Source organism: Tamandua tetradactyla, chromosome 20 (assembly GCF_023851605.1).
Source record: "Tamandua tetradactyla isolate mTamTet1 chromosome 20, mTamTet1.pri, whole genome shotgun sequence".
Lineage (NCBI taxonomy): Eukaryota > Metazoa > Chordata > Mammalia > Pilosa > Myrmecophagidae > Tamandua > Tamandua tetradactyla.
The window spans coordinates 31,594,821-31,659,390 of record NC_135346.1 but is presented as its reverse complement, the minus strand read 5'-3'; the positions used below and the strand labels follow the sequence as shown (position 1 = coordinate 31,659,390).

The 64,570-nt window shown below is 39.1% G+C and overlaps 1 protein-coding gene across 1 annotated transcript; it reads right to left on the bottom strand.

Annotated features, from left to right (window-relative positions):
- Positions 1-30,438: 30,438 nt before the first annotated feature.
- On the bottom strand, positions 30,439-56,318 carry SMIM3 (small integral membrane protein 3). Its single transcript, XM_077137430.1, has 2 exons — positions 56,019-56,318; positions 30,439-31,803 (listed from the first exon to the last, which is right to left on the bottom strand). The coding sequence occupies exon 2, from the start codon at positions 31,790-31,792 to the stop codon at positions 31,610-31,612; it is 183 nt and encodes a 60-aa protein (XP_076993545.1). The 5' UTR covers positions 31,793-31,803; positions 56,019-56,318; the 3' UTR covers positions 30,439-31,609.
- Positions 56,319-64,570: the final 8,252 nt, after the last annotated feature.

Below are 64,570 nucleotides of genomic sequence, written 5' to 3'. Positions count from 1 at the left end.
GTTAATTTCCTAGTTCTGATCATCGTAATATGCTTATGTAAGATGTTAACCTGAGGAAAAGCCGAGTGAGGGATATTGGGAAATTCTATTTTTTTTTAAGTATATCCATTTTTTACCTATTAAATGAGCAATTAATTAAATCCAAATTTCTAGCAAAGAGCACAGGTTTTGCAGTCAGACACAGTTTGAAATCCTGGCTCTAATGTATATTACCTTGTATGACCTGTACAAATTACTAAAGTCCTCAGAACCTCTATTTTTTCATCTGTAAAACTGTGATGAGTTACTCAGATGTGGCCTCTCTCTCTAAGCCAATTCAGTATGTGAGCTCACTGCCCTCCCCACTATGTGGGACATGACTTCCCGGGGTGTAAATCTACCTGGCAATGTGGGACAGGACTGTCAGGATGAGCTGGGACCCGGCATCATGGGATTGAGAAACGCTTTTTGACCAAAAGGGAGAAGAGAGAAGTGAGACAAAATAAAGTCTCAGTGGCTGAGAGATTTCAAATAGAGTTGAGAAGTTATCCTGGAGGTTATTCTCATGCATTATATAGATATCCCTTTTTAGTTTATGGTGTATTGGAGTGGCTAGAGGGAAGTACCTGAAACTGCTGAACTGTGCTCCAGTAGCCTAGATTCTTGAAGACAATTGTGTACTATATATACAATGTGACTGTGTAATTGTGAAAACCTTGTGTCTAATGCTCCTTTTATCCAGGGTGTGGACAGATGAGTAAAAAAAATAAGAAGAATAAGGATAAAAAATAAATAAATATTGGGGGAGGATAAAGGGTAAAAAATTGGGTAGTTTGAAATCCTGGTAATCAGTGAGAGGGAGGGTTAAGGGGTATGGGATGTTTTAATTTTTTTCTTTTTCTGAAATGATGGAACTGTTCTGAAAATGATCATGGTTATGAATACGCAGCTATATGATGATATTGTGAGCCATTGATTGTATAATATGGTTGAATTGTTTGTGTGTGAAGATTGCTCAATAAAATATTTTTAAAACATGAGTGTATTGGACATTTATTTAGTTTTTTTAAAACGGAACTGATGGAATAGAGGAATTGGAAAGAGGTTAAGAGGGAAAAAAACTGCCAATTAAATGATCACCTCTCGAGTCCTCACAATAAAGACTATCAACTCTCTTACCAAAGACAAAACAAAACAAAAACTGAGATGAGGAAGTCTTAATCATGAATTATTGTGGACATTAGATATGCTTGCAAAGTGCCAAGTCTAGTATCTGACACAGAGGAAGTAAGCCGCAAGATGTAAGTTTCCTTTCCATAGGAGTCATTCAGTTCACTGCACAATTGAGTCAGCTGACAGGTCATGGCTATCTTTTTGGAGTGGGTAGTCCAGAGAAAAAACAAGCTGGATCATTTCAATTTTACACAATTCCTTTATTACAGTGCATATTAGTCTGTCCTTCCTTACCTTTAATTTTACATTCATGGTTCTCAGAAGCAGACCAAAAAAGGATAGAGTTTGTGACACACTGTACTGGACTGCAAGCTCCTTGAGGAGCAGATAAGTGGTCCACTTATCTTGATTCACCATAGACTCAAGTACAGGACCTTTCACAGAAGGGAAAGGAAATCTGGTCACCCACCTAGATTCCTTTACAGTAGGGCTAAGGCAGCTGCTTAGGTTGGGAGACAAGCTGTGCCTTTTGAATGCTGAGTGGGCTGAGGAAAGGACCAGCAAAAGAATGATGTTAGGTTTGATTTTTCATCCCCTGTCCTCCCCTGTCCTATGGTAGCTAGAATGCCTTCAATCAGGAGTTCTGTCCTTTCCCTTTCTTTGCCTCACATCTTCAGCATTGACTTGGGAGATTCTCTGGCTTCCATCTCATTCACTCATGTTGCCTTCCCTCTGCAAATTTGAGACAAGGGGACTGCCACTGGACCTTTAAAATGGCAACAGGCCTGCTGGTAGTTTCTGCTTCTGCAATCACTACACTCATGTTGCCCTCTGGAGAGAGACCATAAGCTCCTGCTGATGTGCTAGAAGCACCCTCTGAGGACAAGGACACGCTTGCTGCACTTGCTATAAGCGTGTTAAAACCCTCTTGAATGCATTTCAGAAGCACCCACCACTGAGGCTGACTCTACTTCTTTTTGGATCCATGAAGACTGTTCCTGCCACTGCTAAGTTTATCTGTCCTAAGTGTGTAGTCTCAATTGCTGACATGTCTATAGTATCTCCCATGGTGCCTAATTACCACTGCTGCTGCTTGCCCTACTCCTGCCTCTTTGATCAGGCACAGAAGGTTTTATGATTGCAAGAAAGAGTGTACTTTTGTTAGTGATGGATTTACTCAGCAGACCTGGGCTGTCCATATCCTGCACATTGCAAAGAAAGGTTTGGCTCTTGCCCCACTCTGGAAGATAACCTCTAAATCCTTGGGATAGCTGCCTGACATGAGAGTCTTTTTCATCTGGGACCCTGGGCTATGCAGCAGTGGTTTGAATGCTGGAAAGGCCAACTGAGTAATTGAAGTCAGCCACACAGGTGCTCTCTGCAATAGAAACCCCGGACAGGCATGACTATCTTATATTGGCAATCCTTCGTGTGTACTGTCACACATTATCATGGGGGAATTAAGCACTGTCCTCATGCCTCCACTGGGAAAGGACAAATGGAAGCTTGTGCCTGGTTTCTCCAGGATTCTGCCCTGCGTGCCTTTTTTCCTTTGCTGATTTTAATGTGCATCCTTTCTCTGTAATAAATACCACCACAAGAATAATAGCTTTAACATGTTTTGTTTTCTGCGGGTGAATCATAAAACTTAAGGGTTGTCTTGGAGACCCTGAAAACAGCTTCCGTGAATAGAGTTTGTAGGGGAGGCACATTGGGTGTCCATCCTCCTAAGCACAGGCAGAAGAGGTGGCCCTAAGCTACTCGGGGATGATCAGCATCATCAGATCCTGATGCTGGACCTGATGAGCCCCCTTCTTCATGAGCTCCATGACTGAGCCAAGGGAGAGCAGATACTAGTGAAGTAGAGAAGAGAGTGAGACCTGAAAGGTCTGCTCGCCTCTCTTCTTGTAGCTGAACACTCAGGGGCTTAAAATTAAAGAACCTTTGAGATCATCAAGTTGATCTCCCATTTGATGCAGAAATCCTCTCTATAGTATCTCCACAGTGGTGATTCCAATTTTGCTTAAACAGTGCCAGTACCAGGGAGAGAACTATTGCAAAACACCAGTGAACACCCTCATAAACTTTTATTTTGTATACTTGTGGTAGTATTTCTGCAGAATATATTCCTAGAAATGGGACTGCTGGTCAAGAGTTATGCACATTGTACATTTTGATAGTTTTTAGTCAATTGTGCATGTATACACAAGTTTGTTGCATTGCCACTGATATACACAAAACTCAGGGCGTGACAGACATGAGGAGACAGGCATGGCTCAAAAAGAAAGGACTGTACTTTGAAATTTATTGCTTTGTTTTGTATATATGTTATACTTCACAATAAAAAAAAAGTTTTAAAAAAATGACTTTTTCACGGTTAAGAATATGCCACAACAGATCATACTGCCTGGGTTGGGGTAATAATTGTTACAGAACAGATTAGGCAGTCAGGACGCTTTGAAGGGCATTACAACCTTGGGGATGGACATCAGAGGAACTAACTTCTAAAGAACCTCTGAATTCAGCCTTGGGAAACATTTAGGAAAAGTCCTAGAATCTTTTCAATGTGGAAAGGCCTCCACATAGTGCCACATTTGGCTCTAATCCCTTCCAAATGCAATGAATTTCCTAGGTGAGCCTCAGAGAGCACAAAGGGCTTTGTAGACAGGCCTTTACTGTAGACAGGGTAGAAAGCATCCTGACCCATATTCTAGAGTTTCTGCAAAGACTTACCTCTGGGCTTGTCTTGTCCTCTACCGTAAAGACAGGTATGGCTATTGTATCCCTATGTGGAAGAGTCCAAGTACTGATACAGTGGTGGTCTCAGGAGGTAAAAACGAAAAAATGTTTTCTGGCATCTGAAAGTGGTTTCAGCTAAAGCTTTAAAAAAAAAGTGGCTAATAGCAAGCCTCAAATAGAGCTGCTGCTTTTGAGGATTATGAATGAACATCTTTAAAAACTTCAAGAGAAGTGGCCTATAGGGAGCAAAGCAGTGGGAGATTACATAGGGAAAATGCAAAAACCTTTAACGACTCCCTACTACATACCAAAAATGAATGTATAAATCCCTCTTACCTCCTTTTCTGTTCTTACCTCCCAGAAAATCCTGTAACATACTCAACTAATGGCTATTTCCTCCACAAAGCCTTTGCAAACCCTGAAGACTGTGTCTGATCTCTCCTTCCTTCTGTATCTATACCATATTTGGTGATTCTGCTGTGGATTCTATCTTTCATGTATTATTTGTATCATTGCCTTGTTACTTTGTATATTTCTTAAAGAGGAGAGAGACTGAAACTCCCCAGACTGGCCTGGTTAGTTTCTAAGGACCACTTCCCTGGGAGGCCTGTCCATGTGTGGTACTCTCTTCACAGCCTGCAGCTGCTTGTGCCAGGAGCTTGACATGAGGCACTGTGAGGCTGGGGCTGGTGGATCCAATGCCCACAGTCACCTTTTACTCAAAGTTGTACATATTGATCACGTCTCCTCTTTTGCCTATCTGTTGTGGGAAGAAAGAGTAATGCAGAATTCTCTTACCTACTTGTATATCAGTTCTCCTCCAGTCCTTAACTGGGGTTCAGCCCAAACTCAAAAGTATTAGTTTCTCCTTACATCTAGTTTAAACACTGGACACTGCAATAATTCCGACACATCTCCCACTTCAGATTCCGCTTGCTCAGCAAACCTGTGATCACACATATCCTTCTCTAAAGCGCCGTTAATCATTATAAAAATTAAAAAGACATTTATTCTCTTTGACCCAGAAACTCCACCTTTTTAGGTTTCACAAAAATAATACTCTTTGCATTGTATCAATGTGTATGTGTACATCATGATTTTCAATACTGCCTAAACATTAAAATAAATTAGGGAGCTTTGAAATATTCTGCTGCCTAGACTGCCCTTGAGATATTACATTAGGATCTTTAGATGTGAGTCCCAGGCATCTGTATTTTTCCAAACTTTCCAGATATAAGGAGTAGCTAAGGTTGTGATTCACTGATAAATTTTAAGTCACAGAGCAACCTGGCTAATTCTCATTTGTCCACACTCCCTTTGTGCTCTCTTTGCTACTCTCCTCTCTCTCCCACTTGAAAGCCCTCTGGTTGCTCACACCCAAAGCCTGTTCACACTACTGTGACACAACCCACAACACCAGTTTCCTAGAACTGCCATAACAAATTACCACAAGCTGAATGGCTTAAAGCAACAAAATTTATCCTCTCACAGACCCGGGAAACTAGAAATCTGAAATCCAGGTGTCAGGAAATCTAGGTTTCCGAGAACCTTTCTCCCTCTGAAGGTTCTAGGAAAGAATCCTTTGTCCTAGTTCTGGTGGCTCCAGCAGCGGTCAGCTTTCCTTGGCTTATCCTGCATCACTCTAATTTCTGCTTCCTTCATGACATGGCCTCCTTCCCTGTGTGTCTCTCTGGGTGTTCTCTCTTCTTGTAGTAATTGGATTTAGGACCAACTCTAATCCAGTATGAGCTCATCATAACTAATTACATCTGTAAAGACTCCATTTCCAAATAAGATCACATTCTGAGGTTCTGGGTAGATACAAATTTGGGGGTGAGGGGGATACTGTTCAAGCCAATACACTCCCTGAGCTGGAAGTCAGAAGACCTGGACCTCATTCACTTTGTGGTCTTGAGACAGTCACTTCACTCTCTGGAACTCAGTTTTCCTCCTGAGTACAATGGAAATAACATTTATTCTGCCTACGTTACAGGGTTGTTTCCACTCAGGAGAAATGGACACTAAAGTGCTTTGGGCACTGAAGAGCACCCAGAAATATAATGGAGATCTACAGCCACACATGCCAACTTGGACAAATCTCCAAACATCTATCTTAGTGGGGGAAAAGCAAGCTGCAAAGGGCACGCTCAATATAACACAATGTATACAATTTCAAACATGGTACATACCATCTCCAAAAGTTATGAAATATTTATAAATACATACACATAAAATAAAATGGCAATGGGAATTGTAATCCCTAAACTGAAGGTGGGGAGAGGAGAATGTAACCAGCGAAGGGTTCTTGCAGAGATTTAACAGCATCCAAGCTTTATTCTCTAAAATAGATGAAATGTGATAAACCTGTGCATGTAAACCAATAACAAGAAATTAAAATTTATCTACTTGATTGAGATCCACTGAGGACATCTTTATGCACTCAATACATAGAAGGCACTCAATGAATGTCTTTGTTTGTTACTGTTTTTGAAAAAAAAAAAGATTTTTGTTTGTTTTTTTTTGGAAAAAAAGGAATGAGAGAAGAAAGAATAAAGGGAAGGAGTAAGGGTGAGGAATGAGGAGTGAAGAAGGAGAGGGATGGGTTCACATACTGAATAAAGAAACATCGTGTGCTCTGCAATATGATATGCTCTCCCTTCTGTATTGTCACTGCAAGGAGGTGACATGGGGCTATTACACCTGCCCATGGGGCTATTACACCTGCCCACTACAAGGTTGCTTTGGGCGGTGTGACACAGTGACATCGATTTGCTGCTCCTGGTGTCCTTTATCAAGACAGCTGAAAAGAGAAAGCACATTATCTCTTTCCCTAGTCTTCTTCCTAACTTCATAACTAGTCTGCTTCCCTAGCAACTACAAGGCCCCGCTTGGCACACAAGTAAACCCATACATAGTGCCATGGAGTGATTTAGACAAAGGGACGTCTGGGCAGACAGCTCCGCTGGCCCTCAGTTTTCTAGCAAGTGTAGCCTTGTGGGAATTAGTGAGAGGGGCCCTTTTCACGAGGCAGATGCAGGCCGGCACCAGGGTGACGGAAGAGCCTGGTGTACAGAGCACGGGCTGGATTGTAGGTTCTTACCCTCACCCATCAGCTAAGCGCCCTTGTGCAGTGAACAACTTGCACAATTTTATAGAACAGTCCTGTGCTGGTCCAACTGTCTCACATATGTGAATTTTGACCTTTTCAGAAGCATTTCAGGCTTGCTTGCTTCTCAGAAACGTGGGGAGCAGACTTCCAATGTACGATGTTCTTCTGTTTGGGAACCTTTTGTGGATTATTGGGTGTGTTGGTTTGAAACTGCCATGTACCCCAGAAAAGCCATGTTCTTTAATCCTCATTCAATATTGCTGGGGGGGGGGGTCTTTTTTATTGTTTCCATGGAGATGTGACCCACCCAATTGTGGGTGGCACTTTTTGATTGGATGATTTCCATGGAGATGTGTCTCTATTCATTCAAGGGGGGTGGGTCCACTTACTGGAGTCCTTTAAGAGGGAACCATTTTGGCAAAAGCTTCAGAGCCTTCAAAACCCACAGAGCCCACAGAGCCCACACAGCCAGAGACCTTTGAGATGCAAAACGAAAATGCCCCTGGGAAAGTCTTCTGAAATGAGGAGAGAAAATTAGCAGATGTCACCAGGTGCCTTCCCAGCTGACAGAGGTGTTCAAGATGGTATCAGCCTTTCTTGAGTAAAGGTAACCTCTTATTGGTGCCTTAATTTGGACATTTTCATGACCTTAGAACTGTAAACTTGCAATTTAATAAATACCCTCTTTAAAAGCCATTTCATAACTGTTATATTGCATTCCAGCAGGTTTAACAGACTAAAACAGCGGGAATGACATCTCTTCTTTCTTTAATGTCAGTTTGTTGTAATTTTTTTAAAAAATGAATGTTCCATAAGAGGGAGAATATAAAAGAAAACTATTCATATGAAAACTAGATTATGATCTCTTAAGAATCAACAGTTACCTTAGATGGGACATGCTTTACAAGAAAATTGTTAATATAAGTACAGGATAGAATACTACCAAAAAGTTTTTAAATTAATAAAATTAATTCTGGGAAATTTCTCCGGTTTACACTTACAATTTCCTATAACATAGAATACTTAAAGAAAAGTGAAAATTCTTATACTAACATCTGAAATGTGTACTTTCAGCAAGGTTTTCTCCCACTACATCATTCCGTATTCCCAAGCAAGTCATTCATGTTTGCCTCACTGGAGCTACATGGATATCTTCATCAGTCTACAAAAAATCTCTCTCCATTTACTCTTCATATTACTTTTTCTCTTGCCATATGCTCCAAATGGAATGTTGTTCCTCTTCTGGGATTTTTATAATTCTCCCAACCAAAACTCAGGTCAAGTGCCATGTTCTTTTGATGTCTAGCTGATATTTTCATAAAAATTAATCTATGTTCTAATGTGTCTTCATTTTAATAATTTTTTTTTTATCTCATTTACTATTGTCTGTGGGTTCTGGAAGGGTATCTGTGCTGGTTTGAAAGGATGTATGGACCCTAGAATAGCCACGTTTTAATCAAAATCCCATTTTGTAAAGGCAGAATAATCCCTATTCAGTACTGTATGTTTGAATCTGTGATTAGATCATCTCCCTGGAGATAGATCCCAATCAAGAGTGATTGTTAAACTGGATTGGGGAGATGTGTCTCCACCCATTTGGGTGCGTCTTGATTTGTTTCTGAAGTCCTATAAAAGAGGAAACATTTTGGAGAATGAGAGATTCGGAGAGAGCAGAGAATGCTGCAGCACCACAAAGCAGAGTCCACCAGCCAGTGACCTTTGGCGATAAAGAAGGAAAACGCCTCCCAGGGAGCGTCATTGAAACAGGAAGCCAGGAGAGAAAGCTAGCAGATGATGCCGTGCTCGCCACGTGCCCTTCCAGCTGAGAAAGAAACTGTGACTATGTTCACCATGTGCCTTCTCACTTGAGAGAGAAGCCCTGAACTTCATCGGCCTTCTTGAACCAAGGTATCTTTCCCTGGATGCCTTAGATTGGACATTTCTATAGACTTGTTGTAATTGGGACATTTTCTCGGCCTTAGAACTGTAAACTAGCAACTTACTAAATTCCTCTTTTAAAAGCCATTTCGTTCCTGGTATATTGCATCCCGGCAGCTAGCAAACTAGAACAGTATCCTTGTACAAGAAGCACTGCCATATATAGACTTTGATAACTGGCTGCTTAAGCTGAAATCCTGGCTGGGCTGTATCACCTCAGCTAGACTAACCAGCTGTGTGATTTTATGCAAGCTACTTGACCTCTTTCTGCCTTGATTTCTTCATCTGTAAATAAGGATTAATACAGCACTTACCTCAGAGAGATGATTTTATTATTAATCTGTATAAAGTACATATAAAGTTTCTGACACATAATAAGACCTCAACAGAAGTTAGCCTTTATTTTTAGAGGTTAGGATCTTCTACCTACATGATGATGTCTTACTGACAGAGATTCTAAAAACAAATAGACCTAATAAGTGAATTTAGCAAAGTTGTTGGACACAAGGTCAAGTTACAAAAGTCTACTGTATTTCGATATAGTAGCAATAAACAATTGAAAAACGAAATGGGAAAAATGCCCTTGTATAAGAGCATTAAAAGGCTAAAATACCTAGGAATAAATTTAAGAAAAGATGTGCAAATCCTATACCCTGGAAACTACAAAACATTGCTGAGCAAAATTAAGAAAGACAAATAAAGATATATACAATGTTCTTCGAACAGAAAAATCAGTATTATTAAAATTTTAATTCTGCCCCAAATGGTCTATAGTTTGAGTGTAATCCAAGTCAAAATTTCAGGGAATTTTAATGTGTTAATTCTCAATTTTCTATAAAAAATACAAAGATTATAGAAAATCCAAAACAATTTGGAAAACTTACACTGCCTAATTTCAAGGTGTACTATAAGCTTATAATAATCAAAACATAAGGATAAATAAAATGCAAGATCTAAGGACAGACTAATAGATCAGTAGAACTGTAGAAAAACAGATACACATACATGGTCAATTGTGATTCTGCTAATGTGGCAAGTTCAATTAATAGGTGAAAGAAAGACTTTTTGACAGCTGTTGCTGAACCAACTGAATATTTGTATGGAAAATAAGTGAATCTCAACATCTATTTCACTCCATCAGAAATTTAATCTGAGATGGATCATAGACCTAAATGGAAAAATCCACAACTATAAACCTTCTAGTAGAAAACAGAAGAATATTTTTATAACCTTGACACAAAGATTTCTTGGACAGAATGCAAAAAGCATGAACCACAAATGAAAAAATTGTCCAAGTAGATTTTCTGAAAAGTAGAAACATCTGCTAATCAAAACACCATTGAAAATGAAAAGACAAGCCATGGACTGAGAGAAAATATTTGCAAAACATGAATCTGATGAAGGATTTCTAACAGACTTTATAAAGAATGCTTAAAATCAATAAAAAGACAGCCCATTTTTAAAAAATTGGGTAAAAAAAAGAAAAAAATTTTTAATTGGGTAACATACTTGAACAGACACTTCATAGAAAAAATGCAGCTAGCCAATAAGCTTATGAAAAGGTGCTCAACATCTTTAATCAAAATGCAAAAAATAAAACCACAATTATGCACCAATTTGCACTCATTAGAGAATGACTAAAATAAAAAAGGCTATCTATATACAACTGTTGTCAAGGACCTGAATCAATTGGAACTCTCAGACATTGTGGGTGGGAATATAAAATGTACAGCCACTTTGAAAACATCTTTGGCAGTTTGTTGTACAATTAAACTTCCATTTACTCTATGGCCCAGCAATTCCACTTATGCATTTATCTAATAGAAATGAAAAGATGTTCATAGCAACCCTGATCATAATAGCCCCAAATTGGAAACAAACTAAATGTCCATCAACAGGAGAACGGCTAAACAAATTACAGCATGTTCATGCAATGGAATATTGTTCAGCAATTAAAAAAAACAAATAAACACTGATATCTACAACAACATGGATAAATTTCAGAAACAGAAGCCAGACACAGAAGAGTATCTACTGCATCATTCTGTATAAAATCCAAACAAAACTAATCTATGGTGATAGAAATCAAATAATGATTTCTTGAAGAGATGGTAAAGGAGTTGACTGGAAAGTAGTACAAAGGAAGTTTTTAGGATGATAGAAATGTTTCGTATCTTCTTTTAGATGGTATTTACACAGCATATACAATGATCAAAACACATCAAACTGAACACCCAACATCTGTGCATTTTATTGTCTTATATTTTTGCTATATATTTTATCTTTTATATCTAAGTAAAAATTTTTGAAGGAGTTGGAAAATTTGTAAACACTTATGATTAATACATGGTTGTTTTAATGATCAATCCTGCTAGTAACAAAAAATAAAAATTTATAAAAGAGTATATTCTCTATCTCCCAACACAATACCCTCAAACAGGCAAAGATATGATTTTAAAATTATATATGAAATTTACGGAAGTGTAGGAAATGGAATGGCCACCCTTAATAAAATGCTAATGGGAGAATATAATGGCACAATATTTCTGGGAGGCAATTCGGAAACGCTTATCAAAAGCTCTGGAACTGAACAATATTCTGACCAACAATTTCCCTCCTAGGAATTTATTCTGACAACTTATCAGACAACTGCATAAGGAGATGATAGGTAGATGATAGATGATAAATTGATAGACCAATAGATTTATAGATAGACAAAATAATAAGTAAAGATACTTATTATTTATAGTATTGTAAATGGAAACAATGAACATATGCTTAAATACAAGATGTTACAAACACAATACACTGGAGTAAAAGTTTGCATGGACAAGTGGAGAAAATACGTTTATTTCTTAATACTTTATGGGTATTAATAGGTTTTGTTTCCAACCTACCAAACCAAAGAATGACGAGAACAATTGATATGCCTACCCGAAGGTGGTATGGCTCTTTTTCAAATGGAAAAACAGTTTACTATTGTACCAGGCACTCCAGAGATTGGTAACTTTCTTAGCAAGTCAAGGAATGTATTATAAAATCCCAGGATTAAAAAAATGAGAGCTATAAGGGAACTCAGGAATTATCTAGTTTTGATTCTTCACATCCTCCCCAAGGCTGACATAGGAATTCCCTTTATAGCATCATATACTATAGTTAACCTCAGCACATGAAAACACCTCCCATGGAAGCTTCTCCGGGAGTGATTACGACATTTGTTAGTTAAAAGTTCTTCAGTTTAGACTTAAGGTATTCCCAGTAACCCTAGCTAGTTAATTTCTTTTCTTCTCTAGGTGAAAAAAAAATACCCAGCTCATTCTATTGCTCCTAGATGGACATAATTTAACAGTTTCCTCTCCATATTTTAACTGCCTTCTTCCTTCAGATGTTTTCCAAGCAGTTATATAGAGCTTTCTTGGGAATCAAATACTGCTGACTTGAAATCCAGACTCCAGCACTTACTAGCTGTATGATTTTATGCAAGTTACTTAACATAAACTCTGAATTTTTGTTTTTTGTTCAACTATGAGAGCAATAATAGAACTATAACTAGTAGTACTACTGTCTAAGGAAACGTAAATAAGACAATTTGCAGAGGGCAAACGGCATAATGGTTCAGTAAGGGCTCAATATGTGTTAGCTTTTACTACACTTCAATTTTTCATCTAAAAAATAATACTCACCTAACAAGTTATTAAGAGGATTAAATGGTATACCGTTAGTACACTAACAGCTCCTAATATACAGTAGATAATACAAAAGCTAGCCGATAGTGGAGGAATTCAAAGGCCTCCATGCAAGTTTGTGAAAATGTGTGCAAATACAAATGGGGGAAAAGATAAAATTAAGAGTAGTTATATTAGGCAGTAAACTTACTAACTTTCTGAAAATTAACAGTGGAATCACAACAGATTTTAACTAAATGGAAAAAAATCAGTCTCTTCTAAGTAATCACTCATGTTTTTCTTCCAGAAACCTGTTCATATAATGGTTCACCATTATTTAACAAAAGACAAACACCTGAGAACTCTTCCCTCATATAGATTTTTCCTAAACTACAGAAAGCATACTGAAAGTGCTTTAGTACATAAAGTTTAACCACTAGAATATGCCTTAAAACAGAGAGAACAGAAATAAAATTGTGAAATGAATTGGTAGAAAGTATTAAATATATAATGAAATCTTTAATGTCATAATTAAAGGTAAAACATTTTATTACAATCTTTACAAAGTACCTAATTAGCAATCTGATGCTGCATCAAGTGATCTATCCTGTGCTTGTAATTTAAACATCTGAGAATTCATATCCTCAAAATAGCCTAGCAATTCTGTATTGATTATTGACTGTGGAAAATCACTACTTGTTTCTATTCACTTGAAAAAATATTAAATATGAATACATATACACACACAGATTGTAAGTTAAGAACATTGGTTTATAGTAGCCAGCCACATAAGGTCCAGTCCTGGCTGTGATCATTTTAGGTTATATTAGTTTCTACTGTTTGAAGCAATCAGGATGAGAGCTGTTATGTCATAGTAATATATATGTCTCAGTGTGATTATGTAACTAAAATGAAATAATGTAGAGCATGGCAAATAGCACTCTGCAAATAGTAGTTCAAAAATAAAATAACTCTTCTTTTATCTTGCCCTTGATTAGATCAATCCAAAAGTCATTAGGAAGAGCTGAGTAAGGTAAATACTGTGATGGGGGTAGGAAAGATGCTCTGATGACCCAGAGTTGGGTATTAAAGTCCAAGAAAGTTGAGTAGAGTGGACTGATTGAGGATGTGGGGGCCAGACTAGGGTGAGGAGAATATCTGCTCAGAGAAGAAGCGTAGCCTGGGGTTTTGGAGTCCAAACAGGTGAAATGGGCATTGCCCAGGGAGTGTGGATGTGCTTGTAACAAGAGAGGTGACATACAGAAGGACTGATCAAATACATATATTAAAGTTCCTCACTATTGGAGAAGGGAGTTTCAAATATGGAAAGGGAGAAAATTTGAATGACCCCTCTAGCTTAAGGTTGGACGTTGTTCTAGTTTGCTAGTTGCCGGAATGCAACATACCAGAAACGGAATGGCTTTTAAAAAGGGGAACTTAATAAGTTGTTAGTTTACAGTTCTAAGGCTGAGAAAATGTCCCAATTAAAACAAGTCTATAGAAATGCCCAATTTAAGGCATCCAGGGAAAGATATCTTGGTTCAAGAAGGCCGATGATATTCAGTGTTTCTCTCTCAAGTGAGAAGGCACATGGTGAACATAGTCAGGGTTTCTGCCTCATCTAGAAAGGCACGTGGCAAACACAGTGTCATCTGCTAGCTTTCTCTCCTGGCTTCCCTTCATGAAGCTCCCTGGGAGGTGTTTTCCTTCTTCATTTCCAAGGGTCGCTGACTGATGGACTCTCTGCTTCTCGTGGCTATGTCATTCTGCTCTCTCTGAATCTCCCAAAATGTTTCCTCTTTTATAGGACTTCAGAAACCAATCAAGACCCACCCAAATGGGTGGAGACACAGCTCCCCAATCCAGTTTAACAACCACTCTTGATTGGGATATAGCTCCAGGGAAATGATCTAATTACAGATTCAAACATACAGTATTGAATAGGGATTATTCTGCCTTTATGAAATGGGATTTTGAATAAAGCATGGCTTTTCTAGGGACATACATCCTTTCAAACCAGCAGAGGTGAACTGAACCCTCTAGCTTTAGACTCAATGTGAACCCACAGTTTTCAATATAGATAAATATAATAAATAGATATATAAATGTGCTTGAGTATACATATATTAACTAGCTCTGTCCATGGAGTACAGGAAGCAGCAAGACTCCAGTAACCCTGAGCACATCTAGCTCCCAGATCTTTTCTTAAGGCCATACTCCACTTAAAGGAACTAATTTTCTTGGAGAAATGGCTGGTATCATGTCCATGTTCAGGGCAAGGACTATAAAAGAAGGGCCAGAAAACAAATGAATTATGGAGACACATTAAAAAGACTCTTAAAAAGGTTTTGGCTCACCAAATCTGGAACAATCTGAGCATCAAAATAAATAATGGTAATAACAGATTATAACCCACTGAATAAAATAGTTCACATTGAAATAAATAAAGGAACAAATTGAGAGTTTGATGAATAACAGGAAATTTGTACAGTCTCAAAGTCCCACCTCACAGAATACTTATTAATTATAAGGCGGAAAAGAGCAACTTTAGAGTAGAGAAGGCTGGCAGACACCAGCCAAGTGATCAAAGCAACACCAGCGCGGTGAGCTGGAGCTGAGCCCAGAAAAACAACATTCTTAAACTTAGTCCATTCCTGGGGGTGTGACCTCTTCAACAGGCCCTTGTAAGCAGGGCCTTTTGAAGAGGTTACTTTGAGGGCCATTTGAAGAGGTCACTTCAGTAAAGGTGTGACCCAGGATGGGTCTTAATCCTATTACCAGAGTCAGTTATAAGTAGACTAAAACTCAGACAGAGAAATCCACGCAGGGAATAGCCAAAAACCGAACTCAATGGAACCCTTAACAGAAGGGAGAGGCCAGGAGAGGCTGCCATATGTACTGCCATGTGAGCCCAGCACCAAGGATCACTGGCAGTCAGCCTCCAAGTGCCACAGTCTTCTGGAAGAAAGTAACACCTTGATGATGCCTTGATTTGGAGTTTTGCCCAGCCCCAAAACAATGAGTTAATTAATTCCCATTGTTTAAACTGACCCATTGCATGGCATTTGCTTGGACAGCCAAGGAAGCTAAAACCACCAGAAATTGTACAAATCAAAATTGTGAACACCTGATATGGTGCAATGGAAAAACAGCATCATGTCTGCGATATTGCTGCCAAAAATGCAAACCTGAATCTAACTGAGAAAACATCAAACAAACCAAAACTGGACAAAAATCTACAAAATAACTGACCTGTAATTTTCAAAAGTGTAATCGTGACAGCCAAGCCCTCAAGGAAGAATAAGGAATTGTTCCAAACTGAAGAAAACTAGAGATGACACGCAATGAAAAGTGACATTGAGCTGAATCATTTTGCTATGAAGACATTATTGGGAAAATTGGTGAAACTTGAAAGAGTTTGAGGATTAGATGATAGTAATGGATAAATTTTAATTCACTGACTTCTATGGTAATATTATGGTTGTGTAGGAGAATGTTCTTGCTTATTGAAAATACAACCAAAAGTATTCAGGACAATTGGGCCATCATGTTGACAACTTAATCTCAAAGGTTCAGGAAAAAAATATGTTCATTTACTATACCTGCAACTTTCTTGAAGTTTGAGATGGTTTCTGAGCCGGTTTGAAATTGTCACGTACCCCAGCAAAGCCATGCTCTTTAATCATTTGATTTTGCTGAGTGGGATCTTTCTGATTGTTACCTTGAAGATGTGACTCACCCAATTGTGGGTGGTAACTTTTGATTAGATGGTTTCCATGGAAATATGGCTCCACCCATTCAAGGTGGGGTTGCTTACTGGAGCCCTTTAAAAGGGAACCATTTTGGAGAGTGCTGACTAAGTCCACCCAGCCACAGATCTTGGGAGATGCAGAAGGAAAATGTCCCTGGGGAAGCCTTATGAAGTGAGAAGAAAAAGATGGCAGACGGAGAAAAATTACATTTGAAGTCACTGTCTCCATCAATAAGCCTAAATTATGTATTAACCATCAAAGATTTTAAAGAGTCCGGAAAGGTATGAGATGGCGTTTGGAGAAAAGAAGTTGTACTCTTCTATGTTTTCTCAAAAGAATACCCGTGAGATAGCCTGTAGGTGGGAAACAAAAGCCAAAAAAAGTGATTCAGTTTCTACAACCCTCTTGCCACTGCCATCCTAGCTCAATGGACTGATTGTTTAGAAACATATATGAGAAAGCTTCTTGACAATGACACTTTTATTAAAAGAATTTTGGTAGAGAACTTTTTAAAAGTTATTTTTAAATTGCTTTTCCCCACCCTATCTTGATTAATTGAGTCTGGCTTACCATTAATTGTCAGTATCCAGGTTTCACTCCTAACAGAAGAGGAACAAGGGAACAAATTTAATAACAATTTTACAAAGTAATAAAGATATCCTCATGAACAAAATTGCTTTTAGAAGGTAGGCTTGCTAGAGACTGCATTCCTGTGGTTTTCTTTTTATGTTTTTCTGGCTTTTTCACAAAGCCGTGGGGATCTGGCTCTGAAGTTGGCGCTTTCTACCACCCATGACCAGCCAGTTTCTGGAATGTTTTCAGTTGGGCTCCTAAGGCTTCCTGTGAGGATTAACTCTTCCCCCACCGGATCTCCTGGCAAAGTAGTCACCTTTCCAGTTTTCTCTCAAAGGTGGGGGGGGGGGGGGGCGCGAGGTTAGCTTTTCTTTAACATGAATCTAGTAGGTAGATGGCATTTCTATAACATTGTATAAATTAAAAAATTGGGCTTTGCAGGTACTGAGAATCTTGAGAAGCACTGAGGAGATTTCTCAAATACCTCAACATACTTCAAGAATGAGAGTTGGTTCCATGACTTTATGAACAAGAAACCCACATTTTCTTGAGCAAGTTTGAAGCGGAAGTTTTAAAATATATTTTGAGGCGTTTCACTATTTTCCTTCTAATTTTAATCACTTTTTGCCTCACCTCTTTTGTTCTAATTTTCGCTCCCTGATTTTCGGTAGAAAATCACGTAGCTGCCTAAACTAAACTTTGAGTGAACAGAAATGTTTAAGAAGCAACTTGCCATAAATCTTTAGAGAATATTTTTCTGAGAAAAAACTTGCCTAATAGAGAAATTTTAGTTGAACTGTTGGAAAAGTTACCTCTGAAGCAAGATATTTATTAAAAAAAACAAACTCAAATTTCATAACATTGAAAAAGGACATTGGGTATTTCATAGAATTTGATATTTTTCCTCCTCCTTTTGGGGGAAACTTGATTTTTTGTGACCTGTAGCTGGACAGCAGAAACCTCTGACCCTTAAACCCACTGCTTTCTACTACTAGCCCCAGTAGAAGGCAGAGCTAATTCTCCCACTCAGTGTCTAACATTTAGGAAATCCCTTACTTTTACCCAAATCTATGCCCCTCATCAATATTTTCTCAAAATTCATATATAAAGATTGTGTTCGTCATTATTATTTAAAGGGAATAACTTTTACTCTCTCAAATCTGAAAGAAATGTTGATTTTAAAGGCTTCTTAGAATATGAGTGGCAACACTATTCTTTTCTTCATCTCACTTGCAATCTTCTCACTTTACTAGAGAAAATGTGAAGTTCTGAGCTCTGCTAAAAAATACACCGCTAGAAGAGACTGCCAAAGGTTTCCTCATGGTTTGAGGTAACTTTTCCCAGAGGGAAATAACATCAAAAGCGTTACCGCTCACCTAAATGTCATGTGAGATTGTCTGAGAGGCTCAATTTACCTAATTACACATAAGTAAGAATATCTGAGCCGAAAATGAGGCTAATAGATAACTGCCAGATTTTTCTGCTTTTCCCCTTGGCCGCCGGGAAACCTCACCTCCCCAGCCCTCCCGCAGACGCTTGCCAGGCAGTGGGGCCCCCTCCCCCACCCCGCAACGCTTCCCCGAGCTGATTGGATGATAGGAAAGGGGCGGGGCCAAGCGTCCCTCTCAGTCCCAGCCTCGGGGTCTTTTTTCTTGTCAGAATATCGCAAAAATCTTCGCTTTCCCCCCAAAGCCGTTAATTAGGCCTTGGGGTGATTTCATAGAACTTAAGTGAAGTTGCTAAGTCTATATTCCAGTTCTTTTCTCGAAAATAACTATGGCAGAAAACATGTCCTACTCTGATAACTAGAGTCTGAAATAAAAATGTATGGATAGTTGGGAAAGGAAGAATTTTTAAACAAGGAATTCAGATAGGGACTTGATCTGCACCCCCTCTCCTCTATCCCCTACTCCCACCTACCCTCAATCCCCTCCCCTCACCCACCCTCAATCCCCTCCCCTCCACCCTCCCTCCCCTCCCCCACCCTCCCTGCCCCCCACCCTCCCTGTCCCCCTCCCCTCCCCCACCCTCCCTGCCCCCTCTCCCTCCCTGCCTCCCCTCCCCTCCCCCAGCCGCCTATTACTTTGGTTTCTGTGCTGCAGGACTGTAAAGTGGCAGTGTTTTATTTTCAGAAAAAAATCTTGACCAAATTAAGAGGATACAATCCTCCATTATTCCATATAACCAAGCTTTGTTAAACGTTTATGAACAAGCCCAACTCAGAAGTTTTCTAGAGCTATTTTCTGGATGACATTTCATTCTTTTCCATGATCTCATCTTGTTCCCAATATGCTTACAGAGTTCTGCACATCTCCATAATTAATCTACTAATTTTCACTTAGGCCCTTCTACCCTCCTAGCCTCATTAATATTTCTGAAGGGAATGTTATCAAAACAGTGCATCTAATCCAAGGACTTTCTCAAAGGACTGTCTCTGAGGTAAAATACTAAAAGCACAAAATTAAGAGTAAGTGCCTGGAATTCAAATAAATTTAGATGTATTGTCTATTTTTCTTGACTGCCTGACAAATTTGCATCTGCCTACTTAGCTCACGTTATGGTTACTGACTTTTTTCTTTTTTCCCTTTTCCTTTTTTTTTCCCTTTCTAAAAGAAATTGTATCATCTTCCCTCAGGTGATAATGTTTGCTCTTTAGAATTCTTAGACTGTTCAAATAATTGCTGGAAAATTTTGCCATCCTACATAGCATTACCGAAACAGCACCTAGGTTCCTTTTGAAAGGATCATGCTCCTTGACACAGAATGCAAAGTTGTGGTTTATTTAGCTTAACTTAACTTCCTATAAATTCAAAATGATTTGATACTAAGTATGGAAAAAGAAAAAGCAAAGTTTAAGAGCAATCCACTGTCCTAACATCCAGAGATGCTACAAATTGTTCTTTGGTCAGTTGTTGCTCAATTACTAGAATACAAATTGAACTTATCTAGGGTGTAGGTATCAGTTCTTTATTATACATGAACCGAAGAATTGCTATATGGAATGAGACAAAGCATTTGGATTGGACTTTTTCTAACAATCACAACAACAAAACTTTAAAAATATTTTCTGAGATTGCGAATCTTGATCAAAGATAAATATATGTATAAAAGACTCCAGTAGTGGAAGTTCTAAATTCAGTAAACACTGTTTTAAAATTCATAAAGCCTGTATTTTTATATTGTTTTGAAATTCATTGTTGAAAGGAAAAATCACTAAAACTATTTTGGTAATGTGTGTATGCTTTTTCTCTCTCTTATTTGCCTTTGTCTTCATTTCACTGACTTCCACGCACTACTAAATTTTTATTATATAGTAATATAATGTTTTTTCACTAACATCACTCAGACACAAATCGTAGAGGAAAAACTTGATGATTAAGTAAAATAATTTCAAAATTATATAAATAAAATCTGAAGATAGTAGAGCAATTTGCATTAGCTATTTACATTATTTCCCATTTTCTCAGACTGTTTAGGAGTGTCTTACCCTCCTCCAGCCCAACTCTTTCTTTCACCCTTTCTACTCTCCTGCTGATTGCTCTGAGAATGTTTCCTGAGGTGTTTGGGTGAAAAGAATATAGTGATGCCCGTCTAGCAGATCTGCTCCACCCATATCTAATGCTCTGAAAGTAGTTATTGGGCTTCCTCTATGAGATGACATGTAAGCATTGAGTCCTTGCCAAAGGCCAGAGTCTCTGTAAATGTTTTAATACAGCACCTTGTTTAATTCTCCCAGAGAATCTACAGAAATAAGTATACTCTTTCCTTTTATAAATGAGGGCAGTGAGACCCCAAGACAGTTTCAAAGAGGATACATTGGCGGAGCCAGCTAGGAATTTAGCCTGCTTGATGCAAAGTTTGTGCAATTGAACGTGTCCCTATATTGAAGTAGGCTTTCAATTAATATATATATATACATATAATAATTTTGTAACAGAACTGCTAAAACAAACTTTTTTTTTCCTACTATGTATGTCTTTATGGGAATTGGAGAATCTTTCACACACCTTAGTTAAATACCATTTGTGATTTGGACAACCTGAAAATCGTTTCTTCAACTTTTGATATTAAAGATTTCAAATGAAATTTTAGTATCATTTCATTTCACAATCCTTTTTCCTAATATAAGGGTTTAATTAAATTTTTACCTGATGGAAAGATTTTAAGCATGTTTTTGTACTCATAAAAGTTTAGACAGCAATTTCTGAAGAATTAAAACATTAAAACTTTGTGTTTTACTAAATAAATGTGAATTAGTAATGAAATAATTTAGGAAAGGTTAATAAAAAAGAGGTACAACATTTATACTTATTCTAAAGGCCTTTGTGAATTCAATGCCTATCCTACAGGACTCCAGTAGGGAAGTTATCCACTAATCTCACTGCTTTAACTAGAGATTTTTAAAATACTGTCTCATTAGCATCATAGGCCATGGCTGTTTTTAAGACTATTGACCATCTTATAGTTATCACTATTGAGAGCTTCCTGTGAGTCAGACAATGACCACATTCTTTACTTATATTATCCTGTTGAATCCTCCTCACACGCAGAAGTAGCTGTTATTACCATTTTACAGATGGAGAAACCAAAGCACATTATTAATAATAGATCGCATTTCCTGAGCCTTACTGTGTGAAAGCACCATGCTTTCAGTTCCGTGAGGTATGTACAATTACTTTCAGTCACAAGGCCCTTCTTCTTTGTAGTCTCTGGTTATACTGATTCCTGAAAGTGAGGGAGGGAGGTTGGCAGCCAAGATGTAATGCAAAGAAATGTGGATTTTCCACTCAAAGAAGATAAGGGGGTGAAATGAGTCATACCTATCCTCAATCTATTTGGACTTGTCACATGGAAAAGGAAGTGATCTCTTCTGTGTGAAGCCAAGAAAGCAGCATCTCCAGGTCCCGATTTCATTTTCACTGCAGAAAGAATTCTAACAGTACAGCTATCAAGAGTGCTTCAGCAAAAACTGAGCCTCCTTTCACTAGCGACATGGTTCTCAAACTTTAACCTGCTCACCGACCACATGGGGAAAAGACACTCAAGAATCTCTCCCAGGGATTCTCAGTAGGTCTGAAGCAAGGGCCCAGAAACAGAGGCTTCTGGGTGAATCTGATGCAGATGAAAAACAGGAGAAACATTGAATAGCAACAACTAGCAACCCTATCATTACAGAGAGGATTCCTGCATGCCTGGGGAAGTTGGATTAAATGACCCCTATGTTAACTCCAGAGTTCTGAAACCAGAACAGTGAGAATAAAATCTTGATTTGCTAGAAGTGTGGTAAGATCAACTCTCAAAACTTCTGAGGGCTAACACCTCCATTTGAAAAAAAAAAAAAGAGCCTTATTATCATCTGATAGCTGGCTAAAAAGCTCTTTACACTCATTCAACCTAAAAACATGAAATAATTTTCTCATTTAATTTTTAAACATTTTTTATTGTGAACTATAACATGTATACAAAGGAAAAGCAATAATTTTCAAAGTACACTTCAACAAGTAGTTACAGACTAGATTTCAGAGTTTGTGATGTATTACCATTCCACTATTTTGGAGTTTTCCTTCTAGCTGCTACAAAACACTGGAAGCCAGAAAAAACATCAATATAGTAATTCAGCAGTCATAACCATTTGTTGAATCCTATTTTCTCTGTTATAACCCCTTTTTCTCCTTTGATCCTTCTCCCAAATCTATAGGAATCTCTAAGCAATGCCCATTCTGATTTTTTCATATTGAGAAGGGGTGTTGACACTAAAGGATAAGGAGATATAATTAGTTGATAACCTTGGGGAGGCAGTCCCTCAGGGTTTCAGGATTTCTTTGACTGAGGAACACTGGAAATTACAGGTTCCAGGAAAGCAAACTTAGTGCATGAAACTTTTATAGAGGCTCAGTTAGAGCCCCAAGTGTTCTTAAGAGTTAACAGGAGTGATGTTGATTGGGTTTAGCAAACCATGGTAATTAACACTATCTAACTGAAGTTTGCATGAGAGTAGCCTTTTGACTCTACTTGATCTCTCTTAGCTACTCATGTCTTATTATTATTATTTTTAAACAGGTAGAAAAGCCTTTATTTTCTGAGTGTGGCAAGAGAATTACCAATTTTATATGAAAAACATAGTACATATATTTCAAACTCCCAGGGCATTACTGCTTCATGATTTGATCAATTAATGCCCAGGTGACTGATAAACCTTCATTAATATTTACCAGATATTAGTGGCAAATAGGAGAACAAGAGTGACGTAATTGAGTATTATGAAGGAAAACCAAAGGGACGTAACTGGGTACTATGATTTGGTGAAATTTCTGTGGCTGGTCATAAATCCTACAAACCTCTCCAGCACCACTCACCTGGAGAAGCTACTACAGATGCCAGCTACTATTTTTTTCTCCCTTCCCAAACAGACACAGCTTGGTCTATAGCTGCACTGCCCCATAATAAGGAGACTCGCCTTATTTTATTACACTTCATTTCCCCCTTTTGATCAGGAAAGCATTGTCAATCCCACGGTGCCAGGGCCAGACTCATCACCAGGAGTCATACCCCACGTTGTCAGGAAGACTTTCACCATTGAATATTATGACCCATGTAGGCGCGAGGATAATGATTTTCCTTGCAGAGTTGAGCTGAGAGAGAGAGACCACATCTGAGCAACAAAAGAAGTTTCCTGGGAACAACTCTTAGGCATCATTATAGGTAGTCTTAGCATCTCCACTACAGAAAGAAATTTCATAAGGGTTTTGCCTATTTTCTTGGGAGTCCCCGATTGTTGAAAGGGTAGCCAGGGTTTCCCAGATTGTTCCTATCTTTTTTTTTCCCTTCAGACACTCAAGGGAATCTACCTTTTTCTTTATCTGCTCGCCATAGTCTGAGATGGATTCAGGTATTACATTAAGCTATATAGAATTACAAGGCCCCATTCCCACTCTGGACTCCTGGAGTTTGGTTTGGTTAAATGAACTATCCAGACAGGTTGATTCATATTGTGTGTTACAGAAAATTTAGGTTCTAGACATAATAAGCCTCTCTGCCTTTGGTCACATACAGTAGGTGAAGGTTTAGAGTACATATACTATCATATTTTACCCTGTATTGTGATTTACCTCAGTCCCAGCCAGACTGGTTTCATTTCAATCTCTAATTGAGGCCTGATCTCTTTTTCAGTTACTTTAACTGTATATAACTATGAATCTAGAAATATACTTACAATTTCAGACTAAGTGTGGCTGCTATAAGGGCTTACAATATATGCTCCAGTTTTCTTAAAAAGTACTTCGTAGGATGGACCTTATTAGCACATTTGTTCTTTTGTTTCTGGCTTATTTTGCACAATATGTTGTACCCAAGGTTTATTCAGTTCCTTGCATGCATCTTGACAACCTTCCTTTTTCTAGCCACATGTCATTCCATCATATAATGTATCACAGTTCGCCATTCTGCTTCTTGGTCATTGCACTCTTTAGCTCCCTCCATCTATTGAGTATCAGGGAATATGTCCAAAAGAAACTGTGTCTTACAGTATCCAAATTTCGTTGTACAATAAGCAGCACTCTCAATTTTAGACAATTTTCATTGGTCGATAGAGACAAAGAACTAACAAACACATTTGTGAAAACTCTGGTTCTTTGATAATTAATTTCCAGCTTCATTCAGTTGTAGTCAGAGAAAGTGCTTTGGATAATTTCAATCTTATTAAATTTATGAAGTCTTATTTTCTGTCCAGCATATGATCTATCCATGTTTGCTAGAGAAGAATGTATATTCTGATATTTGGGGATGTAACAATCTGTATATGTTTATTAGGTCTGATTCACTTATCAACACCGTTTAAGTCCTCTATTTTCTTGTTAATCCTCTGTCTAATTGCTCTATTTATAGTGGAGAGGGTTGTATTAAAGTGTCCCACTATTATTGTTGAAATGTCTATAGCTCCCTTCAATTTTGCCAATGTGTGCCTCATGTACTTTGCAGCTCTTTGATTGAGAGCATGACATTATGATTGTTACTTTCTCTTGGTATATCATCCCTTTTATTAGTATGTAGTGTCCTTCTTTGTCTCTCATGATGTATTTACATTTAATGTCTATTTTATCTGATATCAGAATAGCTATTTCTGCTTTCTTTTGGTTACAGCTTGCATGGAACATCTGTTTCAATCCTTTCACTTTCAATCTCTTTGTGTCCTTGGGTCTAAGATGTATCTCTTTTAACAGCATATAGATGGATTATATTTTTTAATCCATTCTGTCAATCTATATCTTTTAATTGGTGTATTTAGTCCATTAACATTCAAAATTATTACTGAAAAAGCAGTTCTTTAATCTACCTTCTTATCCTTTAGTTTTTGTCTGATCTATATTTTCTTTTCCTTCTCTCTCTTTTAATCCTTTAAATTACCCTTACTTGTACTCTTCAATTCTGTGCCCTCCTCCGGACCTCTCTCTCCTGTCTTTTATCTTTTACAGCTGACAGGACTCCTTTTAGTATTTCTTATATGGCAGGTCTCTTGTTGGCTAGTTTTCTCAGTCTTTGCTTTTCTTTGAAGATTTTAATCTTTCCCTTATTTTTTTTTTCTTTTGCATAGACAGGCACTGGGAATCGAACCTGAGTCTCTGGCATAGCAAGCGAAAACTCTGCCTGCTGAGCCACCATGGCCCGCCCTCTCCCTCAATTTTGAAGGACAATTAATTTGGGTGGATAAAGAATTTTTTACTACAAGCCTTTCTCTTTCAGGTTCTTAAATATATCATACACCTATCTTCTTGCCTCCATGGTGCCTGTTGAGTAGTCTGAAATCAGTCTTACGTGTTTTCCCTTGTATATCGTAGATCACTTTTCTCGTACTGCTTTCAGAACTTTCTACTGCTCTTCAGCATTTGATTAGTATATGTCTTGGAGCAAGCCTGTCTGGGGTTTGGTGAGCCTCTTTGGTTTGCATGTTTATGTCATTTATAAGGGTTGGGAAGTTTTCCCTGATTGTATCTTCAGCTAACCTTCTTGGCCCTTTACTCATCTCTTCTCCTTCTGGGATACCTATGACTTTTATATTTGCATGCCTTTTGTTGTCCATCATTTCTTTAAAATCTGTTTGCATCTATCTTGCCATTTGTTCTTTTGTGCACTCTAGTTCAATTGTTCTGTCTTCTAGCTCACTTATTATTCTTTCTGCTTCGAATCTGCTATCATGTGTCTCTAGTATATTTCTAATAGGGTCTACTGTATCTTTCATCTCTGTGAGAGCTGCCATTTTTTTCTATTTAATTTTTCTAATTCTTCTTTATACTCTTCTAGTGTCTTCCTGATATACTTTATTTCTTTATAAATATCCTTGAATAGTAGTCTGTGTCCCCTGTGGTGTTTTGATTTGGTCATTTGGCTGGGCTATTTCTGCTTGGATATTTATGTGCTTTGCGATTTTCTGTCGTGTTTGGGGCATTTGATTATCTTAATAAGGTTCTTTTGCAAGTTAGTTTCCTTCACTTGCCTGAAATTTTGTATTTACTTGGTTTTGCATTATAGGTTCCTTTTGCACTTGGTTTGTCGGTTATTCCTGCCAAATCAAGGCCCGGATCTCATGTATGGGGTACAATTCTACTTGAGGGTCTGTATAAAAACTAGACAGAGGTGCACAGGTAGTTCAGTAGCAGAATGTTCGCCTTCACTTGGGAGACCTTGGCTCAATTCCCAGCCTATGCACCCTGCCCCCCCCCCCCAATATGAGAAAAATAACACTTCAGCAGTAGTAGGCCTCAAAGTTAGAAGGAGATACCCCAAGATATACGGGAATGAATTCAGACTGGTGCTCACAGAAGGGAGAGAAAATTTTAAAATAAGTAAAAAATAAAGTCAATAAAATATAAAATACATAAATATGAATTTAAAATATTAATAATAAAAAACATAGGGAAAAAATATTAAAAGAAAAAAATACTAGCCAGATAGGGAGTTTGCCAGACTGCACTTTCTGCTACTTCCCAAGGTCCTGAGGCACCTTGTCCTGTCTGGCCTGCCCTTCCCAACTGCAGCAGTTGGCTGGGAAGATGGTGTGTGTGGCAGGGGGGCTACTCCCAGCGGCAGGACGGCAGAACCAATCACAGTGCCCCGGGGAGCAGCTGATCAGCTGCACCTGGCGCCTAATGGCTCTATCAATCACCACACCCAATTAATGGCTTTTCGGAGCAGCCAGCTAGGCAACTGCTCCCAGTGCCCTGGAACATGGATTCTCCCAGTGGACAGCTAGGTACACCTCCGGACTACCCATGAGCGCTGCCTACTGCAAGCCACAAGGGGAGGTTTCTCCAGCCAGCAGCTGGGGCGAGCTGGAGTGGAGGGACAGACAGTTCCCTCGTATCCACACTTTCCTGTGCAGTCATGGCCGAACAGACCCACTCTGCTCTCTCCGTCCCAGTCTCCCCACCCGTCCTCCCTATACAATACTGAAGGCCTTCTATTACTCACACCCCACCCCAGGACTGCAGTCCCAGTCTTTTTTCCCCATCCCCTATCTTGTTCTATCAAACAGACGTGAATCCAGCCTACCCTCCTCTGCCATCTTCCTGGAATTCCTTCTTTAATTTTGATACCGTCCATTATGCTCTCTTTATAGACTTGGAATCAGAAAGGCTAGGTAGCACACATAAAGCCTGTGTCCCACGGTCACCAATTCTCAGTACATTTCTTCCCGTCTCCATTGTGAAATTGCACAACACTAATCCCATGCTTATTGTCACAACTTTTCCAAGTTTTCCTCCTCCAGGCAAATAGAAGAATGTTTAAGTACTAGGCAACTATCACAGTGGAAACAAAGTTCACAGATACTTCAATGCAATGTCACTTGAAGGACATGGACATGCATTTAAAATGCAGAATTTTTAATTTTTATTGTGGCAACATATATATAACAGAAACGTCCCAATTTATTTTTAAGTTTACACTTCAGTGGCATTAATTACATCACAATGTTATGTTACCATCACTACCATCCACTACAAAACTTTTTCATGCCACTGACTCTGCACCTATCAAACGAAACACCCATCCACCCTCCTCCTGGACCCTGGTGACTTCTAATCTACTTTCTGTCTCTACGAATTTGCTTATTCAAAATATTTCGTTAAGTGGAATCACACAATATGTGTTTTGTCTGGCTTATTTCAGTCAACATATTTTCAAGACTCATCCATGTTATCCCATGTGTCAGAGCTTCATTCTTTTTTACAGCTGAATAATATTCCTTGAATATGTATACAAAACCACATTTTGTTTATTTGTTCATCTGTTAATGGTCACCTAGGTTGTTTCCATCTTTTGTCTATTGTGAATAATGCTAACTTCTGAAGAGCCAGCAAAATGTTTTCTACTGCGGCTGCACTACTTTATATCTTCAGTAGTTTCAATATCTCCACATTCCTGCCAGCATAAATATGTATATATATATATATATTTATTTATTTTTCCTTTTTGTATGCTGTATGATGGGGCCACATTTCATTATTTTTCCATGTGAGTATCCCATTATTGCAGCATCATTTGCTGAATTTTTATTTTGCTTGTTTGTTTTTTGGGAAGTGCATCGACTGGGAATCAAACTGGGTCTCCTGCATGGCAGGTGAGAATTCTACCACTGAACTATTCTTGCACCCCCCCCTTTTTTTTAATAACCATCCTAATGATGTGCAGTTGTGTCTCATTGTGATTTTGGTTTTCCCTGATGATTAACAATGTTGAGAATGCTTATTTATGTATTTTCTCTGGAGAAATATTTATTCAAATCCTTTGCATATTTTTTAATTGGGTTATTTGTCTGTTTGTTGCTGAGTTTGTGATAGTTCTTTATATATTGGATATTAAGCTCTGTCAGATATATGATTTACAAATACTTTCTCCTATTCTGTAGGTTGTCTTTTCCCTTTATTGATAATGTCCTTTGATGTAGAAATTTTAAATGTTGAAGAAGTCCAGTTTATCTGTTTTTTCTCTTGTCGCTCATGCTTTTAGTGAAAAATGCAGAATTCTTCGCTCTATTTTAGAATCACTAAACCAGAATTTTTGTGGACAGGGACCAGGATTTTGCATTTTTAAAAGCTATCCATTCCACTTCACACCCACAAGAATGACTATTATTTTAAAAATAGAAAATAATAATTGTTGAATGTGGGAAATAGGAACCCATATACATTGCTGGTGGGATTGTAAATTGGTGCAGTTGCTGTAGAAAAGTTTGGCAGTTTCTAAGGAACTTGAACACAGACTTACCATATAAGCCAGTCATTTTACTTTTAGAATTGAAAACAGGACTTGAACAGATATTTGCATACCAATGTTAATAGCAGCATTATTCGCAAAAGTCAAAAGTATTAGCAACCCTAATATTCATTAAAAAAATGTGTAAGCAAAATATGGTAGATACATGCAATGGAATATTACTCAGCTATAAGAAGGAATGAAGTTCTGATACATGCAACAAAATGGATGAACCCTGAAGATATCATGTTGAGTGGAGTAAGCCAGACACAAAGGGACAAATATTATGTGATTTTACTTACATGAAACCCCTAGTATGTGGAAATTCACAGAGACAGAAAGAATACATGTTATCAGGGACCACGAAGAATGGGGAGTTATTGTTTAATGAGTACAAAGTTTCGGTTTGGGGTGATGAAAAAGTTTTGGTAACGGATGGTGGTGATGGTAGCTCAATTTTGTGAATGTAATTAGTATCACTGGATTGCATACATCAAAGTGGTTAATAAGGGAAATTTTCTGTTGTATGTATGTTACCACAATACAAATTTTTTAAAAAAGTAATCTAGATGATTCTGACGCATACTAAAGTTTGAGAACCATCACCTTAAAGGAAAAACACTAAATTTGTGGACAAATTCTGGAGGTGGCACTAAGTAGTTGCAATTTTGTATTTTGCTTTTCATTGATTAACATTATATCGATTGTGTTAATTGGTATTTTTTATTCCATTGTTGGAATGTACAATATTTCCCAGACTACTTTATAAATGCAGCAATTGTTTCTCTTTTCATAACCAAACCCTTTATTTTTCAAAAGGCAAGTAAATCTGGATTTGTAATGTGTATTTTCACTCTCATTCCAAAAGCCACTGTACATTGTACTCAAACTTTTGGACAATGCTTACACAACTTTCTCATGTGGCATCGTCTACCACATGCTGATAATCTCCCAGACCCTAATTCCAGTCATGAGATCTTTCCCAAGGGACTGAACCAGATTTCCAATTGCCTCTTAAACGTGTACGATACTAAATTCACCATCTTACTTCAAAAATGTGTTCCTCCCCTTACATGCTGCATCTGTGTAAACTGCACAACTGTCCACCTACTTGCCCAAGTTCAAACCCTGAAAGTTGATTCAATTCTTCTCTTTTCTGTTCTTATATTCAATCTGTCTCTAAGGCCTATAAATTCAGTGAAATCCTTTTTATCTGAGTTCCTGAATTTAATAGGTGCTCTTTAAAGAAAGACTTCAGACATGCTTATTCGGGTGCTTTATTGGAAACTGGTTGTGTATTTCAGTAAAGTCAGATCAGAGTAAAACATAATCTCCACACAGTAATATCCTGATATCTGTGCTAGCATCTAATATAATTTAATAAGCCCCAGAATGTTCCTGATTTTGATATCAACAAGAGCTTGACTGATTCAGATATCTCTATATAAATACATCTATCATAGCATCTAAAATAACCATCATTGTTTTGAATCAGTTTCGAAGTCCTGGGACCTTCTTTTAAAATATAAGACTGTATCTTAGATTGGTTGCAGTATGGTGGGAGGATGTGAAGAGAATGAACATGATACCATTGAGCTTATTTTGCAGGAGCTAAAGCAGAGGGGGCAGAGCTTCCCTGGTGGGGGGGCACACCAGGGATAAGGGCTGAAGATCCTGAAAGGTGGGCAGGAAACTCAGCTACCCAGCATTTTCCTTCACTGCTTCAGTGTCAAAAATAACAGAGAGGTGAGACTCAAGTGCAGAAAGGAAGCATTAGCCCATTTCCCCAGCTCCCTTAACAGTGTGAAGAAATGGCCGGTCCTCCTCCAGAGTGCATCAAGGCATGGATTCTCGGAAAGTCCCACCTATCTCTGCCCCCCACCCCCCGCCGCCGTGCTCAATTCTATCCTAGCTGAGAAAACCAGAGGGACTGTACCTCAAAGAAATAACTTTGAGCCAATATGCTGCTGACTTCTTGGAATGAGGACAAGGTGCCTTTTGTTTGGCTTGGCCTGCAAGGCACTAGAAAAGGCTGCTGAGCCCCCAGTGTTACCCTTACCACCTTTAAGGCCATCATCAGCAAATAGGCTCTTTGGTTCCTTAAAGCTTCTAAACACTTATTGTTAACACGTTGTATATCGGTGGTGGCTTTACTGCTCACAAACACCTTTTATCTCCATGAAGTCCTTTGGTTCTCACAACCCTATGAGGTAGGAAGGGCAGGGACCATCATCCCCATCTGAAAGATAAGGAACCTGACTCATAGAGTTAGGTCCCTCAACTAACACACAGTTGGCCAGTGGCAGAATCAAAACTAGATGTCAAGTCTTCTCTCACATATCAAGCTCCAAAGTCCAAGCTCCACAGTTCCTCCTGCTGCTTTTCTGAAAAAGGGGGAAAGACTGGGAAAGGGGACTCATTCAGCCCTGTTCTCAGACAGCCCCGTTGAGGACAGGATGAGTCCGCATGCGATAGATGATGACAGCAGTGGCTGGGCACAGCAGCAAGGAAGTCATGATGACAATGGTGGCCAAGATGATGAGAACAATGACCCAGACGTCCAGGATGTGCTTGGGGAGCACGACGTCCATGGGGACCTGGCTGACGGCATCCATGCTACTTCACTCTGTAACAGACAGGAGAGGGGGAGTCAGAATTGCATACCCTCTCCCAGTCTCCCTAGTTGGAAGGAAACCTGTTCCAGGAGTCAGAAGTTTGAGTCACTTACCAGCTGTGTGTCTCTAAGATCCCTTAATCAATAATAATAAAGGCTCCATTTATGGAGGGTTTCCCATGTGTCAGCCCCTCTGATAGGCATTTTATGTATATTAACTCATTTACAGTCTTTACTTTATGAGCTAAGAACTATTATTACTGTCATTTAAAAAATTTCTTTGTGCTTATCTTCAGTTTTTCCCATTTTATAGATGAGGACTCTAAAGTTAATTTGCCTAAGGAAGTGAACTGAGATGTGTGGGGCCCCAGAAACCACATCAGTAACCATTAAACTACTGAACTCCAATCCTCTTTCCTCATCTGTACAATGGGAAATCTACTATTTTGGGTCCTGTGTCCTTTTCCCCTTCTCCTGGTAACAGAACCTCTTTTTTGTAGAGAACCTCCCTATTTCATGTGGTTTAGTTGGGGCACTCCCCATCTGAGCATAGGAATAGATAGGTGACTTGATTGGGCCATAAAAACCTCCATAATGCTGGCCACAACTCAGGAATATGGAGGTAACTCAGGCTAAGTTAACCCAAATCTTCTCCAGGGCTTTTATGCACAAGGTGTTGGGAAACATGGTTCTTTCTGCTGATATTGCTACATAATCCGGGCTGCAAAATTCAGGAAGAGGCAAGTGACCTTGACTAAGTCAACAAAATCCTCCCCAGGGCTTTTATGCTAAAAGAGTTCTGATGGATAAAGATGTTATAGTTTCCAAACTTTTTCAATTCATACCATTTTTAGTATCTTGGCAATTTTTCCTCGGCACCTCAAGCCAAAAGAAATACCTAGTAGTTCTATTTATTAAGTGTGCTGGTTTGAAAGGATGTATGTACCCTAGAAAAGCCATGTTTTAATCAAAATCCCATTTCATAGAGGCAGAATAATCCCTATTAAATACTGTATGTTTGAATCTGTAATTAGATCATCTCCCTGGAGATGTATCTCAATCAAGAGTGGTTGTTAAACTGGATTAGGGAAGATGTGTCTCCACCCATTTGGGTGGGTCTTGATTAGTTTACTGGAATCCTATAAAAGAGAACGACAAGACAGAAAGCCAGGAGATTCAGAGAGAGCAGAGAATGCTGCAGCACCACAAAGAAGAGGGTCCATCAGCCAGCGCTTTGGAGATGAAGAAGGAAAATGCCTCCTGGGGAGCTTCATGAAACAGGAAGCCAGGAGAGAAAGCTAGCAGGTGATGCCGTGTTCACTCCATGCTTTTCCAGATGACAGAGAAACCCTAACCATGTTTGCCATGGGCCTTTCCACTTAAAAAAGAAACTTTCGGCCTTCTTAAATCAAGGTATCTTTCCTTGGATGCCTTAGATTGGGCATTTCTATAAACTTGTTTTAATTGGGACATCTTCTTGATCTTAGAACTGTAAACCAGCAATTTATTAAATTCCCCTTTTAAAAGCCATTCTGTTTCTGGTATATTGCATTCCGGCAGCTAGCAAACTAGAACATTAAGTTATTAAGTTAAAATAATTTAATAAATATTTATGTCCTAGCAATTTAGTAGCTGCTAGAAAAATAATATGCACAAATTTAAAGAAAAATTAATATTTTCATTTTATTCTTAATCAAAGTTACTTAACTAATGGGATATGTGTAACCATTGGGTACTGCTCAGTCTTTCCAGTCTGGTATCAGATTGGACTGCACCACCCTCATTTCTTGTTCTATATTAATTCTTACAAGGTACTTGCCATATTACAGCAACCACTGACAACCCAGCTTCACAAGGATATAGCATCATCAAAAAGAATAGTTTTAGTAGGTGAGATCGCCCCCTCCCCCCACGAAAAGGAAAGAGTTGAGAGTGAAAGGGGACACAGTTAACAATCACACCAAGATGACATACATAAACCGGGGCTATCCTAGGCAAATCTTGGAAGTACAGTTAAGGTGCTGGTTTGAAAGGATGTATGTACTCCAGAAAAGTCATGTTTTAATCGTAATCTCATTTTGTAAAGGCAGCCGTTTCTTCTAATCCCTATTCAGTAATGTATGTCTGAATCTGTAATTAGATTATCTCCCTGGAGATGTGATTTAATCAAGAATGGTCGTTAAGCTGGATTAAGTGGAGGCGTGTCTCCACCCATTTGGGTGGATCTTGATTAGTTTACTGGAATCCTATAAAAGAGGAAACATTTTGGAGAAAGCGAGAGATTCCAAGAGAGCAGAGAATGACATAGCCACGAGAAGCACAGAGTCCACCTCCACCAGTCAGTGACCTTTGGAGATGAAGAAGGAAAACGCCTCCCAGGGAACTTCATGAAACAGGAAGCCAGGAGAGAAAGCTAGCAGATGATGCTGTGCTCGCCATGTGCCTCTCCAGATGAAGGAGAAACTCTGATTATATTTGCCATGTGCCTTCTCACTTGAGAGAGAAACCCTGGACTTCATTGGCCTTCTTTTTTTTTTTTTTATTAATTTTTAATTTTTAAAAAAAATATAACAAACAAATACAAACACTCTTAACATATGATCATTCCATTCTACATATATAATCAGTAATTCACAATATCAATACATAGTTGCATGTTCATCATCATGATCATTTCTCGGAACATTTGCATCAATTCAGAAAAAGAAATAAAAAGAAAACAGAAAAAAATTCATACATACCATACCCCTTACCCCTCCCTTTCATTGATCACTAGCATTTCAATCTAAATTTATTTCAACATTTTTCCCCCATTGTTTATTTTTATTCTATATGTTTTACTCATCTGTTGATAAGGTAGATAAAAGGAGCATCAGACACAAGGTTTTCACAATCACACAGTCACATTGTGAAAGCTATATCATTATACAACCATCTTCAAGAAACATGGCTACTGGAACACAGCTCCACATTTCCAGGCAGTTCCCTCCAGCCTCTCCACTACATCTTGACTAACAAGGTGATATCTATTTAATGCATAAGAATAACTTCCAGGATAACCTCTAGATTCTGTTTGGAATCTCTCAGCCATTGACACTTTATTTTGTCTCATTTCGCTCTTCCCTCTTTTGGTTGAGAAGATTTTCGCAATCCCTTGATGCTGAGTCCCAGCTCATTCTAGAATTTCTGTCTCACATTGCCAGGAAGGTCTACACCCCTGGGAGTCCCCAAGTAGACAGGGGGAGGGCAGTGAGTTTGCCTGTTGTGTTAGCTGGAGAGAGAGGCCACATCTGAGCAACAAATGGGGTTCACTTGGGGGTGACTCTTAGGCCTAATTTTAAGCAGGCTTGTCCTATCCTTTTTGAATTTAAGTTTCATATGAACAAACCCCAAAATTGGGGACTCAGCCTATTGCTTTGGTTGTCCCCACTGCTTGTGAGAATATCAAGAATTCTCCACTTGGGGAAGCTGAATTTTCCCCCTTTTTCACGATTCCCCCAAGGAGAGTTTGCAAGTACTTTATTACTCACTGTCCAATGGGATTTATTGGGGCATCACTCTGGACAAACTTACAAAATCTCATGTTCACTGGCCTTCTTGAACCAAGGTATCTTTCCCCGGATGCCTTTGATTGGACATTTCTATAGACTTGCTTTAATGGGGACATTTCCATGGCCTATAAACTGTTAACCTGCAACTTATCAAATTTCTCTTTTTAAAAGCCATTCCATTTCTGGTATATTGCACTCCAGTAGCCATCAAACTAGAATAGTTAACAATACCAGATAGCCAACAGAGTGATTTTTTAAAATATTTCAAAGGTGAGATGCCTCATGGCAACCAATAATATCAAAATTAAGGACTTGGGGTTAAAAGATATGCCCCCAAATCATCTGCTCTAATTCTTTCAGGAAAGATCCACTAACTCCTGTCACTGTTCTCAGATTCAACAAAGCTTCATCGAGCAATGAGTAGGGCCAGGGCACCAGCCCTTACTCTATGGGATTCAGAGTGCTAGGATCAGATTTTTGCAGCCCTTTGGACCTCCAAAAGCCCAGTGGTGGTTCATTAGAGTAGGAACACATACTGGCACTCTTTAGGCTATTCTTTAACTGTGCTACAATCAAAGATTCAACAAACTTCACGGACACTCAGCTTTTAACCTAGAGAAATTCAAACTCTTCAGAGACAGGTACTAAAGGCTCTTTACAATTGTTTACAATCTACCTTTCAAATCATAAATCCACTATACTTAAATGGATCCTCTGCTGTAGTTAAATTGGTCTGCTCACTATCTCCTGAGTATGTTTTTTTTCTTCACCTGGGTATCTCTCCCAAACAGGGCTTTGAGGACCTGAAACGTGGCTAGTTCAAATTGAGATGTGCTGTGTTAGATACATGCTGGATTTCAAAACTGTTGTACCAAAAAAGTGTAAAGTATCTCACTAGTAGACTAAAAATAAAAATGTATTAATTTTTTTTAAAAAAAGGAATGTAGTGTGAACTAATGTTAAAACTGCGAATGACCTAGTCGGTCTGTTTCTGCTCTATGCCCACTGTCGCCACCCTAAGTAAGATACTGATCACCATACCCAACTGCAATGCCCAAAATATACAAATGACTAAGTTAATTCATATAATATTATAACAACAACACAACCAACGTGTCCATAATAAGATAAAACAGGGTGTATCCATATAATGGAATACCAGGCTTTTATTTATTTAATAAATAATTATATGATTCTCACTATAAGGAAGCATTAGTCCAATAACTACTAAAAAGAATGATGTAGAGCTATCTGTGTATGCTGAACTATGGTGTGCTCCAAAATATTCAAAATGTGTGTGTGGTGGGGGAGGGGGGAGCAGAAAGGGGTGACAACAACACCAGGGTGCAGTACAGGATAGTTGTATAGGATGATTCCTTTGGGTCAAATTTCCTAATAATAATTGTGCTGATTAGGCAAAAAGGAATGAAAGTTTAACACTGATACAGATACAAAAATCCTAAATGACTAGAGCAAGCCAAATTTAGCAGTATATTAAGTGAATACTGTAAAGTATGTCCAGGGAATATGTGTTTTCATATTATGTGATACATTATATATATATATATATATATATATATATATATATATATGTTTTTCATGGGTTAAAGGAGAAAATCCATACAAGTTTCTTGATAAATGGCAAAAAACCCAAAACCCTCATCTGATGATATTCATTAACTATTTGTGACAACTGTAGTAAAACAAATAAAAGAATACCTTCTTTAAAAAAAGAATTGTGCTGATTAGGTTCATGCGTCAACTTGACCGGGTAATGGTGCCCAGTGAAGCAAGCACTGGCCTAATTGTTACTGTGAAGACATTTCACAGACTTAAATCATCAGTAAATTAATTGCATCTATGTCTATTTACATCTACAATAAACTAAGGAGATTGCTTTTAGCAACCTAAGACTCACCCAATCAGTTGAAGGCTTTAAAAGAAGTAATGATTTCAGCAGTCAGAACAAAGAATTTTCATCTTCTACTTCAGCCAGCCAGCTTCTCCTGGGGAACTTATCATGAAACTTCATCAGAGTTCCCAGCTTGCAGCTGCCCTACCAAATTTGGTCTCGTACATCTCCACAGTTGCATGAGACAATTTAATAAAATTTCATAATATTTAAAGATATCTCCTGTTAGTTACACAGAGAAGGTGGGGTTTAACAAACGGTATGATTACTGAATCATTATATTGATTTTTTTTGTTTCTAGTATCTTAGAGCAGCTAGAAGTAATAACCTAAAATTGTGGAGTTGTAACCCATACCAAACTCTGAAATCTGTTCTGTAACTAATTGTTGTACTGTGCTTTGAAATTTACTGCTTGTATATATATGTTATTTTTCACAAAAAAGAAAAAGAAAGTCGGTTGTGGTTATAAAAAAATATTTATTCCTTCTAGCCTCCAATGTTCTGGAGCAGCTAGAAGGAAAAATCTGAGATGATGGTAGGGTAGCTCATGACAAACTGAGATCTGTCCTGTAGCAACTTGTTGAAGAGTGCTTTGAAAACTATTGCTTTTTTCTTTCTTTGCTTTATATTCATATATATATATATTATATTATAATTATATTATCAATAAAAAAGTTTAAAAAAATAAAAACAAATCTCCTGATGGTTCTATTTCCTTAGAGAATCCTGTCTAATACAAGAATTAAGTAAATAGAGACATGAGGATATACATATACACATAAAAGGTATTTTCTTATGGAATCACAAGAAAGTGGTACCAGTGGTTATGTTTGGGTAGCTGGACTAAGCTTTTTAAAAAGTTTCATTCTTCATGCTTTTATATCATTTGAATTTTCTAAACATGAGCATGTATTACTTTCAATTTTTTATATCAACTGAATAGAGGAGAAATGGGCTTTTTTGAGTTTTTTTCTTAATAATTCTTTGTATTAAAAAATATAAGTACATACATTTGACTTTTAAATCAAATAAAATGAAAGTATGACACTAGATCATTGTTTACCAGATGCCATATAGAGGATTAAGTGAGAATCGGCTGGGGACAAGATTAAAAATCATTGACTTCTGGGCCCCATTCCAGACTTACTGAATGAGATTCAAGAGGGAATGGTAAGGGGCATGTTTTTCACATTCCCCAGGTGATTCGAATGTGCAGCTGGGTTTGGGAACCCCTGGACTCAGTCATCTGCAAGATCTCCAAGACCCCTTTTCGCACCATGACTTGAGAATTGATTCCTAGTACTCTGTAGTCAGGATGATCAGATATGGGAAAGTTCAAAGAGAAAGAAGCCTTCAGCAAAGCTGTCCACAGTCCCAGGCTGGGGCCTGCAAAGGGAGAGGCACAAGCTGGCCCTGCCTCAGCTTTGGAAACGTGGTCACTTTCTCCAAGGTCTAAGACACAGAAGCATGAGTCACAGGAGACATAGACTGGAAAAGAGGGATGGGGGTGGAGGAAATAATTCTTTGTGGTCTCCTGATTATATCAACAGCTAACTTGCTTTAGGCCAAAGGAACCCCACAAAAGCCGTTTCCAGTAAATCCATTAACATCAGTCTCTGTGACTCTAAGTGCCAGGAATACAAAATCTCCCTGGCTGGTTTTCATAAGCAAAACCTGTCATTTACAGGAACTCAGTCTTCAGGGCTCATCCACAATCAAGAATCATGGAACATTAAAGCTAGAACCAGCCCTATTCCACAGAGACAGAACTGAGGTCCTGGGGTCGTCACCCATCTTTGCTTCAACCACATAAATCTGAACATGCCATGGCCCTTAACTAAAACAAATCAAAACAGAACAAGTAGATGAATACAGGAAACTTCTATAACCTGTATCCTAGGCTTTCATTTTCACAAATGAAAACGTATTTAAAACCCCAACCACAAGAAAAGCTGCTATAGAAGTGCAGTCAAGGGAAGCAGGAACAAGGAGGGGGTCCTGGAGTCTCACCCAATTAGCACAGCTGGTTCAATACCCTTAGAGACACTAAACACTAGAGATTAGGGTACTACCCTTCACACATGCAAATTCAAATTGAAAGTACTACTAAATCATAACACACAGAATTTACATATTATGGTGAAATTTGTCTTTTCTTCTAACTGAAAAACTCTGAGAATAACTTTTTCAAGGTTGTTTGTGTGTGTGTGTCACATGTGGTGCAGTCTGCTTACTTGTCGGTCTAGCACAGCTGTTCAACTTCCTCTTGACCCCTTAGATTACTCTGAACACAGTTTGTAAACCACAGTTTGAAATGTTCCCCAAGGGTCCTTCTGTAGACAGTCAGGCATCAGAGGGCAGGGGAAACTCTACCTCTTTATTGCAGTCTTCTCAGTCCTCAAACATGTGTCCTTCAATGGGCTGTTCCTCCCCCATTTAACAGGGGTTCCAGCCACTTCCACCTCAACCCACTGTGAAAGAAAAAATTTGTCGCCCAAATAGGAGCTAAGCAAACCAATGTTCAGCATCTTTCATTGCATGCTGGAAAATTCTGCTTGAGAAAAAGCAGGACTCTAAGCTTCTGCTAGGTGACTTCTGTTTGACCTCTGTTTGGTATCTGGGTGTGCTGACTCCTTGTGAGTGCATAAAATCTTGTTTCTTAGTACATCTAGTTAACAACCATAGATCAATCTGCTTATCGTTTGCTTCTCAAATATGTTGCTTGTTATTTTTGATTAATGGTTCATGTTGGAATATGGGCTCAAGCCATTCATGTCACAAATTTAACTAGTAGGAGTATGATTTTTTTATGACCATAGAAAGTAAAAATAGTAGTCAGATCTAAACTCCCTATTTCCCATGTCATTTTGAACTGGCATACATTATCTGTTATTGACCTCATTAATGAATAATAAATTTTAACATATGTTCAATATATGCTTGTCTAAGAGACTGCATTACCACCACCCTGAGCTGACCAATGGAGGAGCCACTGGTACCAAACACTCCATCCCATCAGCTTAAAGGCCCTGCACCACCAGCCTTGAGAGATGGGCAAAGCCTTGCTCCTCCTTAGCTCACAGGGCTTAAGCAATTTGGCCAATTCATTGAAGAACAGTCAATGATTAAAAAATCACTATTCTGAATCCATTAACAAGACTGAACATAAGGATGAAAAATTGTAGTTTCACCAAAGGAGGAAAAAAAATTATAGTTCATCCAAAAGTGGGACACTTACCCCACCCATCAGGTACTCCACTTGGTACAATCTAGGCAGTTGGTGGGAAAAACACCAAGTTTTTCTTCTAGAATCATTTTTCTTAAGCAACTAATGTTCCTTTTGCAAAAAAATAATTGTTCCAGCCAATCCTATTTTATAGCCAACTTTCTAATTATGGGAGACTTTATACAAATTTCATAAATTAGAATTACCTAAAGTAGTAGCTTTAGAATAAGTGAATTCAAGGCAATTGGTCTGTGCTATTGATTCACCTTCTGTTTTAGTTTGTTAACGCTGTCAGAAACATACCAGGAATATGGTATGTTTGGTATGGTATGGGTTGGATTTTATAAAGGGAATTTATTAAGTCACATGTGTAAAGCTCTGAGGCCATAAAAATGTCCAAACTAAGGCATCCAAAGAAAGACACTTGACTTAAGAAAGGGCTGATGATATTCGGGGTTTGGGAAGGCACACGGTGATGTTTGCTAGCTTTCTCCCTTGGCTTCTCATTTCAAATGACTTACCCAGGGGCGTTTTCTTTCTGTATCTTCAAATGTCTCTGCATGTTTCAGCTCTCAAGCTTTTTCCAAAATGATTCCCTCTTAAAGGAATCTAGTTAAGTGACCCACCTTGAATGGGTGGAGACACATTTCCATGGAAACCATTTAATCAAAAGGCCCCACCCACAACTGGGTGGGTCACATCTCCAATGAAACAATTTAATCAAAAAGATCCCATCCAACAGATTGAATCAGGATTAAAGAACATGGCTTTTCTGGGGTACACAACAGTTCCAAACTGGCACACCTTTCAACTATGAGACTTACTCACCAGCAAGCAACTTTTTCCTCTTTGACAAGGCAAAATTGTTTTTATTTGAGCACTATCAGAACAAGTAACTTTGTTCAGAATATTCATTTGCTCATTCATTTAATAATTTTTCAAGTACTTGTTTTGTGCAAGATACTCTCTTAGGAATTAGTACTATTTACTCAAAAGATATCTTTTATTTCCAAGAAGCAGAGAAGTTAGGTACACCTCCGCTTCTTACCATAAACATAGAATCATACAAACTGGCATTTGTTTAATAAATAAGTGCTAACTACCGTTCTAGGTCTTGTTCCACACATTACTTAACCTCCACTATATATGGTGGAGGGGACATTAGTTTTCAAATGTAGAATCTACATCTGAAATATATTTGAAATGTATTTACATAGTAAATACATGTATTTACTACACTACAGCTACCCCTAAAGAGTTAACCCCAGCATGAACATAGGGTACACCAGCTCTCTTTTAAGTCCAATTTCTTCTAAAACTATTATGGTTTTTGACCAAAAGCCATTAGAGATTTAGAGAATTAAGAAGAGCTAGCAGTCTACAAATATAAGGACTTCTGGTAATCGTGATCTAAACAATTTGGACCATTCCTCTGAGAACAACTAGAAAAGTTTGAAAAAAAAAAATAAAAAACCTGCTTGAAGGCACTAAGAGCTAATAAAATAATAAAGAATTACCAGACTAAAACCTGGGAGAAGACAGAAATCCAGGAAGGCAAATTTGATATTTGGAGCAGCATTTCCCCTCATAGAGGACAGAGAATGAGCAGTACTTCTGATAGACACAGGGGGCCAAGGAAACAAAAGTTGGAGTCCACAGACTGCCAAGGCAGGGAGAAGGCATGGCAAAACCCCTGCACTCTGCGTTTAGTTCTCAAAGAGCACCCTCAGTTCTAAGGGTGAACTGAAAGTATACCAGTCCTCCCACAACTTTGAATCACACAGTCCCTGAAAATGAATTAAAATTGTTCCAAATTGAGGATTTTGACAGAGGAATGGAAACTGTATGGAAGGACGCAGAGATCTTTTATAAGAACAACAGAAATTCTAGAACTGAAAAATACAATAATAGAAATTAAGAATGCAGTGTATGGGTTTAAGAGCAAATTAGACATAGCTGAAGAAGGAATTAGCCAACTGGAGAACAGGTCAGACAAAAATTATTAGACTTAACAGAGGGAAACAAAAAGATGGAAAAGATGGAAAGTTGAGAAATATTGGCAAGATTCAACATACATGTCATTGGAGTCCTAGAGGAGGGAAGACAGGATGGGAAAGAAGAAAACAAATACTAGCTGAAAATCTTCCAAGGCTAATGACAGACATTAATTCATGGACCCTAGGAATTCCTAGCAGTTTAAATATAATGAAATCCACAACTAAGCACATTATAGTAAAACTGCTGAAAATCAAAGTTGAACAGAAAAACAGGCATTATTTTCAAATGAAAAACAATTAGACTAACAGCCAACTTCTCAATAGAAACAATGGAATCTAGAAAGAAAAGAGCAGAATGATATCCTAAAAGAACTGAACAAAAATAACTGTGAAATAAGAATTATAGTGAAATAAGACATTTTCAGACAAAAATACAAAATTAAACTGTCCAACAGAAATGGTAAACAAATAGAGGAAGGAACATGATTAAAGCATTCTGATTCTTTTACAATGCTGGAGAAAGAACAAAAGAACCAAATAACATTAGACTTTGGTAAATCAAAGATGCATATTATAATCTCTAATATAACCGTTAAAAGAATAGTAAAAGAGTGCATAACTTCCAGGGCAAAAAGAGAGGGGGAAAAAAAACACATAGAAGAGGTGGGACACATAGAAAACACACAAAAAGATGACAGACTTAACCCAAACTAACAATGACTATCACGTCATACAAAAAGAAAGAACAAAATACACATTTTTTTCTAACAAGAGACACATGAGGATTCAGAAAGGTTGAAGGTAAAAGGCTAGAAAAGAAATACAAAGTGTGAATTATGTAAGGTAGCTGAGATATCTTACAATAAGACAAAATAGACTTTAAGGAAAAAGTATTACTAGAGATACCAGAAAGATAAAACAATTTTTCTTTCTTTTTTTTTTTTTTGTACATAATCTCAAAATTTTAAGGGAAAACAGACAAATCCACAATAATAGTGGGATATTTCAAGACCTCTCGGGCAGGCCACGGTGGCTCAGCAGGTAAGAGTGCTTGCCTGCCATGCCCAAGGACCCAGGTTTGATTCCCAGTGTCTGCCCATGCTAAAAAAAAAAAAAAAAAAAAAAAAAGACATCTCTCTTAGATACTGGAAAGAAAAACAAATTTTAAAAATCAGGCAAGGCAACACAACAAGCAAACTCACCATCCTCCCCCTGTCTACGTGGGACATGACTCCCAGGGGTGTGGAACTTCCTGGCAACATGGGACAGAAATCCTGAAATGAGCTGAGACTCAGCATCAAGGGATTGAGAAAACCTTCTTGACCAAAAAGGGGAAGAGTGAAATGAGACAAAGTGTCAATGGCTGAGAGATTCCAAACAGAGTTGAGAGGTTATCCTGGAGGTTATTCTTACACATTAAATAGATATCACCTTGTTAGTCAAGATGTAGTGGAGAGGCTGGAGGGAACAGCCTGAAAATGTCGAGCTGTGTTCCAGTAGCCATGTTTCTTGAAGATGATTGTATAATGATATAGCTTTCCACAATGTCACTATGTGATTGTGAAAACCTTTTGTCTGATGCTCCTTTTATCTACCTTATCAACAAACAAGTAAAACATATGGAATAAAGATGAATAATAGGGGGAACAAATGTTAAAATAAATTTAGAGTGAAATGCTGGTGATCGGTGAGGGGGAGGGGTGGGGGTAATGGTATGTATGAATTTTTTTGTTTTCTTTTTATTTCTTTTTCTGAATAGATGCAAATGTTCCAAGAAATGATCATGATGATGAATATGCAACTATGTGATGATATTGTGAATTACTGATTATATATGTAGAACAGAATGATCAAAAGTTAAAAAAAAAATCAGGCAAGGACATGGAAGATATCTTAAAATAGTTGTTTTTTACAATAGATAGTTTCAAATAGAAAAGTACCAAAAATAATTAAATATAAAAAATTATTTCCTCTGTAAATAACTATATATTCATTTAATGGTATTAGAAAAATATAACAGAAAATTCTATTAGGATAAAAGGAAGCATATCATGTTTAATAAGTTCACAGCAGAGTAGTTTTAGTGTTGGAACAAGTAACTTTTGGAGCCATTTCATAAATTAAGTCATTTGATCTAATTCAGAAAAAGGGGAAGCTGGTTCTAGCATGTTCCAGGAACAACTATGAATAGGGCATTACTGGAAAGCAATTGTGATAGGAAGAATTCCAAGATCTGCCCCTTGATCTCTGTCCCCTAAGGTTACCCTGTGATTAACTTAGGTTATATAACAAGGATGAGATTTGCAGCTGCAATTAAGGCCCCATATCCACTGATTTTAATTTAATCAAAAAGATTATCTTGGGTGTGCTTGGCTTAATCAGTTGGAAGTTCTTTAAAAGAAGGCTTAGGTTTTTCTGAGGTCAAAGACACTCTCCTGTTGGCCTTGAAGAAGCAAGACTCCATGAGTTCCGTGGCTGTAAAAAAATGAATTATGCCAACAACCTGAATAAGTTTGGACACATGTTCTTCCTTAGTTGATCTTCCAGATGAAAACACAGCCTGGACAAACCTTGACTGTAGCTTCACAAAACCCTGAGCAGGAGACCCACTAGGTTATGCCTGGACCCCTGACACATGACCTTGTAGTTATGAGATAATAAATGTGAGATAAGCCACTAAGTTTGTGGTAATTTGTTATGGAGCAACAGAAAACTACTACAGCAATACTGTATTCTACTCAGTTCATTACATACAGAGGTGAAACTTCTATAAACTAATGATGTTCTAAAATTCTACGTGGAATTTAGACATTATCTAGTTTAAACCACATAACATAGCTCCAATTTAACAGATGAGGCAAATGATGGCCAAAGAAATTAAATGACTTGTCCAAGGCCATACAGCAAGTTAATAACAGAAACAAAAATGTCAGGCCTCCTACCTTATAGTGCCCTTTTCAATTCTACCATCATTCTGTTTGAAACAAAAGCTAAGGGAAGAAAGAAGGGATTTGGGTTGGAGAAAGTGGTGGTAGGGTAGTGCAGAGAATAAACTGACATTAATAGTGAGAGCTGGACAGGTTTCTTGGTTAAACCTTTTTCTACATAAAGGCCCACAAGGGTTGGGCGGTGCAACAGTGGCTCGGTGGCAGAATTCTAGCCTGCCATGCCGGAGACTTGGGTGCAATTCGCAGAGCCTGCCTATGTGGAAAAAAAAAAAAAGCCCACAAGGATCCTTGAAGTCCACACAGAACCCTAAGTAACTTCACAAAAAGATGGGAAAGATGGTTGTGCTAGTTTGAAATGATATATGGACCCTAGAAAAGCCATGTTTTAATCCTAATCCCATTTTGTAAAGGCAGCCACTTCTTCTAATGCCTATTCAGTATTGTATATTTGAAACTGTAATCAGATCATCTCCCTAGAGATGTGATTTAATCAAGAGTAACCACTCTTAAACTGGATTAGGTGATGACATGTCTCCACCCATTTGGGTAGGTCTTGAGAAGTTTCTGGAGTCCTACAAAAGAAGAAACATTTTGAAGAATGAGAGATTCAGAGAGAGCAGAGAAGGATGACATAGCCATGAGAAGCAGAGAGTCCACAACCCAGTGACCTTTGGAGATGAAGAAGGAAAACACTTCCCAGAGCTTCATGAAACAGGAAGCCAGGAGAGAAAGTGAGCAGATGACACCTTGCTCATCATGTGCCCTTCCAGCCAAGAGAGAAACTGTGACTGTGTTTGCCACGTGCCTTCTCACTTGAGAGAGAAACCCTGAACTTCATCGGCCTTCTTGAACCAAGATATTTTTCCCTGGATGCCTTAGATTGGACATTTCTATAGACTCGTTTTAATAGGGACATTTTCTCAGCCTTAGAACTGTAAACTAGCAACTTATTAAATTCCCTTTTTAAAAGCCATTCTATTTCTGGTATATTGCATTCTAGCAGCTAGCAAACTAGAACAGTTGTTTTCCAGAACCAGCAGAGAGAAAAAGAGAGAGGGAGGGGAGGGAACAGGAGGGTAGAGGTAGGGAGGGGAGGGAAGGAAAGAAATTTCCCATCAGAATCACTGATGCATGCAATTCCACACTTTGCATCTCATCTCTTGGGCTTAAGGCCCAAATACAAATAAACCTAGTGAAGTAGATAATGAGTAAGACTTTTAAGTTATTTATCCTTCGCTGTGGGTAAGAATATCAGAGAAGAGAGGAAGAAGCCTTGGAATCCAAATCATAGAAAAGTTTATCAAATACAGAAAAACACATTTGCATACAAAATGAGGGACTGTTAGAGAGACAGCATAGACAACTTTACCTAAGTTCTAACTCTGCCTCAGTACTGATTTTCCCCAGCACAGTTCACTTCTGTTTCTTCAGTACAAATGACCTCCCTCTCTGCTCAGTGATTTAAGGTGCTGAATAAACATTTTTTAAATCAACAAATCTCAAAGTTCCTGTACTCCATTGGGGTCACGGAAACTCAACAGAGTGGAGGGAATGTGGAGAGATTCCTTGCTTTACCCTTACATTACAGAGAAATGTTAAAAACCCAGGCTTTTTTCGAGGAAATGGAAAAGCCAATCATCAAATGTATATGGAAGGGTAAGGGGTTCCAAATAGCCAAAACCATCTTGAAAAAGAAAAAAAGTTGGAAGACTCATACTTCCCCATCTTAAAACTTATTACAGGACCTTGTCTTCCTCCTCAGACTCGAATAGCCATCTTGAGAGCCCTCTCCTCCTGTGCACAATGGTCACTCTTAAGGAAAAACTGACCATACCAGTTGCAGAAGAGGCACAGTCCCAAACAGTAAGATCACCGTAATGGGCATTGGACAAGTTGGTATGGCATGTGCCATCAACATTCTTGTAAAGTCTCTAGCTGATGAACTTGACCTTGTGGATGTTTTGGAAGATGAACTCAAAGGAAAAATGATGGATCTGCAGCAAGGAAAATTGTGGCAGATACAGACTACTCCGTGACTGCTAATTCTAAGACTGTGGTGGTAACAGGAGTCTATTAGCAAGAGGGAGAGAGTCCTTCGGTCTGGTTCAGAGGAATATTGTTTTCAAATTCATTATTCCCCAGATCATCAAGTACAGTCCCAACTACATCATAACTATAGTTTCCAACCCACTGGCTATTCTAACATGTTACTTGGAAACTAAATGACTTTCCCAAGCACCATGTGATTCACAGCATTGTGAATGTAAATAACAGCACTGAATTGAGTATTTGAAAGTGGGTTTAAATGGGAAATGTTACACTGTATACATGTCACCACAACAACAATCAAAAAAAACAAAAACAAAAACAGAAGCCCAGGCTCTGAGGCCAGTCTACTTGGATTAAATGTGGCTCCACCATTTTCTGGTCAAGTAAATTTGAATCAGTTACTTAAATATCCTTATGTTTCTAGTTTCTCAACTAAAAACAAAAACAAAAATGGGAAAATAATAGTATCTGCCTCAAAGAGTTGGAAGAATTACATGAGATAATCACACATAGTACTTAGCAGCATTCTGACACACAGCAAGCACTGTACAAGTGTTAATTCTTATTATGATTCATAATTCTGGCTGTAAGGACTCAATGACCTAAGCAAATATCCTCCCTTCCTAACAGTTTGTTAGCATCCCAAACTTGGAACATGTCTTTACTTTGTCAACAAAGATGACAGATAATTAATCCATATGAACGATTTTTTAAAAAAATCAACTGGCAGAGTGACTGATTAAAATGATCTATTCATGTATAGTCAGGGTATAGTCAGGCAATTCAATTCAGTAAACATTTATGGCACTGTGCTTAACACTGGGGATGGGGGAGGAGATAGAGAGATAGGGATAAACAAAATATAATGCTTGTCCTTAAGAAGCTCATGCTCTTCTGGAGGAAAAAGACATTAATTACAATCCTTAATTGTGACACAAGGCAGAGAAGTACTACATTGAAGACACAAGCCACATGCTATTAGAGAAGAGGAAATCATCCTTATTAGAAGTATAACTTTTTCCAAGTTATCTAAAATCTCTAAACCTCAGTTTTCTCATTTGTAAACCAGGAATATTAAAAGCAGTATATCAACATCCTATCGTGAGTATAAAGTGAGATAATAGGTAAAGAAGGCTGGAACAAAGGAGATGCTCAAAAAAGTATTAGTCCTCATTCCTTTATGGTAGGATATCCTAAGGTAGGATAGAAGAATTTATTAAGAAGACTTTGATATGGGCTTTGAAGGATAAATAGGAGTTTAAAAGGGAGAAATAAACAGGAAGGCAGGGTAAGCAGAACTGACATCATCAACAAATCCCAGAGCTTGGGAGCATAGGTAATCCTGATGGCTTGTGCAAGTGGCTTAACCTCCTGAAACTTCAGTCTCTTCATCTGTAAAACAAGAATAATAGCAACTCAAAGTATCCTTGGGAGAATGGTGAGAAAGGGGAAAATTTTAACTTCCCCATGTGGAGAATTCCTGATAGTCTCACAAGCACTGTGGACAACCAAAGCAATATGTTGAGCCCTCAGTCTTGGGGTTTGTTCATATTAAACTTATCCCCGCAAAGGACAGCTAAGCCTACTTAAAATTAGGCCTAAGAGTCACCCCCAAGAGAACCTCTTTCATTGCTCAGAGGTAGCCTCTCTCTCTCTCGCAGCCAACATGACAAGCAAACTCACCACCCTCCCCCTCTGTGCGTGGGACCTGACTCCCAGAGGTGTAAACCTTCCTGGCAACGTGGGACAGAAATCCTAGAATGAGCTGGGACTCAGCATCAAGGGGTTGAGAAAACCTTCTATACCAGAAGCGGGGAGAGAGAAATGAGACAAAATAAAGTGTCAATGGCTCAGAGATTCAAACAAGAGTCGAGAGGTTATCCTGGAGGTTATTCTTATGCATTATATAGATATCACCTTTTTTGTTAAGGTATATTGGAAAGGCTGGAAGGAAGTGCCTGAAAATGTAGAGCTGTGTTCCAGTAGCCATGTTTCTTAAAGATGATTGTATAATGATATAGCTTTCGCAATGTGACTGTGTGATTGTGAAAACCTTGTGTCTGATGCTCCTTTTATCTACAGTATGGAGAGATACATAAAACATATGGATTAAAATAAATAAATAATGGGGGCATAAATGTTAAAATAAATTTATTAGATTGAAATGCTAGTGATCACTGAAAGGTAGTGGTAAGGGGTATAGTAAAAAAATAGGGGAAACAGGCTAAAATATATTGGGTAGATGGAAATACTAGCAATCAATGAAAGGGAGGATAAGGGATATGGTATGTATGAGTTTTTTTCTTTTTTCTTTTTATTTCTTTTTCTGAATTGATGCAAATGTTCTAAGAAATGATCATGGTGATGAATATACACCTACGTGATGATATTGTGAATTACTGATTATATACCAAGAATATATGGTAAGAATGTTCATGTTTGTATGTTGTTATGTTTAAAATAAATAAATAAATAAATGAATGAAAGAATCGCAACTAAGAATAGCAATACTTTATTGGGTTGCTATGGGAATTATATGATCTAATGCATGTAAAGCACTTAGCATAGTGTCTGATATACAATGAAGGCTTCATAAATGTTAAATTGAACACGACATAGCTCCCAGATTCAAAAAGAGGCTTCCCTAATGTTATATTGAATACCACATAGCTCCTAGATTCAAAAAGAGGTCAGAGACCCTACCATTATCCAGGGTACTGCAACTTCTCCAAATCTAATCTAAGAAACCACAGCTAGAAGTTTCATAAACAGCCTTTGATGGTCTGTCTCCTGGGCAGCTTTGACCTTCCACCGGAAATGCACACCCTCTCTATCTGAGCTATAGTTAACAGTTAACTTTTGAGAGATTGCCAAGGGTTTTCCAACCGGTTTTACCACCCAGGAGTTCACTGAGGAAGAAGGCAATAAAAGAAATTACTTCCTGCTGGCAGGCAAACCTAATTATCCCAAAGTGGTAGGAACGGCTAGAAGCAGGTGGCTTTCTGCAGGTGCAGCTTCGGTCCGGTACCGCAAGGGCTCTGTGCAGAGAGTGCTGCTGCTGTTTCCTTTCCACCAGACAGAGGTCAGAGCAAAGGTAACTGGAAGCAGCTCTGAGTCACTGATGCCGGGGGCGTCTGAAGATTCAGGACTCTGCAGACGTTTTGCAAAGTGTGAGCAACGAGACTGATGCGTCACAGGGCAGAGGACTTGGGGGTCTACCGGGATCACCCAACTTCCAGACCCCGCCCTATGGCTCTACCCTCAGAAAGTGCTGGTGGGTTTGTCAGGAAAGAATGGGGCATTAGATGGAGAGGGCAAGTCGGGTATCAAGGGGCCCCACTTGCCACCTAGTGGCCCAGGCACCTAAGGAACCTGCGTCCCAAGCCCTGATCATACTTCAAGACCTTTGTTCTTGCTGTTTCCTCTTCTTCGAAAATCCTTCCCACAGATCTCCCTATTCAACATCTAGTGTCTCAAGGTACATGATCTCAACTAAAATGTCAGCTCCCTAGAAAAGCCTTTCCAGACCCATCCTGCTAAATTACCACCCTCATCCACCAACCACTCTGTCTCATACATGTTTTATTTTTTCATAGACTTTTCACAATCTAAAACTAGGTTGTTTTTATTGGCCATCTTTGTCCACTCACACGCAAAGCACAGGGCCAGCAGCAGGCTTCTCTCTTGGTCATTCCGGTATCCTCAGGCCCTATCACAGGGCTTGCCCAATAAACATAAGACAAAGGCAGAAATGAATACAGACATGTTGTGGAACTTCAGATTTGAACTTAACTCCACGAGCTTAGTTGGGGGAGGAGGTCCAGAAAGAACCCTCACCCCTGCAGAAGTCCCAATGACCCAAAAGTAAGAACCAAAGCTCCAAAAGAAAATGATACCCTCTTGACTTGATGGTTCTCTGAATGCTCTGTTCCATCAAGAAGGATTATGCGGGCCTCTTTCTTCCACTGTTCACCCTGAATAAAAGAGGACTGTTTCCCTGGGATCCACTCTTCTTAGCTGGCTTGGGCTGATAAGGCCCAATTCAAGATTTGATTCTCCGGGCTCATGATGGAGCTGGATAGTGAAATGGGCCTGGAGGGGAGAGTGCTGCCCAGTGGGTGAACTTTTCTTTCTCCGTTCTCAGAAAAGAACAGACAGGGAGGCTAATAAAAAGCGAGGGGGCTTCCCAAGTCAAGTCCTGCCTGAGAAAGTCGTCCCAGTCTCACATTTACTCTTGGAAACAGTTCTTTCACTGTGTAATAGCTGGCCTCAGACACATGTTAACCCAGCACAGAATCTGCTTCACCAGGGACCTTTTTTCCAAAGGAAAGGTCCAAAGGAAGGAATGGACAGGACACACAATTAACCAAAAATGCAAAATAAATAAAATCAGAGGCCTTTCTCTGATAAGCGAGGTCCCTGAGGAGTTCTCTCTTCTCATTTCACCCCAACTGGCCTCTGTCTTCTCAAAAAATTCCTAACAGCCTAAAGACTTGTTCCCTGTGTGAGTTTCTAACTGCTCTCCTGCAGCTGGAAAAATGGAAAAACACCAGGATACTTCAAACACAACCAGAGCTGTTCAAGACTTCATGTTCTGTCTGACCCAACCAATCACAGAGTTTTGGAAACCAACAGGGAGCCAAGAGAGGAGAAAACCCAGGCCAAATCCACAGTATCTGTTTAAGCCACTACCATCCATCATTGTTATTTGCTCATCACTAAATGCCGGCTGTGTGCATGGCTGACAAAGGAGATTCTCCATGAGACGGGCTGTCAGGGCGCTTGGTGATACAATTGAAAGAACACCAGAGTGGAGCTAATTCCCAAACTAACAACCTAACTGTGTGATCTTGAACAATCATTCACCCAAGTGAGCCTCACCATGTATGGGAGGCAGAATAATGCAACCCTCCCCTGTCCCCAAAGATGTCTACTAATCTCCAGAACCCATGAATATGAAAAAGGAAGGATAACTTAGAGGGTGGAACCATGAGAATAAAGGGGAGTCTGCAGATACGATTAAAGTTAAGGACACTGAGATGGGGAAATTTATTCTGGATTGTCCGCATGGACTCAATCTAATCACTCAAAAGTCCTTAAAAGTGGAAGAGGGAGGCAAAAGAGTGGGTAGGAGACATGTGAAAGGAAAAGGACTCAACTTGCTATTACTGGCTTTGAAGATGGAAGAAGTGGGGAGGAGGCTATGAGCCAAGGAATGTGGCAGCCTCCAGAAGCAAGGAAGGGCCCTGAGCTTACAGCCAGCAAGAAAGCAATGACCTCAGTCCTACAACCACAAGGAACTGAATTCTGTCAACAACCTGAATAAGCAGGACTCTCTAACAGATCCTCCAGAAAGCATTGCAGCCTGGCAACACCTTGAGTTTAGTCTACTGAAACTCATACCAGGCTTCTGACCTACAGAACTGTAAAATAATAAATCCGTGTTGCTTTAAGCCACTGAGTTTGTGGTAATAGCAGCACATAGCACTAACGGCTTTTGAACTAATATACTGTGTGATGCTGAGCAAGTCTATCTCCCAAATTGGGCCTCAGTTTTCCCATCAGTCAATTGGAAAGGATAGACAAGATGATCTCCACAGGTCTGGTCAACTCTTGGAGAATGATTCTGCTCCCTTGAGTCTCCCACTTAGCTCTCCCACTGCCCTGTCCCCAATTCCAGAATGGCCGTGGCTGTAAACCATTAAGGAAAATGCAGAAAGGAGGAGGGGAAATGAAAATTAATCTGAAAAAGCTCCAAACTGTTCCCTATGATGCCACCCAGGACACTCAAAAGGAGCTCCTGTTTTAACACTTCTTACTTCTTGACTATACTGCAGAGGAGTGAAAGAAAAGGTCTCTGGGAGAACAAGATAAAAGCTCCACAGTCAATTGGTAGAGGCTGTTCAGGGCACTGGATTCCCAAGCTTCCTGGAGGTTAGCAGCAAAGTACAGATTATCAATGGCAGCCTGGGGCAGGGGAATGAGTGCCAGATATCTGTCAACACCAGATGAAATTGGTTTGGGGCCCCCGGCTTAATTTTTTCTCTTGCTCCTCTAACCTCCATTTCATTTTCCCTGGTCATATGTACTGGGTCATCAGCAATTCACATGCCCAATCAACCATTCAGGGTCCAAATCAACAAAATAAGGAAGCTGTATCTATACACAAGCAGGCAATTTAAAGTACACAGTTTGGTCACTGACGCTGGCTTGCTGATGTATAAAATGCCAGGCAATTATAATCTTGACTGGTTTTACTCCTGCACTGGCTGACTAACTCTTAGCCTTTGCTCCTAGGTGTACTCCATTCTCTCTTGAGGTTCACCCTCTAGTTTCCTAGTAAGTTGGAAGGAAGCTAGGGTCCCTAGTGATCCACTAGTCCAGAGGCTGTCAAATTCTCATGGAACTTCCCTCAAGTCCACCTGCAAGTAGGTGACAATGCCAAGATCTAAACCCAGACTCCCACTGATTCTGGTGAAGTTCAGAGCATAGGCTCCGGAACCAGACTGCATGGGTTCAAGTCACACTCTGCCGCCTACCTCCTGGGAGATACTGAATGAGGTACTCTCTCTAGACCTCAGTTTCCCCATCTATAAAATGGGGCAATGATGGTACCTACCTCATAGTACTGTAGTAAAGACTAAATGAGTTAGCACAAGTAAAACACTGCCTGGCAAATGTCGAGTGTAATTATGAGTACATTATTCAGCCTACTTGGCCTGCCAGGGTGGAGACTGCTGGGAATGCCAACACCAACATCCAGTCCTATAAACTATAAACTGAGTACATTTCTATTTCTTTGATATCAACGCCAACAGTGGCAATGTAAGACCAGCCAAGATAAAGACCCACTTTCCTTGGAGCTATTACCTTTGTTTGCATGTTTTAATCCACAGAGAAGAAGCAAAAGCAAAGATCAGGGTATGTCTGGGAAAGCATCTGAGCCTGTGACCGCCTCCTTATCCCTTTGGTTTGTCACCTGGGGGTCCAGTATGTGACCTGACCACAGGCCCCCAGAGGTATTGTGTTCAAACACCTCATCTCAGTCTGTAAAAGGGAAGGGAAATCCCCAGACCTTTTATGCAATGGAGCCCCCGTTCTGAGGCCAATGGTTGGGAGATTTGATGGAGCGTGATTCATAACCCTGAGACAGATGGAGACAGAGGGTCCCTGCAGGGCAGAAGCACTTCTCCTTAGGCTTTTTTTTGGTTGTCACTGCAGAAGCACATAATGTTCTGAAACCCAGCAGGGCTGTCTTGTGTGTGCTCAGGGGGGCGCTGAGTGGCCTGCATAACCCAAAGGGCACAAGATCACAACCAGAGACAGACCTACATCTGCTCAGTCCCCATTTCTTCATTTTACACATGGGGAAGGAGAGGTCCTGAGGGGGAAAATGCCTCAGTAAAGACAATTCAGAGGGTCTCCTACTCCTAGAGAGTTTTACTGGCTGCAGTGGTATCAACGATCATAGCAGTTTCAGAGCTGACATTCAAGAAGTCTTTGATACTTGACCCAGTAGCTGTCATCACCACAGCCTGGAGCTCTGAGGAGTTTAGGATTCACTGTCTATAGACACAGTGAATCCCGGATGGCCACAAAACCAGTGCTGTCCAAGAAGAAACAAGTGGGGCTGCCACAAAGAAGAGCTGAGACTGGCCCCTGTCAATAAAAATAACTACCCACGACATTTATAAAGGCTTTTACGGTTTTCAGCTCTCATTCTTTCACTTGGTAAACAGGTATTGAGCACCTACTATTTGCCAGGCCTTGTGCTGCATGCTGAGGATGCCTCAGGGATCGGAACAGAAAAACAGTTCCTACGCTCAAGGAATGTAGACGTTCATGGGGGGGGGGTGCAAGGAAACCGGCAAGTGCAACAATTAGGACCTAAGAAAACGGGTGGATAACCCAGAGCAGGAGGGAGTTTGGAAAGAAGGCTTCTCTACAAGATACTTTTCACACCCTCTTTCTCCTTAGCGTTCTGTGAAAAGGTTATTTTCCCATTTTCACAGATCGGGAAGCTCGGCTCGGAGATGGGGTGGTCAAACAGTTCAGTGGCAGAGCCAGGGCTGAAACCCACTACCCTCACTCCAAACCCCTGGCGCCTACCACGCGGCGCGCTCAGAAAAGCAGGACAGACAGACAATACGTTGCTTTGGGTGGCACAAAGACGCAGGTGTTCAGGCCCAGAAGCTGAGCCCTGACGCCCGGCATGGGGAGTAAAGAGGTGGCAGAGCCTCGTCGTGGAGGGGGTGCGCGTCCCATGAGGCAAGAGGAGGGAAGCCCGTCTACCAGTGGGGCTGGGGCTTAGCCACCCAAGCTCCGGCCTCCCCAGAAGCCCCAGATCGCGTGCGCAAAGTGGTTGGAACTTAGGTATTAACAGAGGGACAAAAGGGAAAAGAAGATCGGAGGGGAAGAAATGCAGAAGTGAAGAAGGGGTAGAAACGGGGGAAAAGAGGAGAGGAAAAGGGGGAAGTCGGGTGGGGGGCAGCACGAGGCTTGGTCATGAGTTCAAACAGCTCCCTACCCGATCGCTCCACTCACCCCCGGATCCACAAAACTGCTTTTAAAGCCGCGGTTCTCTACACAGCCGAATCGCCGCGGGTCTGCTGAAAAGTTCCTGATACAGGGACGGCTTGCGCGCCTTTCTTCAGGTTCCCCGGGATCGCAAGGGATCCGGTAGCCGGAAACGATCGCCAGACCTGGAATCTCAGTCCCGGCGAACGCCCGGAATGTGTGCTGACTCCTCGGAGCCCAGCGATGGCGGGGGCGCGCAGGAGAGGCCAGGACGCGCGGCTCCGGACCCCGCGCGCTCGACTCCAGCCGCGCAGGAATGCGCGGCAGCTAGGGCCCGGCCCCCCCGGCCAAACCCACTCAGCTCCGCCCCTCCTCCCCCCACCAGCCACGCCTTGCGGGCTCCGAGTGAGATAGGAGCCAGCAAGGAAAAGAAGGAACCCGGAAGAGTGTAGGGTTCCCATCTCGACTTTGTCACAGAGTCGCTGTGTGGTCTTGGGCAAGTCACTTCGCCTCTTGAGACTTCCATTATTTTTCTTGTAAACCAATAGGGTTGGCCTAAAATGTGACCTCCAAGACCCTTGCCAGCTGTGGCCTACCCATGGGAAGGTCTAGCCAATGGATTTGGTTGGAGGAGCCCGGGGCTCGAGTTCCTGCTTTGCAACGAAATGACTGTAGGAAACTAAACAAGAGGCTTCACCTCTCTCTCTCTTGTATTCTCTGTAAAGTGAAGATGATAAACAAGAGGCTTCACCTCTCTCTCTCTTGTATTCTCTGTAAAGTGAAGATGATAACGCCTGTCCCCAAACCAGGCTTTGTGATAACTGACTTAAGAGGACCGGTGTGAAGCTGGGTGGTTGTGTGCTGTAGCATGCCTCTGAGCACCCTGCCTATGTTGTGTGACAACGATGAAATGGCCCAATCCAAAGTGACCAATGGCCCATTAAGATTCCATTTCCTAGAGGTTTCCCACACCCTGTTTGTGGCCCAGCTCCCAGACAGGGCGATGTAAACTCCACCATCTCCATTCCTCCGAACCCCCCACCGCCACCCCCACCCTGCCATCTGTGGAGTGAGGGATGGGTGGGGTGGGGTCTCAGTTCAATCTTTAACATCCACAATCTTTAATTCAGTAGTGGAGCTTTTTTTTTTCAGTCTTACTCCTTTTTTTCAGTGACTTGATTATCCGTGGGATCTTGATGGTCCATATATGTCAGGTTTCTTCTGTGGCCCAACAGATATGGTAAGAATCATGTTGCCTTACCCAGGCCTCAATTTGATATCTAAGCTTACTCTAAACTGTTTCCTGAATCAGGGATGAGGTCAGCAGAAACTACTCCTAAATCATCATTACTGGACGCCATTTCTTTTATAGGGACCACGATGAGGATGAAGTGGTTTGATATGAGGAGTGATTTGACAAAATTCTAGTTGTCACCCAACAATATGTTTTAAACAAAGAGAAGTACACAACTCTAAACAATTTAATATAGAACTCTTACTTAAAAATAATAACAACAGGTTAAAGGAAGACAGTCTCAATTTTGTTCAGAATGTTTCCTGGTTAGTGGAAGGTATGGCAGTTCCTTTGGCTGGACAACTGGTAACCCCATGTGCCCAGGCCCTCTGAGAGAACGTGGAGGCCCAATACTGGAGCCAGCGTTAGCCAGGCTTCGATTGCCTTTCCCGTTCAACAGTGCATCAGTATCTCTTTACTATTGCTTTGTCCTGAAATCCAAAAAGAAAACTACAAAAGAAGTTTGAATACTCTATGGGAAAGCATATGACTTTAAGTCTGACTTCACATCTGGGCTGATTTTGCCAAGAGAACTGTGCCGGTCTGAATCTGTGGTGGACCCCAGAAAAGCATGCCCTTTAATCCTCATTCAATATTGCTGGGTGGGAGCGTTTTGATTGTTTCCATGAAGGTGTGACCCAGTCCATTGTGGGTGGTAACTTTTGATTAGATGATTTCCATGGAGGTGTGTCTCCACCCACCGAAGATGGAATTGCTTACTGGAATCCTTTAAAAGAGAAAACATTTTGGAGAGAGTCCCTTTTTGGTAGAACCGCGAGAAAGCCAGCAGATACCGCCATGTTCGCCAGGTGCCCTTTCAGCTGAGAGAGAAACATTGAACGTCGTTGGCCTTCTTAAACCAAGGTATCTTTCCCTGGATGCCTTAAATTGGACATTTTTATAGACTTGTTTTAATTGGGACATTTTCTCGGCCTTAGAACTGTAAACTAGCAACTTATTAAATTCCCCTTTTGAAAGTCATTCTGTTTCTGGTATATTGCATTCCGGCAGCTAGCAAACTAAAACAAGGACATTGGAAAGAACAGGCTTTTGTTATAGCTACAACCAGGGAATAGTTCCCATTTTTCTCCCTCAATTGCAAGTACTCCAAAGGAAAAACCATCAGTAAACAAGAAATAAGTAAAAATCACTGGGCAGAATGAGGGGAATTTGTACGGAGGAAATTGCAGACTAATGAAACTGTCATTTTGCCTAAAGGGGCCCTCACTAAGATGCAGTCCATATCAGGTATCTTTCTAGGAATCACATCTATGTGAAGTGTTTTTTCTTTACATTTTTCACTTATGTAATGTGGCATATTGAATTTGAAATCAGGATATTGGAATTTTGAGTCTGTCATTCAGTAGCTAAACAATCAGTACAGTTTCCATTTCCTCACTTGTAATGTAGTACAGTGAGAAGTATCCTTCATGTCTGGTATAATTATGATGAGTAAAGATTTTATTCATTTGTTCCTGCTTTTATTCATTCAATAGACTCTTCATTGAATTCCCACATGTTCTAGACACTGGGAATATGGCGGCAAGGAAGACAAATTCTCTTTCCCCATTGTATGCTAATGGGAAAATAATCACAATAGACCAATTAAAAAATTGGCCAGACAGTATTAATTCATGATAATTATGAAGAGCATAAAATAATGTGATAGAGTGATGGGAAGGGATGTTTTATCATGGAGAATTTAGTTAATCTGCATTTCCTAAAATTTTTGTATCATTGATAGTAATACCATCAACTGATAGTAATACAATGATACAAAATTGATAGTATTACAAAATTCTGCAATTTATCAGCCTTATCACAATTTCCAAAATCTTTTATTAACTTTAAGAATCTAAACTAAGATTAGATCAAGTAAATTGGTGCATAATCTATAGACACCTGGAAAATTTATAAAGGGATAGAATAAAAAGCATTGCTCACAAAACATAGTATGTATACACACAAACACTGTTCCTCTTATTTTTATGTTTGAGAGTGGCTAAATCCTTGTGTTATGTTCATGTATAGGTTTAATTTTGTCACTTTAATAAATGTTAAGGGGACATATGACTGAACATTGTGCTGCTACAAAAAGGAATGATGTTGTGAGGCATGCAATGATGTGAATGAACCTGGGGGACATTTGGTGAGGCAGAATAAGCCAGAAACAAAAGAACAAATATTGTATGATCTCATTTAGAAAACGTAAGAAAACTGGGGCTTAGATTGTAAACTCTTATAGCAGTCACATGTCATCGGATTTTGAGAGGCTGTATTATATAGTATGCCAGGTATTTAGAGATAAGAACGAAGCTGACCAGGTCGGGATTAAGGTAATTCAGAATACAGGGGTAAGGAAGACATTGTCTGTATTCTTTGAGACCAAAGGAAAAAAGTTTATTTTGTCTAGAATCTAAATTTTCTGTAGCACATAATCTTGCTCAACCTGTCTGGATAGATCATTTAAACAACCCAAGCACAGAGCCCAGAATAAGAATGAGGGCCTTTAATTCTGTCTATCTTAATGTAATGCCTGGATGTATCCCAGAGTATATTAAGCAGATAATCAGGAAGTGTTGGCAAGATCCCTTGTTGAATGGGAGAAAAATAGGGAGTTATGAAACTTCCACCAGAGAAACTCCTGATACTGTGTCAAACATTAAGGAAACCCAAATCATAGGCCAAGTCCTTGATCTTGAGGCTTGCTCTTGTGAGGCTTATGTGTTTAGTGGAGAAGCTTAGCCTACCTGCAGGTATGCCTAAGAGTCACCTCCAGGAGGACCTCTTTTGTTGCTCAGATGTGGCCACTCTCTCTCTAAGCCCAACTCTGCAAGTGAAACCTTCGCCTTCCCCCCTACATGGGACATAACATCTGACATCCAGGGGTGAAAGTCTCCCTGGTGGCATGGGAGATGATTCCCAGGGATGAGCCTGGCTCTGACACTGTGGGATCAACAATGCCATACTGACCAAAAACGGGGAAAGAAGTGTAACAAATAAGGTATCAATGGCTGAGAGAGTTCAAATAGAGTTGAGAGGCTACTCTGGAGGTCACTCATACGCAAGCTTCAGTTAGACATTGCTACCTGTCATAACTTGCCTTTCCAGAACATCAACTAGTTCCATCCCCCTATCCCATATTGTCGATAGCCCCTTCCAACATGAAAAAATTAGAATGGGCATAGCCTAAACACCCTTAAAGAGTGGGAGAAAGATCAAAGGTGATGGTGGAGTTACACAGAGAGGGTAGGGTTTAACAAATGGGTAAGAGTGCTGAATCATTATATTGATAATTTTTTTTAATCTTCAGTACCTTAGAGCAACTGGAAGTAAAAACCTGAAAGTGTGAAATTATAACCCATACCAAACTCTGAAATCTGTTCTACAACTAATTGTTGCAATGTACTTGGAGATTTATTGCTTTTTTTGTATATATGTTATATTTCACAATAAAAAAAGTTAAAGAAAAGAAATGTTAGAAGGTTGTACATGGCCAAACATTAGTATATTTGCTTCTGATCTTTGCTGGTCTGCTAAATGCTTTTATATTTCAAATCATATTCAGGTATCTGCTTATAGTTTTCTCTGTCTATGAAGAAATAAATGGTAGCTACAATTATTAAAAGTTGTAATTTATATGGACTATTGAGATTATACCAAGAATTGAAATGGTCAAGAAATATGAATGTGTATGCAACAAAATGGGAGTGGTTTTGTTTATCAAGGAAAAATAGAGTAATTACTTCATAAAGTAAAACATGTCTGATTATACCAGAATGTGAAAAAAGTTTGGAAAAGGCAAAATTTGAATGGATTAATAGCAGTTTAAGGGAAAAAATTGTTTTCCTTAAATTTATAATACCTACAAATAATGGGTTTGGAAAGACACAATGAAATATGTTAAGATTTTGACAAAAGTGACTCTATTTTAATGAGTTTAGTCATAAGATTTTTTTAAAGGTTTGTGAATTCTTTATTGCCAAGCCTTGTATTAATGCAAGAAAATTTGGTTTTCTTTTTCTCTATGTTAATATGACAAACTGGTCTTGGAGGATATTGTGTGTTCTTAATAAGAGATAGTAAAAGTTATCTCTAAGTTCTGTGAAATATGCCAAAAGAGCAGATCTCACTGGAATAACTTTCTGGCCTTTTGTTAAATGTGTCATGTTATTTAAAAACAAAACAAGACAAAAATAACAACAACAACAATAACAACAAAAAGCTGCAGAAGTTCCTAATTTCTGAAAGAGCTGAAGTTCCGTATAATTGTTTCCTTTGCTTATGTTTAATAATATCGGATTGTCACTCTGGGTAATAGGTAGTTAAGCTACAACCCATTCATTGCTCCCAGACATTTAGTTTTTGTCTTAAGCTAGTGATAATTTTTATTTGAAAATTCTTTTTTATGTTGCCTTTCAAGATCAGTTCCTGAATTGGAAAAATTAAATTGTTAAGGTATATTCACACAGCAAAACATCTTTGGTGCTTCCTAGGTGGCTAAAATACCAAAGGCTTGTTCTCTAACATTGTAACTCATTGTGCTGGTGTGAATCTATAATGTCCCCCCAGAAAAGCCATGCTTTTAATCCCGAGTCCTACACCGTAGGTTGGAATCTCTTGATTAGATTATCTCCGTGGAGATGTGACACACCCAGCTGTGGGTATTAACTTTTGATTAGATGGAGATGGGACTCCACCCATTCCAGATGGGTCTTGATTGGTTTATTGGAATCCTTTAAAAGAGGAAATGTTTTGGAGAGAGCCAGAAACGACAGAGCCTAGAGAAACGACAGAAGTCTCAGAGCCAACAGAAACTTCACAGCAGAGCTGAGAGATGCAGACACATGGAAAACAGAGACACAGATGTTTGGAGATGCTTGGAGCCCAGCAGGTGTCACCATGAGATATTAAAGTTGATTTCTCATTGCCCCATGGCCATAGTATATTTGTACCCTTGAGGAAACATGGAACAAATCCCAACAAATCCCAACAGAGGATTTTCCTCTCTTCTGTTGTGTGATTGGCTCCTGTAATAAATTAAAAGAACTTTGAATCTTATTAACAACAGGTGGTTTCTGCCTTCCTCCCATGCTTACCTAAAGGCCTCTACTGTGAGCTACAGTGTCTTTAACAAAGGACAATCCTAGAACCTCGGTAGAAGAAAAAATACCAGGTACTCGACTGGAGTAGATTTAAGGGGTGAAGCATCTCAGAATAAGCTGACAGTAAACATCTGTAGACTGAACTATGAAAATGATTCAAGATTGCTAGGACTCTTCTTTAGTCCAGAAGCAAATGACTTCATGGAAGCAGATTGTTGATCCAATATTTGTGAGCCAAAAATAAATCACATGAGCCTAATGAACTGATGAGGGAAGTATAATTGGGGTTATTAATTTTACAGTATTGTTGGATTGCTTTTAATGATATATGAGGAAGCTCTTTTATCTTTCATTCTTTTATTTATTTATTTATTGCTTTCTTGTTTTTTTCCCTAACCCTCAATTTAGCAATCTATACTTATGCAAACTGAAATGGAATACTTTTTTATTAGAAAAGTTGTAAGTTTACAAAAGAATCATGCAGAAAACATAGAGTTTCCACTTACCTCCCCCCCCTCCATTAACACTTGGCATTAGTGTGATATCTTTGTTACAATTGATGATAGAATATTATTATAATTGTACTGTTAACTTTGGTCCATTAGAGTTCACTGTTTGTGTTGTACAGGCCTATGTTTTATTTTGTTTTTTAAGTCTTATTCTAGTAACATATACACAACCTAATATTTCCCCTTCTAACTACATTCAAATATATAACTCAGTGGTGTTAATTATATTCACAGTGTGGTGCTACTCTCACCACTATCTATTACCAGAAATTTTCCATCGCCCTAAACAGAAATTCGATACCAAATAAGCATTAACTCCCCATTCCCTCCCTCCACTCCTGCCCCTGGCAACCTGTGTTCTAGTTTCTGACTCTATGAATTGTCTTCTTCTAATTATGAAATGGAATACTTTTTGAATGATATCTTCTTTCCACTGACCCCTCAGAATTCAAGATTCAGTGCTTTTAACAAGCTGATGGCAATGTAATTATTTGTATAGATTCAAGAATCTGCCCCCCTCCTTTACCAGTATGTAAAATTATTGCACAATCAGAGCCACCCCAAGAGTCTTATATTTGTAAATAAATTTCAGGTAATCAGGTATGATAAGTTCACCATGGGAAGAACAATAATTGTATTTCCTATGTAGAACTGATGCCTACAAAGCCCTGTCAGGAAACTGATCTATTTCCTGTTTGGTTTTTTTTTTTTTTTTGCGTACACAGTCCCAGCCACAGGAAGTCCACTTTCTGGTTGCCAGGAACCTTATAAAGTGTCAAGGATCTTAAGAAAAGAGGAAGTCACCCATCTTTATAGGAATTGCAAATGAAACCTGATAATGATTAATTTCTTACCAGGCTGTGGTTTTCTGGTCTTAGAACAGATGAGCAAATAAGAATAATTTTTTAAAAATTTATTTGGAATGGTCCCTTGGGGGACTTGAAAAAAAGAGTATTGTTATATCTTACATTCATTTTTTTAAATAGACTTAGTAGTGACTATTTTTCCTCTGTTTTAGAATATAATTGATTTGAGGAGGAAAACTAATTCAGAATAATAATTTTAGGTGCAGAAGTGAAACATGAAGGAAGATTGGTTTTTGTTGACTAAGTCAGAAAGAAATTTTGAAATATGAATTTGAATAGCAGCATTAGTGATTTAAGTGTTTAGCAAAGGAAAAACTGAATCTAATAAATGAAAGTCTGGTGTTTACGTTTTAAAGTACTCCATTTTATGGTTACACTTTAAATAAACCAATAACATCAGGTCCTCATATTTTAGGAATGTAATTTTTAACTAGCATCGTTTAACTGATTTAATCATGAAATATAAAATTCTGTGCCCTGGTATCTATTGAAATTTAAGCCATTTGAAAATGTGACAAATGAACTTCATGAAAGTTGGCAACAGTTCTGGTACTAAAAACTGTGATTGTTTCTTATGTTTATGTAACCTGCTTAGTATTGAATTCCTCTACCAAGAGGGTTTTCCTAAGACGATGCGTCATTATTTACCCTTAACTTCTACAATCTGTGACATCAGATTTTTAAAGGGCTTTATGTGAACTATGATATTGTAATTTTTCTAAGCATTTTAAAAAGGGTAACAAATTATATATGTACTAATGCTCTTTTAAAAAATAAGACAGGAATAGTTGATGGTATCTATTAG

Bases quoted from the DNA above. Each gene is read 5' to 3' on its own strand.
- SMIM3 (XM_077137430.1), bottom strand. From the start codon at position 31,792: ATGGATGCCGTCAGCCAGGTCCCCATGGACGTCGTGCTCCCCAAGCAC.